Raw genomic sequence first — 72,089 nt, forward strand, 5'->3', positions numbered from 1 at the left:
CGTCTCGTCCCCTGGAGGCGCCTCCGGCCGGTGCCGCAAGGCCTCTTTTCCCGCCCAGGCAGTGGCGGTGGGACCTGGGCACCCCGCGCGGGGGCGCCAAGGAGCGCCCGGCCCGGCTCAAGAGCCCCGCTTCTGCAGCTGCCCGCCCGAGCCCACAGCCCCAGGAGCCTCGCCAGCCCCGCGCCGCCCCGCGCGCCGCCCGCGCGCCGCCCTACCCCGCCCCAACAGCAGCTCCTCCAGCGGCGCGCGGCTCCAACCCCCGGAGCAGCGCCGTCCCCGCGCCGTATAGCGGCGCCGGCCTCAGGCCAGTGAACTGCCGTAGGGACCCGGGGCGCGGCTGGCCCGGCCCACGCGCAGGTACCGGCAGGAGCCGCCTCGGCTCGGCGGGACCGTGGGGCCGGTACATCTTAAAGAACTAGAAAAGCAAGAATAAACCAGACCCAAAATAAGTATACAAGAAAGGAAAGAGTAAAGGTAAGAGCAGAAATTAATGAAATTGAAATGAAAAAAAAAATCAACAAAATGTAAACTTCGTTTTTTAAAAAAGATAAACCAAACCACTAACCTTTAGCCACCTACACACACCCACACCCACACCCCCCCACACACACAGAAAAAGAAAAAAAACGAAATAAAATCAGAAATGAAAAAGGGGACATTATCATTGATTCTGCAGAAATTGTAAGGGCCATTAGAGGCTAGTAGGAGCAACTACAGGCCAATACATTAGAAAATCTAGAATAAATGGATACTTTCCTAGACACATCCAATCTAGCAAGAATGAACCATGAAGAGCTCCAAAACCTGAAAAGACCAATAAGTAATGAGATGGAAACAAAACATCTCCTAGCTAAGGCCGGGCGCGGTGGCTCCCGCCTGTAATCCCAGCACTTTGGGAGGCGGAGGCCCGTGGATCACGAGTCAGGAGATCGCGAACATCCTGGCTAACATGGTGAATCACTGTCTCTACTAAAAATACAAAAAAAATTAGCTCGGCTTGGTGGCGGGCGCCTGTAGTCCCAGCTACACGGGAGGCTGAGGCAAGAGAATGGCGGGAACCCGGGAGGCGGAGCTTGCAGTGAGCTGAGATCGCGCCGCTACACTCCAGCCTGGGTGACAGAGCGAGACCCCGTCTCAAAAAAAAAAAAAAAAAAAAAAAAAATATATATATATATATATATATATATATATATATATAAGCTATACAAAATCTGTGTGATTCTAAATTAAAAAGAAAGAAATAAGAAAGGTGTTCTTCAAAATCCTATCAAGTGATGAAGTGTTAAATATTAGGTTAAGAGATCCCTTCATTGGTATTATTTTCCCTTAATGTTTTACTATAACATCTGTTGACATATTTAAAAGTTTATATTGTACAACTAATGATTTAAATCTGTCTACCATGTACATTGACAGAGCATAATTTGTTTAATCATCCATCTACTACTGTTGGACCTTGAAGTGATCCTCCCTTTTTTATTATCCTGAGAGATACATCATAGTTATTTCAAAAGATTTTTACTCTATTTTAATTATGTTCCTGTGTTAAGCCAAGGTTTTCGAGAGATTAAATTATACCAGCTTTACTCTAGTAACGAAATGGATTAATTCATTCAGTGAAGACAGTTCTCTTATACAGACTATATAATTGAAGAATTTATAGAAAGAACACTGTCTTTGCATTCAGTTTGGACTTTAAGCTCAACCTTTCCCTGGCACTATAACATTAGGAATTATGACTTAATATTCAAATATTGTGCCCTAATCTGCAAAATAAGAGATAAAATAATCTCTCTTTGACTTGTAGGAAGCATTAAATAACACAACTTACATAATGATCTAATAAGAATTCTAGAACGTAACAAACAAGCCGTCATAGTCTTTTTCTATCCTACCAAAGGTAAGAAAAATGACATCGTAGGGCCTGGTCATCATACACAACACACTTGAAACTCCAGGTTTACTATTCTGGTATTACAGCAATTAATTCTCTGAAACTAAATTGCTTTCCTGTTTTCTGAATTCTCTCCAAACTTCTCTTAGTTTCAATGTTAGAAAAATATGATTTCCTCCCCTTGGAATAGAATCACTTAAGACAATTTTATACCATACCCATTAAATGTTGTTTTTTAATTGCATGTAACTCCCTGACAAAATCTGAATCCCTGAATCATAGCTTTCACACCATAACCTTCCCTAAAGGCTCATGAGCATATGCATCAAAAAACGAATGAACTATTTCCTAATGTCCACTTCTAAACTGATTAATATTTCAAAAAGTCAATTTTCATTTTACCTTTTATGTCACATATTCATGAGAATTTTTCACATACATATTTAAAATTTTGTAGAGTATATTCGGTATATGTTTCAAAATGTCTTTGGGCCATATGTATTTTGTGCTAAAGTTTATCTTTATAAAAAATAAAACAAAGCAGGAGATGAGAGTTTTTATGTGTGGGAAATGAATTCAATTATTATTTTCTAAGGGAGATTAGAGAGGAAAATACATTTTCCAGTTAATTCTGTGACCAACAAAAGTAAGCAACATAGCTGAGAAATTCATCTGAGCTGACAGTTGATTATATAATTTTTCTCTAACAGACCCACAACCAATGAGATAGTTATAGTTTCACCAAGTCAAATGTCAGCCAGAGGACTTACAGTTTTGACACTTGGCAAGGCAAAGCAAATGTGAAGGATCCTCATTTACTTGCTAGCCTGAAAACTTAGTGTCAAAAAAGCACTATTCATCATTGGCTGTCAAACACAGGATAGTTCTCTGTCACTGGAAACTTCTGCAGAAAGGATAATTACTACGATTAAATGGCAGTGGATTTAAAATATTTCAGTAGTGGTTAAAATAACTGTTGAATACTGATGGTATAATATCAAATCAAAGGTGCAAAACTGTCCACTAATTATCCAGAGTATAAAATATCTGATCACAGCCACAGAAATTGATGAGGGCTTAATCATGCTTTTTGGAAACACAGTAAAGAAGATAATCATTTTTCTACCTTAAAAAAATAAATTTTAGACCATGTCCTTCAAGGAATACAGTTTGTATTGTTGAAAATTAGCTCTGGTTATATAATTTCCTCTAGCTGTTGCTTTCAATTTATTTATCTCTATTTTCTGATTATTCCTCTAACACAAAGATACTGAGGGTTTTCTCTATGTTAGGCAGCAGCTGCAAAGCTAAGCCCTGGAACACAGAGATGTGAAACAGTGCTAAAACTGGCTCAGAAACACTTCATTGCCTCATGAATTTTTAGCTTAGTCCTATTCCCATAAACGTTTCTATGTGAGTGGCGGGGATTGGGGGGTACCTCACTCTCCTCTAGGGACAGGCCATGTCCTAAGCAGTAGTTAGAAGGTATCACTTTGGATAATTTAGGTCTGGAGACTGTAGAAATCAGCGAGGTTTCAAAGAATCATGATTACATTGCAAAGTCACACGGGCAGGAGTAGATAAGAAGTAATATGTTGTATTTCCTCTTTTGTAGTGTGAGTTAGTTGATCTCAATGTCCACTGTGTTTTCTCTATATTTGAATTATGCATAACAGTGTAGATAGTAAAGAGCTGTCAAGAGACCATGAGATTTCAAATAAACAGGTAAGAGCATACTCCAGGAAATTGTAAAAGAACTAATTAGAGCCCACCATGTGTTCATTGTCAGTTCAGAGACACAGAGAGATAGGTGCTCAACAGATGGAATATGTTAGAACCCATAAAAATGACCAAGATGGGAGGGCACAAAATCAGCAGAGCTATAATCAATAACCAACGAATTGGTACTCTCTTCTGTCTTTCCCACTGTATTTGGGCCTTTGTAGGTTACTCAATCATGTTTGAAGTGATAAAAAACCGTTATTCATTCTCAAGGCAAAAGAATTATATATGCTTTTGGGAAAAAGGAGGATAAGGGAAGGTTTTTAAACTTTTATAATGGGCCATACTACGTGTAGTACACAAATCTAAAATTCATTTATTTTCCTAGAAACAGATCTTAAACTGGCTAGAAGTAATAGATAATGTGGTTCATCAGAGCTGTATACTCTTAAATTCAGATTTTCTGAATCCATCTCACATTATCCTAGTCCCACAAGATAACTGCAAAAATGTCTTGTTGCCAAATACATTCAACAGTGAACTATACAGTTGCCTCCAAGAAATTCACTGCACATTGGTCTGTTCATTGTTTAAGAAATCTTGCAGCTAAAAACAAACAAAAATGTACCTAGTATGTTTTAAGATATAGCATCTCCAAGATTATTTGAAACGTACTTTCCTTGTTGTTTCTCTGAATATCTCTCAAAAGAACTGTTGGAAAATATTGCTTCACATGATTGATCTTCCATTTGACTGACCTGCATTTACACCTGTTCCTATTTTGTGTAGGTGATCAATTCATTTGTCAAGAGTGCTTTCATAATCATGCATTAAAATGCATAAGATTGTCATTCCTCAAAAATGCTACTATTATCACCTGTAATTAAGTCTACCAAATTGACACTAGAAAACAAACACAGAGAGAACAATGGGTAGTTGTTAGATCATTTAGCAATCAGAGGTAAAAATTAGTAGCAGAAATGAAATTATTGTCATCTCTCAAATTATTTTTCAAAGGACAATGTTACCTTATTAACTAATATTTGATTGGGGACATTTACAACCATTAATCTAGAAAAGAAATTCTTCTACTGCAGTGCACTTCCTCTACATACGTGTGTGAATGAGTGTCCATTTTCTTTAAAGTTCCAAGTTACTTATTCATTCATTAGGTAATCTTTTCACATGGAACAAAATTTTTGTGGTAATTTATGATAGTTGGAAAAAAAAGATTTGGGGTGATTATAACTCTATTTAGATATTTCTGCCTACATCTATATCATATAAAAAAAAAGTAAAATCTGTTGACTCTCACAACTTACTAGCCAAATCTTAGATGCTGGTTGAAAATGAAGATACCTGGGTTAGTTCCCAAAAACTATGATTAATTTGGTTGGGAGTAAGAGCTAGAAATCTATTCTTAATAAACTCTAGTGAATCTGATATTAGTTGGTGTGGGAAGCAGGCTTAGAGAATATCAGTCTATTGCAAAAAGCGCACTTCTCTTTGGACACCTGAAAAAAAGAGCATGCATTAAATGCCTTCAAACTCTATCGAGAATACTTCCATAAAATGGTTCCAAAAATATATTGATATAGCATATACAATTTTGATAACTTCCAGGGTAATGCAGATAATGTTTTTAAATGAGTTCATTTGTTTTGGCTTTTCCTTCTCCCCATTTTTCACTATATATTGTGGATCTGCCACCTTTTAAAAAATAGATGACACTTCCACTTCCCACTCCCACTAATATACTCACAGCTCCTCTTTAGTGAAAATTCTATTGAATGTTCTTGTGCTCCAACAGAAAGGAAAAACACAGTAGCACTATTAATCATACCACTATTAATTAGCTGCATTATGTGGTCTAACATTTTTATCATTCTGAAACTGGGTTTATCTGATACGTTGACACATTCATACAATTTGAAAGAGTCAGTTGAAGTCACAAGGACCCAATATTAGCACTTTTTCAGTGAATGCAGGCAAATCATTCCATCGTAAAATCGTATTTTGCTCTTCTGTTAATATCATATTTATAAAAGTGTCAAGAGGATGCCAAATGCTAAAAATGGAGATGGTCTAGTAACTAGAAATCCCCACCCCAGGGAGCACACGTACGTATCTCCCTACGTCCTAATACTGTGATGTGTTTTGGACACAGACATTAGAACTTCATGAAGTTTTAACTGTTGATTCTTTCCCAAGCATCATCAAGTTATGATTTAGGGAATGTGTGACTGAAATTCATTCATTCCTCATGCATAGGCACGATCACATAAATATTGCACAAAATATATTCCTAACTGAAACGAAGCGGTACAAAAACATATTTCACTCTTCGTAAAGAAGTTTGTGAGGAAATATACCTGTGATTGTATAGACACGTTTCCTGATAATACATTGACATTCACAAACAGTAGATTGCACTGCAGTTTATAAACATTTTAAGTTGCATAAACTTCCCCTTGATTTTCAAAGATAGTATGATACTGTCTCCTAAAACTCCTTTTGTTTCAACTAAGTACTCTCACATATATTCATTTATAATAATGTTATTTTTTTAAAGTGTTTTCCATTCAAGGAAAAGAAGTAAATTCCTATGTCAGAGTGACCAAGGTGTTTGAAGAATAGGTATTAGCCAGAGAGGTCTAGATGGTAAAATCAATCTTCAAGCCTCAAAGAAGCTCCGTGAACAGAGAGGAATGCCAGGTGTCACACAGCTTTCCTTCACTCTAACTTATTCTTGACTACAGCCTGTATACATGTTCCTGGGACATTTAAACTCGTAAAGGATTTATTATCTTTACTAAATACATTAAGAAGAATGCCAGCCAGTGCCCTTTTGTGAACTGGGACATGTAGTCATGTAATTAAAACAGGTAACATGAACTCTGACTTTAAAATATATTATAGATACAAATGCTGTAAGCTAGGAAAGGTTTTCCACATCCAGTCAATGATGCAAACTTTTCATTCCTCAGAAATAATCCCTTTTTAGGTCATCGAAAAAGAATACAACTGCTGCAGCTCCTGATGCAATATCTTCATGAGCCCAGAGCACACACGAATCCTAAGGGAACTACCATAGTACAGCGCTCATTCTTGGCGCCGGAACAAATGAAACACATTGTATCCCGCACATACCTGCCGGAGCAGGCCACTGTCCTCTTCGGTAAGATTTAAAAAGCTTCCCCAAAACGTTATTACTCCCATCACCAGTACACAGAAAATGGGGGAAAGGCTGTTTCTAGTTCTACGACTTTAAACAACTCTAATGTCAGTACTCACAGTGGCATATTACAAAGTAATCAACAGTGCACCCTTGGGGGTAAACCACATATTGAGCGAATGAAGACCTTGCTGTGATTAAGATTAGATCAAACAATAGCGCAATATAAAGAAATTTTATCTGAATTCTGTAATGAACATACATGCTGTAATAACATTTAAAAAGCATGGCAGCCTGTGCCAAACCAGTGAGAATAGTTCTGTGCAAACAGTGGGTCTTCATGTGTTTGAACTCCCACCATGTAAGGCCAAACTCGATATGCATGCTAATGACCTATAATTATGAAATTAAAAAAGAAAAATGCTAACTAGAATGAACATCAGTGAAAGCCACAGAGACCCACTCTCTTTTAACTTCTTACGAATAAAATATAAATTAGAAACACAAATCATCATGAGTAGCTCTAACATGCAAATGAAGTAAATGAATTGTGTAGGAGATTAACCCCACAAGTTTGTTTCTTTTTAAAAAATTTCTTGAGCAGCTCTTTGATGATGGTGATGTTTATCTCCTTCTTCTCTGCAGCCAAACCCAGCAAAAGAATGGCACAGAGCGGTTGCCGGCCAAGCCTGGGTGCTCCTAGTGCTCCTGCACGTGGGCTGTGCAGAATGGTTGTGGTGCGGAGAACCCTCCGTGGCCTCTCCGTGCGCTGGCTCCACGCTGTCGGTGAGGCTCATGTCACAAAGATCTTTGGAGAGTTGGAGGTGGGGATCTGAGTGCAGCGCCAGCACCCCCTGCTCCTGCCTGCCCGCCCCGCCTGAGGGCTCTACTCACCACCATGCTTGTCGGCAGCCCCAAGCTCCTGGGGGGCTGGGGCTCCTGGACCGGGCTCATCAGCAGGGTTCTGGGCAGTGGCCAGGAATTTGTGGTGCCCCTTGTTGTAGTCGCCACAAGTTGCAACAGCATCTCCTGCAGCGCCAACAGCTTCACCTGGAGGGAGGAGTGCTCAGCTGTCACGCCGCTGCCGGCGCCCACCCTCACGCCTACGCCCACCCCCACAGAGATGTTGCACACGCTACCTTCATCTCCTCCCTGTCCTGGGCCAGCCTGATGATGTCCTCCTCCCATTGCCGCATCTTTGCCACTGGCCCCTGGCTCTGTTACAAAGTGATAAACGTTCCTGCAGGAGGACAGGGCTCAGACGCTGGGGCCCCTCCTAGGGCCCTGTAGCTCCCCCTGCGGTGCCCTGGCCTCCCACTCACTGAGGGCATCTCTCTCTCCAGTACTGGATGAATCAAAGTTCTTGTTTCTCCACCTGCTCCCTCAGGTCCGCCTTCTCCTCCAGGTGGTCCATACGCCCGCTCTGGAGCCAAAGTAATGGGGTCACATCTCGACAGCGACCTGCCCTCAGGTGGCACTTTCAAGTCATGGGGAAGCCGAAAGTGAGTCCTGGTATAGGACAGCTTCTCCATGACTTCCTGCAGGGTCCAGGGGGTCTCCCCACTCACAGACTCACCCCCAGTCCCTGGGGCTGGGACCGCTGCCTCTGACTCCTTCTGGGACAAGACCACCGGGTGAGCCAGGTGCTGGCAGCACACCCTCTGCTCTTTCACCTGCTCTGATAACCGTGCCTGCTCCTCCTGGGCACTGGCTCCAGCGGATTTGAAAAATGGCACCAGAGGGCAAGACCTGAGCATTCTTTTAGGGGCATACACAGAACAAATGGGGCAGAGAGGTGGAGCGCAGCCCCTTTCCTTGGGGCCTCAGAGTGTGCACCTGTTGGTCACAGGGGAAATGGGGTCTGACCACTGGCTCCCGGAAGGGATGAGGGCGCAGAGAAATCAGAAGGCAGGGAAAGTAAGAGCATAAAGGGGTCTTGCAGGGACCACAGAGGAAGGTGGTAAAATGGGTGCGGGGGGAGTCAGGCTCACCATGGCCTCCCAGCTCTCCTGGTCCTCTGGGACGCTCGGCATGGGCCGAGGTCCCTCCTCCTCCTCACTGTCCAGATGTCCTCCTCCATCTCCTGTGGGGAGTGGCCAGAGGTGTCCTCAGACAACCCAACAAGGCAGGTACTGTGGGCCCACCTCTGCCTCCACCCTCACTGGGTAACCCTGAGCCAGCCCCTCCCAGAGAGGAATGAGCTACTGTTCTTTATTTTTCCTTTTAAGACCCAAGATCTTGCTACACCGCCCAGGCACAGTCCCACTACTGGTCAGTGCAGGAATTCTGACCTGCTCCATTTCTGACCTGGGCCAGTTCAGCCATCCTTAGGCAACTTGGTGGCCCCACCACTCCCAGGAGGTCGCCATATTGATGCCGAACTTAGTGCAGGCACCCGGTCAGCATAATGACCAGCTGTTCTAAAGGTCTCTTCCAACTCCTCAATCCTGTGCTGCTAACAGTCCCCCCTTCCTCCTGGGGCTCTGTCCTCTTCCTCTGAGTGGCCTCCCGTACCTTCCCCAGGGAGAGCCGTGAGGCGCAGCTGGGCCGTTAGCTGCTGATTCTGCTGCCTGGCAGCCTCCAGGTGCTCCTAAGGGGCCAGGAAAGAGTGACAAGGCACGGAGTTTGCCAGGTCGTCCCCCTCATGGCCCCGTCTTCAGCAGCTCCCTCCCCGGGTCTCCTGTAACTTTTGGCGGGCCATCTCGGCCACCGCTTTGCCCCAAGCTTCCTGTTGCTGCAGCTGGTTCATTAGCTGGGTCTGCTGCAGTAACTGCCTGTGCAGCGCCTCCTTCTCAGAGGTCAGCTGCTGATAGGCGGCCACCTGCTGCTGATAGGTGGCCACGGACTGCTGCAGGTGACCCAGGTAATGGTCTGGCTGCTGCTGCAGACTCTGAGCCTCTTGGCTCTTCAGCTCCACCCGCAGGAAGACCCTGGATATGAGGGCACGTGGCGGCTGGCTTCCAGATTCTGGGACCATTAATAGGGTAGTGAGGGCACTGTGGGGCTCTGTTGTCTTCCCAGGACCTGGGCCCCTTGCTCCAGGTCTCAGTGACTGCCTCCCTTTCCTAGAACCCCATGCCTTTTTCCCCATCCTCAAATGGCATACCCTTTTCTTACCATTTAAACTGCAGGCCACCGACTGATGGAAAAACAGTGGGAGCCAACCACTATGTGCTAAGTGTGCTATAGGCCTAACGCTTTCCATGTATTATCTCATTTAATCCTCAGCCCCTCTGTAAGGAAAATGCTAACTTCCTTTTGAAGTTAAAGAAACAGAGACTTAGAGATGCAAAGTACTTGAATGGTGACCAGTGGAACCGAGGCTGGAATCCAGTTTTAATCTAAGGAGCCTTTTTGTTTTGTTTTGAGACAGAGTGTCACTCTGTGGCACAGGCTAGAGTGCAGTGGTGCAGTCTCAGCTCACTGCAACCTCCACCTCCTGGGCTCAAGTGATTCTCATGCCTCAGCCTCCTGAATAGGTGGGATTACAGCCATGCACCACCATGCCTGGCTATTTTTTTTTTTTTTTTTTTGGTCATTTTAGTAGAGATGAAGTTTTACCATGTGGGCCAGGCTGATCTCAAACTCCCGACCTCAAGTGATTCTCCTGCTTGAGCCTCCCAAAGTGCTGGGATTATAGGCGTGAGCCACCGTGCCTGGCATAAGGAGCCTCTTATCCCACTGTCTGTTCACCTATGATTGGGGGGCTCTATGCCTCTAGCTGGGATGATGATGTCCAGACCTGGGAGGAGCCCAGGGCTACCCACCTCTAAAAGTCAGGGGACAGGAAGCAAGAAACAGTCACGGGACTGTCCTGGAGGGTGCTGGTGTCACCTGCCCCCAGGCTGGAGCTGCCTTTGGCCTGGCACCTCCCCTCCCCAGAGGCTGGTGCCCGCCTCCCAGCCCTTCTTGGATGGGGCAGAGGTTACCGTCTCCTTTACCTCATCCAGCTTCTCCTGTAGCTCCTCTATTTGCTGCTCCAAATGCAGTGCGCTCTTGTTCTCGTTGTTCTGGACAGAGAGAAGCAATCAGCAGCCACCCACTGAAACTGGAGACCCCAGAACTCGGTGTCTGCCTCCCACGGCACGGGGAAGGGTGGAGGCAGGTTAGAAAAATCATCCCCTCTGTCCCACAGCCACCAGAGCAGGGCTCTGGCTCACAGGTGCATTTAGAAGTAACATTTCACATGAGGGCTACGTTGCCCCATTTTACAGGTGGGGAAACAAAGGCCTGGAGGGCCAGGGAGGAGGACAGGCTGCCCAGGGGGGCAACGCACCAGCTCCTCGACGCCGCTCTGTGGCTCGGGCAGCTGCTGAAGCTTCTCCTCCTGCCTCCCAAGCCTCTCCTTTAGTGCCTGGTTCAGGAGACTTACGTGCTGATGGTTTTCCACGTGGGCCTGGAGCTCTGCTGACACCCTCTCTAGTTCCTTCCTCAGGTGCTGCAGCTCCTCCTCAGCGGGCACTGCTGGGCGCTCCGGGGGCAGGGGTTTAGCTGAGAAAGGAAGCAGACAATAAGGGCCTCTGGCTTGTCCAAAACAAAAACCCCTCCTCTTGGTGCACAGCTCCTCTCAGCCTCCCCAAACCTGGCCTCACTGCTAATGATTCCTTGCACCTGGATGGTAGCCAATCTTCCAACCACTTTCAGATGGAGAGCACTGTGGGTGGCTGACAATGGGCCCTCTTTGCTGATGGGGACACTGGGGGTAATGGAGATGACAAGAGTTGCCGTCTCCTGGCACAGACCTCTTTCCCTCTGCCTCAAAGCTCTTCCATCCACCCACCTCCCTGGGGCATTCTAAGCCCCCCACAGCCCTCTGATGCCAGGCCTGCTCCCAGGTCACGCCAGCCCCATCTTACCCATCCGGTTCTTGAGTTTGGACAAGCTCCTCTCCAGCTTCTCTACCCGACGCATGTCATCCTTCTTCTCCTTCTTCAATGTGCAAACCTGCCCAAAGCACAGGGGGAAAGGGCCTTGGAGAGAGGGGCTGGTGGCTGCCATCTCCCTCTCTGTCCCCACCTCCACAAAGCCCAGACCCATGACCACCTCTGGCTGTACTGTTCCCATTTTACAGATGCCCAGAAAGATCCAGTGACCTATCTAAGATGGGGGTGCTGAAGGGTCAGACCTCACCTCCTGCGACATTTTCCTCATCCTCTGCTGCCACCAGACTCTCTCTTTTATATGTTGAGCATATTCATCTCTCTCTAGCTGGACTTGTTTAAGCGACTCTTTCAACTGCAAGAATGGGCACAGAAGTTAGGAAGGGCTGTCACTGGTCCTCACCTGCTCCTGGCCACCTGGGGTCATCTTCCTTCCACATCCCTCCCTCTGCAAAACCCCACCTGTGTCAGCTGTGCTTTCAGCCGTGCCTTCTCCTGTATGGACTGCTCTAACTGCCACTCAGTAAGTGCTTGACTGCGGCTTGAGAACTGGATGGTGAAGAATGAGAAGTTTCCATCTGGAGAGCCTGGGCCATTCCACACAGTGCCCCTTAAAAGGGCTAGGGCTAGGCTCAATATACAACTCAGTCAATAAAGATCAACGCACTTCCGAGCCCATGGTCTGGTTTTTAAAAGAACTCAATAAACTTGGAAGGGACAGGGAATGAGATGGAATTTACAGCTGCCTAACAGAGGCCCAGAGAGATCAGATAATACTGCTATTGTTATTACTGTTATTACTACCACTGTCTGAACCTTTATGGAGTGCTTCACCAGGCACCACGCTAGCAATCCCATTTACTCCTCACAACCACCACAGGAGACAGTTACTACGATTCCCTCTATTGTGTAGATGAAAAAACATGGAGTATTTGAGGTTAAATGCTTGCCTAACACCACGTAGGCAGAGCTGGGATTTGAACACCCAGGTCTATCTGATTCTCTAAGCCCATTTTTTTTTTTTTTTTTTTTTTTTTTTGAGGCGGAGTCTCGCTCTGTCGCCCAGGCTGGAGTGCAGTGGCCGGATCTCAGCTCACTGCAAGCTCCGCCTCCCGGGTTTACACCATACTCCTGCCTCAGCCTCCCGAGTAGCTGGGACTACAGGCGCCCACCACCTCGCCCGGCTAGTTTTTTGTATTTTTTAGTAGAGAAGGGGTTTCACCGGGTTAGCCAGGATGGTCTCGATCTCCTGACCTCGTGATCCACCCGTCTCGGCCTCCCAAAGTGCTGGGATTACAGGCTTGAGCCACCGCGTCCAGCCTCTAAGCCCATTTTTTTGCTGGAGTTGGGGGTACAGATAGGAAGGGGAAAATTAATCTTTCGTTCAGTTTTTGAAACGATGATACCTTTGCATAGTCCAAAACTCAGAAGGTACAGAAGGGAAGTATCTCCCAGCCACCCTGTTGCTCTCTCCCGAGTTTTTTTATGAACGGTTGCAGACATGTTTTATGTATACTATCATAATATGTGCACACACAGACACACACACACACGTTTCCTCTCTACAGAAATGGTAACATACTAAAGGTACTCTTCTGTACCTTCACAGAACAAGTACCCAATACCCCACCTAGAACTTGGCCAAGACCCCAGCCAGGTAAGGGCAGGGCAGGCACTTGGCCTCCAAGCTCTGCATCCAGTGCTCACCCCCCAACGCGCCCCTCAACTCACCCACAGCAGCTGACTCAGCCCCAGGCTGCCTCTAACAACCAGACACAAAAGCAACAAGACAAGGCCATGCTGCCTCCTGGGCAGGCCACTCCATCCTGCAGAAGGGACCCTTAGGCTCACTCCTCCATCTGCGAAGCCGGGCTCCCAGGGCACAGGGCGGGTGGTTGGACTCACTCTGTCCACCTTCTTCTGTGTGGCGGTGACAGCAGAGAGAGCCCGCTGTAACTCTCCTCTATGCTGCAATGAATGTTGCAGGCGGCCAGCCAGATCCTTGGACTCCTCTGTAATGAGAGAGTTCAGATGGGGCCCAAAGGACCCTCCCTAAAGACCTGTCAAAGTGTCAGGTTGAAGGATGACAGGGTGCCCAGATTCCCACCTTCAAAGTATCTGAGAGAACGTTTCATGTGAAACAGGTCCGTACTCAGTTTCCCTTTCTGTATGGTGGCCCTGGGGTAGTTGGACTTTTTACATGGTGACTCATGGTCACTCAGAGCATGAGTGTTCTGGTGAACAATGTGGAAACTGCGTTATCATAAGACTTATGGCCTAGTCTCAGAAGTCACACAGCGTCACTTCTGCAATGCTCTATTGGTTGAAGCAGTCGCAAGCCCATCTAGATTCAAGGAGAGGGAAATTAAACTCCACTTCCTGATGGGATAGTGGCAATGTCACAAAGAGAAGAGCACATGGTTATGAGGAATATTGTTGTGCCATCTTTGGGAAATACAGTTTTTCAGAGATTATAGAAGGAATCCAGGGAGTTGAGTGACGGGAAGAATGGGAAAAAGTAGATCAATTGTGGAAAGTTTATTCAATGCAATACTACACAGCAGTGAAAATGGGTTAACTACCGCTCCATACATGAGTGTGGATGAAGTTTACAAGAAATACTGTGTGTTGTTAAATATTTCAAAAAATTTCATGCTACCAGTTTTATAAATGTCAAAATAGTTAAGCAACTAAATTGGTTTTATAAACTTCAAAATATTTAAAATAAGCAACACAATGTTATCATTTAGGAACACCTATACATGAGGCTTTGCAAAAAGTTTTTGGGGCTAGTTTACTTTTTCCAACTACACTTTAAGATAATCCCAGGGAGGATGCTCTTAGCCCAGGAGTTCCAGACTGGCCTGGGCACCATGTGAAACTTGGTCTCTATTTTTTTTCCCCCGAGGTGAGTTTAGCTCTTGTTGCCCAGGCTGCAGTGCAGTGGTGGGGTCTCGGCTGCCCATGGCCTCAGCCTCCCACGTTTGGGTGGTTCTCCTGCCTCAGCCTCCTGAGTGGCTGGGATTGCAGGCGTGAGCCACCATGCTTGGCTCAGTTTGTATTTTAATTAATTAATTTATTTATTTTTTGGTGGAGAGGGGTTTCTCCATGTACATCAAGCTGGTATCAAACTCCCGACCTCAGGTTATCCGCTGGCCTTGGCCTCCCCAGGTGTTGGGATTACAGGCGTGGACCACCGTGCACCACCCAATTTTTTAATCAGAAAGGAATAATAGATCGGCCTGGTGTGGTGGTTCACGCTTGTGATTCCAGGACTTTCAACGACCGAGCGCAGCAGATCCCTTGAGCCTAGGAGTTCCAGACCGGCCTGGGCAGGCCGGGCACGATGGTGAAACCCGGTCACTTTTTTTTTTTTTTTTTTTTGGAGGCAGAGATTCGGTCTTGTTGCCCAGGCTGGAGGGCAATGGCGAGGTCTGGGCTCATCCTGCCTCTGCCTCCCGGGTTTGGGTGGTTCTCCTGCCTCAGCCTCCTGAGTGGCTGGCATTGCATGTGAGCCACCATGCCGGGCTCGTTTTGTATTTTTTATTTTTATTTTTTTTTGGTGGAGATAGGGTTTCCCCATGTTCATCAGGCTGGTCTCAAACTACCGACCTCAAGTTATCTGCCCTCCCCAGCCTCCGAGGCTGCTGGGATTGCAGGCGTGAGCCAGTGCCTAAGGCCCAATTTACTAATCGGAAAGGAATAGATTGGCCTGGCGTGGTGGCTCACGCTTGTGATCCCAGGACTTTGGATGGCCAAGCGCTATGGACGCTTGAGCCTGGGCAACATGGTGAAACCGGGTCTCCCTTTTTTTGTTTGTTTTGTTTTTGTTTTTGAGGCGGAGTTTCGCTCTTGTTGCCCAGGCTGGAGTGCAGTGGCTCGGTCTCAGCTCCCTGTGGCCTCTGCTTCTTGGGTTTGGGTGGTTCTCCTGCCTCGGCCTACCAAGTGGCTGAGATCGCAGGCGGGAGCCAGCATAGCCTGCTAAATTTTCTTTCTTTCTTTTTTTTTTTTTTTTTTTTTTTGATACATAAGGGGTTTCTCCCTGTTGGTCAGGCTGGTCTCAAACTCCCAACCTCAGGTTACCCGCCCGCCTTGGCCTCCGGGGGTGCTGCGGATGCAAGCGTGAGCCAGCGCCCACAGTCCAATTTATTTTATTTTATTTTATTTTAGAGACGGAGTCTCACTCTGTCACCCAGGCTGGGTGCAGTGGCGCTATCCCGGCTCACTGCAACCTCCGCCTCCCAGATTCAAGCAATTCTCCTGCCTCATCCTCCTGAGTAGCTGGGATTACAGGTGCCCGCCACACACTCGGCTAATTTTTAAATATTTTTGGTAGAGACGGGGTTTCATCACGTTGGCCAGGCTGGTCTCCAAACTCCTGACCTCAGGTGATCCACCCACTGAGGCCTCCCAAAGTGCTGGGATTACTTAATAGGCGTGATCGGCCTGGTGTGGTGGCTCACGCTTTTGATCCCAGATGTAGGATGGCTGAGCACAGCAGATCGCTTGAGCCTAGGAGTTCCAGACTGGCCTGGGCAACATGGTGAAATTAGGTCTGTTTTGTTTGTTTTGAGGCGAAGTTTCGCTCTTGTTGCTCAGGCTGGAGTGCGATGTCATGGTCTGGGCTCCCCGCGGCCTCCACCTCCCGGGTTTGGGTGGTTCTCCTGCCTCAGCCTCCCCAGTGGCTGGGATTGCAGGCATGAACCACCACACCTGGCTAATTTCGTTCTTTTTTTTTTTTTTTTTTTTTGGCACAGACGAAGTTTCTCCATGTTGGTCAGGCTGGTCTCAAACTCCCGACCTCAGGTTATCCACCCGCCTCGGCCTCCCGGGATGCTGGGATCGCAGGCATGAGCCAGCGCACAAGACACAATTTATTAATCAGAAAGGAACAGATCGTCCTGGCACGGCGGCTCACGCTTGTGATCCCAGGACTTTGGACTGCCAAGCGGGGCGGATCGCTTGAGCCTAGGAGTTAAGGCCGTCCTGGGCACCATGGTGAAATTGAGTCTCTGTTTTTGTTTTGTTTTGTTTTGTTTTTGTTTTTGTTTTTGTTTTGAGAGGGAGCTTCGCTCTTGTTGCCCAGGATGGAGTGCAGTGGCAGGGTCTCGGTTCCCCGCAGCCTCCGCCTCCAGGGTTTGGGTGGTTCTCCTGCCACAGCCTCCCGAGTGGCTGGGATTGCAGGCGTGAGCCACCCCGCCCGGCTAATTATGTATCTATGTATTTTTGTTGTTGTTGTTAAGAGATGGGGTTTCTCCATGTTGCTCAGGCTGGTCTCAATGTTCTGACCTCAGGTTATCTGCCCGCCTCGGCCTCCCCTGGTGCTGGGATTGCAGGCCTGAGCCAGTCCCTAAGGCCCAGTTTATTAATCAGACAGGAATAGATCGGCCTGGCGTGGTGGCTCACGCTTGGGATCCCAGGTCTTTGGAGGGCTGAGCGTGGCGGATCGCTTGAGTCTAAGAGTTCCAGACCGGTCCGGGCAACAAGGGGAAACCTGGTCTCTCTTTTTTTCATTCTTGAGGCGGAGTTTCGCTCTTGTTGCCCAGGCTGGAGTGCAGTGGCGGGGCCTCCGCTCCCCGCGGCCTCTGCCTCCTGGGTTTGGGTGGTTCTCTTGCCTCAGCCTCTTGACTGACTGAGATTGCAGGCGTGAGCCACCATGCCCGGTTAGTTTTTTATTTTTTATTGGTAGAGGCTGGGATCCTCCACATTGCTCGGGCTGTTGGTCTCCACCTCCTCCCCTCGGGTGATCCACCGGCCTTGGCCTTCGGGGGTGCTGGTATTGCAGGCATGAGTCACTGAGTCTGGCCCCAAACCCGGTTTCAACGGAAAAACAAAAACCACAATGATGAGCAGAGCGTGGTGGGCCCGGGGGGTAGTCCCAGCTACTGTGAAGGCTGATGGAGGAGGATTGCTTGAGACCGGGGTGGAGGTGGCAGTGAGCCACGATGGCGCTGCTGCACTCCAGACTGGGAAACAGAGAGGGACTGTATCTCAGGAAAAGGGAAAGGAAAAAAAAAGGAAAAGTAAATAAAACTGCTAAATCAAGGAACAGCTTGACAGTATGTTATTGAGAGAAACAGAGGCAAAGGTTAGCAGACACCAATGTTCACTTAGTGGGAACTGCAGGTGTTCCCTGGACTGGAGGCTGCTACTTTTCCAAAAGAAATCTATTATTAACAGCCAATTAAAAAAAAATTGTAGGTTTGTTACAATATACAAACAACTGAACTTTATATAGCCAGGACCCTCTTCTAGCACTGCTCTAAGCCTTTTCCTGCTCTGAAATAGCTACTATTGTTACCGCCATTGTAGAGAAAACAGATGCCAGAGGTGGTTGTGGAAGGACCACGGAAAGGAACTATGAAATTGACTTGTTGTAAGTTTCTGACAGAAAGGTTCTTCCTGCTCTGCTCCTTACATTGCCACATTTTAGTTAACATCTCTCTTAAAATACTGGTCCTTTCTATATTTGGAGGGACTCCTCTTGCAGTTTCAAGTTTTTTCCTTGCATGAGGCATTTGGTCATAAGATCACCTGCATTTTCTGTCAGTTTAAGACATTGTTCAGTTAGGAATGTAAATATGAGCAAACAGGTATCTGATTGAAATAGATAACCTAGAAAAAATCACTTATGAGTAAGTCAAGAACATGTGAACTCTAGATTTATGGCTATTTCCGGAATGTATTACTTTTTTGGTATTTAATGGCATTGCGAATATATTTATTTTTAAAAATTATTTGTCTTCTACAGATACATACACGGTAATTAAAAAATGATATGATGGGCCGGGCGCGGTGGCTCAAGCCTGTAATCCCAGCACTTTGGGAGGCCGAGACGGGCAGATCACGAGGTCAAGAAATCGAGACCATCCTGGCTAACACGGTGAAACCCCATCTCTACTAAAAATACAAAAAACTAGCTGGGCGTGGTGGCGGCGCATGTAGTCCCAGCTACTCGGGAGGCTGAGACAGGAGAATGGCGTAAACCCGGGAGGCGGAGCTTGCAGTGAGCTAAGATAGCGCCACTGCACTCCAGCCTGGGCGACAGAGCAAGACTCCGTCTCAAAAAAAAAAAAAAAAAAAAAAAAGATATGATGTTTATAGGTTTTAGGTTTTACTTCAAAATAATTCAGAGGAAGAAGGAATTTATATAAATGAAGTGGGAATATAAATGAAACAAAGCTGGCTGTGGCCAGGTGCAGTGGCTCATGTCTGTAATCCCAGCACTTTGGGAGGCCAAGGCAGGCTGATGACCTGAGGTCAGGAGTCCAAGACCAGGCTGGCCAACGTGGTGAATCCCCATCTCTAGTAAAAATACAAAAATTATCCGGATGTGGTGCCGGGCACCTGTAATCCCAGCTACTCGGGAGGCTGAGGCAGGAGGACTGCTTGAACCCGGGAGGCAGAAGTTGCAGTGAGCCAAGATAATGCCACTGCACTCCAGCCTGGGCAAACACAGCAAAACCCCACCTTTAAAAAACAAACAAAAAGCTGGCCATGCCATGAATGAAAAATTGTTGATGATGTGTATATGTAGGGCAATATTAATTATCTCAACTTTTTTTAGGTTTGAAACTTTTTATTGAACACATGCACACATACCTTGATAACAGGGGCTACTTCCCCATGTCTATTTTATGAGAGAGGGTTTGCAGAGCACCTACTCAGCCATATTATCAGAAACAGAAATATTTTCCAGATTCTGTTCCTGTCCTGTTTTAGATTTTTTAAGTTCCAAGAATTGTCACCTTCTACCGGACACTCTGATGTTGGAAGACAAAGCATATTTTGTAAGTGGCATGATTTCTGGGCTCAAATTTAGAACAGAGCCACAGCTTTCAACAACCCCAAAATAACTTATTGTGACTCACCAAATTAAGAAAGATGGAGATTATTAAAAAAAGAAAACCTTAATTTACTATGGGACCTCTAAGTGTCTCGGCTGAAAATTGTAAAGATAGAAAGGTAAATCAAAAGATATAGAGACTGTAATCATGCACTTAATGAAGCGCTAAGTCAAAATATTTTTGGCATATGTTAAAGTTTAATTTTATCACTTTTTTTTTTACAGGAACTATAGCTATTTGCAAGTACATATAAAACTACAATGTTACATATAAACTATGAATTAAGAACTTTTTAAGAAATGAGACTAATCTAGCAAGTTTATTTAAACGTTTAACTTAAGAGAATAATTAAGGATGTCCATACGAAAGGATTTAGCCGTGACATGAGAATGTTCACCCTGGCAAATCAATGGAAATTATTAAACGTGCAAAAGTTAACTGTTGGAATAAATTGTAATACCTTCATATGATCGTATATCATAACCTTTTAAAATGGTATTAAAGAGTTGCATAAATTGACTTAAACACATATTCGTAACACATCACTGAATAGGAGAAATACAGGCCAGCAAAGAACATAGAGTTGGTCCACTTTCTACAAAACAAAGACTAATAGCACGACAGCAGGGAAGGGGGAATGTGTCAACGTATACTTGTGTACATGTGTATACATATGCGTAGCAAGTAGGAACTTGAAAGGATAGATATCAAATTGTTTACACAGATTACCTCAGAGAGGTACATAACTTTGGCCTGTGGTGTTGTGTATTCCACATATTCTGAATTTTCTTCTGTTATTTAAATAGAGATGGGTTCTTAGCCGGGAGCAGTGGCTCACACATGTAATCCCAGCACTTTGGGAGGCTGAGGAGGGCGCATTGCTTGAGGCCAGGAGTTGGAGACCAATCTGGCCAACATGGCAAAACTCTGTCTCTACTAAATATTCAAAAATTAGCCAGGTGCAGTGGCTCATACCTGTAACCCGGGAGGCTACAGGCATGAGAATTGCTTGAACCAGGAGGCGGAGGTTGCAGTGAGCTGAGATTGCACCACTGCACTCCAGTCTGGGAACAAGACCAAGACTCTCTCAACAACAACAACAACAACAACAACAACAAAACAAAACAGAAATAAAGAGAAAACCTTATGGACCAGAGCAATGTCTCATGCCTGTAATCCCAGTGCTTTGGGAGGTCAAGATGGGAGAATCGCTTCAGGCCAGGAGTTCAAGACCAGCATGAGCAACATAGCAAGACCTTTTCTCTACAAAAAAATTTAAAAAACTAGCCAGGCATAGTAGTGCATGCTTATACTCCCAGCTACCTGGGAGGCTGAGGTGGGAGGATCACTTGAGCATGAGAGGTGGAAGTTGCAGTGAGCTGCGATCACACCACCAGGGAGTCACAACCCCATCCACGCCTCCTTCCTCTGTCCTATGCTAGCAATAAATAAGTTTCCCAGCCACAAATAATTATTAGAACCTCCTCCCCATGTGCCAGCTCCAACCTCCGCTACGTCCGATACAGGGGCGGCCCTACCCTCTGGGATCTACAAAATGTTACACAGACACAGTATGTACACCAGGGAAGGGGGCCACGCCCGCAGCCCGTGCCCTCGCCTGGTCCACAGTTAGCCCCAGTGTCCTGCCTCAGCTACCTCTCTGAATAAGAAGCTGGGAGCCCTGCTGAGGGAAAAGTTGCTATGGTGAGAGAAAGGAGGCCATCAGGCCTCCTCCAAACAAACCAACCCCACCAGCCTCTGGCTCTTAAATAACAATCATCGTCATCCGAAAATTTAAGGACTCAGCCCTGATCAAGGTGGCAAAGGGTCTGTTTGTCTTTCCCCATTGACAGAGGTCTTGTCTTGCTACCCTAATTGTAAAGGGGTGACTGGGAAGGGATGGTAGAGACACGGTGGCCGTGGAGACTCCAGCCCCGCTTCTCCAGGCTTTGCTGACAGGAACCTGCTTTTCATTTTTATTTTTATCCCATGACTTTTATAAAAAATCCTGTTACTTCTTTTTCATAACTTGTTTTGGTAATTTTTCATAAAACTTTTTTCTACTTTTTTGGCAGAAGTTTTTTTGTCACAACTTTTTTACATTTTTAAATCCCATAACTTTCACCCCATAATTTCTTTTAATCCTGTAACTTTCTTATTTTGTTCTGTTAATAAACACTTGCATAGTTATATTGCAGTTTTGTAAAAATGAAACCGATTATCTCATGTCAAGCATGCCCAGCATTTGCACACTATCAATACCTTTAATACTACAGTTTTCAAGACACACAAAATTTTAAGGCAAAAACAGCACTTTGCAACAATTTAAGAATTTATTACATTACAGTAGCATCACACCAGCAGTCCATAATGCCACTTTAGGCAAAAGTCTTTCAGTATTTCCATTATACATTCTGTTTACAAGAATTCATAAATTGGTAAAATTCATTCTAAGAAAACTTGGTAAATAAAGCTTTGGACTGGAATTGGCATTTCTTTTTCTACTTTTCCTTGCCACTGTTTCTATTAAACTACAGTATTCATATTTTAAAATGTTTTAACTTATTTCAGAACATTAAGATAGCAGTTATATTTTTTAATAGTTATATTACTTTTAAATGTCTAAGATAAAGTTTTAGAGAAATTATATTATAGGTAGGTCTGGTTTATGTTTTCAAATTTTCTAAAAATCAGCTTTGGTTTTAGAGCTGATTTTTTTTTTCATTTCTGGAAAACCTATCAGGTTTAATCAAATACTTTGATTATTATATATTGCAATCTTTAAATAGGTGTTTTGATTCTTCCTACAGAAATTCAGATTTATTCAGTTGAACTCACATTTTAAAATTCTATGTTTCTGATGAACTGTAACCTTCCAATGTTGCCCTCTAAGCAAATTGAAAGCTGCCCTAGGCCGGGCGCGGTGGCTCAAGCCTGTAATCCCAGCACTTTGGGAGGCCGAGACGGGCGGATCACGAGGTCAGGAGATCGAGACCATCCTGGCTAACATGGTGAAACCCCGCCTCTACTAAAAAATACAAAAAACTAGCCGGGCAAGGTGGCGGGTGCCTGTAGTCCCAGCTAGTCGGGAGGCTGAGGCAGGAGAATGGCGTGAACCTGGAAGGCGGAGCTTGCAGTGAGCTGAGATCCGGCCACTGCGCTCCAGCCTGGGCGACAGAGCGAGACTCCGTCTCAAAAAAAAAAAAAAAAAAAAGAAAGCTGCCCTATACTGAATGAGGAAGAGCACAAATACTTGGCTGAATGAGGTATCGCAAAAGACTGCGTGCACTTTGAAGACTTAAGTTACTGTCATACCATTTCCATTCTTTTTAGCTTTTTCTTAAATATATGACAAATACCTACACAAAGAGTGGAATTTCAGTTAATCTAGTAAATTTATTTTCCAGACTGACATTCAGCTTAAATATGCCAGTGTGTGATTAATCCATAGGCAGCTGAGGAACACAGTATTGTCAGATTGGTCAGAGATGCTAGCAACTGTCTTTAAACTGAACTCAGAGAATGCAAAAGCGGCAAGTTCAGAGAATAAAAGGCAGGAACAGGACTGTGAGTCCATTTTAACCCCATGGGCCAGAAACCGGACCCTGTTAATTAGCCACATTATTGGGTCTAACATTTTTTCTTTATCATTCTGCACCTGGGTTTATCTAATGTATTGATACATTCATACAATTTGGAAGAGTCAGTTGAAGTCACAAGGACCCAATATTTGCGCTCTTTCAGTGAATGCAGGCAAATCTGTTATTCCATCGGTAAAATCCTATTGTTGCTCTCCTGTTAAAATATCATATTTATAAAAGTATCATGAGGATGCCAAATGCTAAAAATGGAGATGGTCTAGTAACTAGAAATCCCCACCCCAGGGAGCACACGTACATATCTCCCCACATCCTAACACTGTGATGTGTTTTGAACACAGACATTAGAACCTCATGAAGTTTTAACTGTTGATTCTTTCCCAAGCATCATCAAGCTATGATTTAGGGAATGTGTGACTGAAATTCATTCATTCCTCATGCATAGGCACAATCACATAAATATTGCACAAAATATGTCCCTAACTGAAACCGAGAGGTACAAAAACATATTTCACTCTTCGTAAAGAAGTTTGTGAGGAAATATACCTGTGATTGTACAGACACGTTTCCTGATAATACACTGACATTCACAAACAGTAGATTGCACTGCAGTTTGTAAACATTTTAAGTTGCATAAACTTCTCCTTGATTTTCAAAGCTAGTATAATACTGTCTACTAAAACTCCTTTTTGTTTCAACTAAGTACTCTCACATATATTAGTTTATAATAATGTTTGTTATTAATTTTTAAAGTGTTTTCCATTCAAGGAAAAGAAGTAAATTCCTATGTCAGAGTAACCAAGGTGTTTGAAGAATAGGTATTAGCCAGAGAGGTCTAGATGGTAAAATCAATCTTCAAGCCTCAAAGAAGCTCTGTGAACAGAGGAATGCCAGGTGTCACACAGCTTTCCTTTAATTCATTCTTGACTAGAGCCTCTATGCCTGTTCCAGGGACATTTAAACTCGTAAAGGATTTCTTATGATCTTTACTACATACATTAAGAAGAATGCCAGCCAGCACCCTTTTGTGTACTGGGACATGTAGTCATGTGATTAAAACAGGTAACATGAACTCTGATTTTCAAATGTATTACAGATACAAATTCTCTAAGCTAGGAAAGGTTTTCCACATCCACAGTCAATCATGGGAGCCTTTCATTCCTCAGAAATAATCCCTTTTTAAGTCATCAGAAGAGTACAACTGCTGCAGCTCCTGATGCAATATCTTCATGAGCCCAGAGCACACACGAATCCTAAGGGAACTGCCATAGTACAGCGCTCATTCTTGGCGCCGGAACAAATGAAACACACTGTATCCCACACATTCCTGCCGGAGCAGGCCACTGTCCTCTTCTGTGAGATTTAAAAAGCTCCCCCAAAACATTACTCCCATCACCAGTACACAGAAAATGGGGGAAAGGCTGTTTCCAGTTCTCGGACTTTAAACAACTCTAATGTCAGTACTCACTGATTTGTTTTGTGCGACCACCACAGCAGGCGCCACAGAAAAGGCAAGTAGGCAAAGTAAAAAGAAACTTTATTAGCTAGCCAATGTGAAAGAAGAAAGGGCGAAGTTCACAGGTCTCCGGAGGTGGAGGCCAAGGAAGTCGCTCTGGCTTTCTGGGGCGAAGTTCTTGAATCCCCATATGAGGAGGCGCGGAAAAAGTTCGCGCTGCCTGTCTGCCCTGAGCGGCTTTATGTCTTGGGCCTGGGAGTGGGCGGGCAGTAGGCCGGACATGGGCGGGTCGGGCCTTGTGGTAGGCGCGGCCAGGTAGGTTTCGGTTTCCTTGGTCGGACTTCAGGTTGCACCTGCGCAGTTGACCTGTGTCTTCCCCCGGGCACAGGAAAGTTGGTGATGAAGAACCCGGAAATACGCCATCTTAGTCCCTTTTGTTCTTTGTTTCCCTCCTCCCTCCATCCAGACACTCACGGTGGCATATTACAAAGTAATCAACAGTGACACTTGCAGGTAAACCACATATTGAGCTAATGAAGAGCTCACTGTGATTAAGATTACATCAAACAATAACAGAACATAAGCAAATTTTATCTGAATTCTGTAATGAACATAGATGCTGCAATAACATTGAAAAAGCAAGGCAGCCTATTCCAAACCAGCGAGAATAGTTTTGTGCAAACAGTGGGTCTTTGTGTGTTTGAACTCCCACCACGTAACGGCAAACTCAATATACATGCTAATGACCTACAATTATGAAATTAAAACAGAAAAATGCTAAAGGATGCCAGAGTGAACCTCAGTGAAAGGCACAGAGACCCACTTTTTTAACTTTTTACAAATAAACTTAACTATAAATTAGAAACACAAATAATCATTCAAATGAAGGAAATGAATTGTGTAGGAGATTAACCCCGTAACTTTCTTTTTTAAAAAGGTCTTGAGCAGCTCTTTGATGACGGTGATGTTTATCTCTTCCTTCTCGGCAGCCAAGCCCAGCAAAAGAACGGCACAGAGCGGCTGCTGCCCAAGCCTGGGTGCTCCTGGTGCTCCTGCGTGATGGTCTGTGCAGCAGGGTTGTTGTGGGGAGACCCCTCTGTGGCCTCGTGAGCTGGCTCCTGGCTGTCGGTGAGGCTCATGTCACAAAGATCTTTGGAGAGAGGGAGTTGGGAATTTGGAGACAGTGAATGGGGGATCTGAGCACAGTGCAAGCCCCGCCCGTCCCCCCCCCACCCCGCTCCTGCCTGCCCGCCCCGCCTGAGGGCTCTACTCACCACCATGCTTGTGGGCATCCCCAGTCTCCTGGGGGGCTGGGGCTCCCGGACCGGGCTCCTCAACAGGGTTCTGGGAAGAGGTCAGGAGTTTGCTGTGCTCGTTGTTCTGGTCAGCATAAGCCGCAACATCATCTCCTGCAGCGCCAGCAGCTTCACCTGCAGGGAGGGGTGCTCAGCCGTCACACTGCTGCCGGCGCCCCTCATGCCCACCTCACCCCACCCCTGCAGAGATGTTGCCCACGCTACCTTCATCTCCTCCCTGTCCTGGGCCAGCCTGATGATGTCCTCCCCGTGCCACATCTTTAACACTGCCTCCTGGCTCATTTATAAGGTGACGAATTTTCCTGCAGGAGGACAGGACTCAGACGCTGGGGCCCCTCTGAGGGCCCTGCAGCTCCCCCTGCCGTGCCCTGACCTCCCACTCACTGATGGCATCTCTCCCTCCAGTAGTGGATGAACTGAACTTCTAGTTTCTCCACACGCTCCCTCAGGTCTGTCTGCTCCTCCAGGAGGTCCATAAGGCCGCTCTGGAGCCAAAATAATGGGGTCACATCTCGGCAGTGACCTGCCCCACCCCTGCCCTTCTTGGCCCATGCCAGCACTCACTCACCTCCAGCTTCTCCATGACTTCCCGCAGGCCCCGCTGGGGCTCCCCGATCACAGACTCGCCCCCAGTCCCTGGGGCTGGGACCACAGAGGAAGGTGGTAAAATGGGTGCGGGGGGAGTCAGGCTCACCATGGCCTCCCAGCTCTCCTGGTCCTCTGGGACGCTCGGCATGGGCCGAGGTCCCTCCTCCTCCTCACTGCACAGATGTTGTCCTCCATCTCCTGTGGGGGGTGGCCAGAGGGCTCCTCAGACAACCCAATAAGGGAGGTACTGTGGGCCCACCTCTGCCTCCACCCTCACTGTGTAACCCTGAGCCAGCCCCTCCCCAGAGAGGAATGAGCTGCTGTTCTTTATTTTTATTTTTAAGAACCAAGATCTTGCTATACTGCCCAGGCACAGTCCCACTACCAGTCGGTGTAGGAGTTCTGACCTGCTCCATTTCTGACCTGGGTCAGTTCAGCCATCCTTAGGCAACTTGGTGGCCCCACCGCTCCCAGGAGGTCACCATATTGATGCCGAACTTAGTGCAGGCACCCGGTCGGCATAATGACCAGCTGTTCTAAAGATCTCTTCCAACTCCTCAATCCTATGCTGCTAACAGTCCCCCCTTCCTCCTGGGGCTCTGTCCTCTTCCTCTGAGTGGTCTCCCATACCTTCCCCAGGGAGAGCCATGAGGCTCAGTTGGTCCTGCAGCTGCTGATTCTGCTGCCTGGCAGCCTCCAGGTGCTCCTAAGGGGCCAGGAAAGAGTAAGAAGGCACGGAGTTTGCCAGGTCATCCCCCTCATGGCCCCGTCCTCAGCAGCTCCCTCCCCTGGGTCTCCTACAACTTTTGGCTGGCCATCTCGGCCACCGCTTTGCCCCAAGCTTCCTGCTGCTGCAGCTGGTTCATTAGCTGGGTCTGCTGCAGTAACTGCCTATGCAGCGCCTCCTTCTCAGAGGTCAGCTGCTGATAGGCGGCCACCTGCTGCTGATAGATGGCCACAGACTGCAGCAGGTGACCCAGGTAATGGTCTGGCTGCTGCTGCAGACTCTGAGCCTTTTGGCTCTTCAGCTCCACCTGCAGGAAGACCCTGGGTGTGAGGGCACGTGGCGGCTGGCTTCCAGATTCTGGACTCATCAATAAGGTAGTGAGGGCACTGTGGGGCTCTGTCGTCTTCCCAGGCCCCTGGCCCCTTGCTCCAGGCCTAAGTGACTGCCTCCCTTTCCTAGAACACCATGCCTCCTTCCTCAGCCTCAAATCTCATACCCTCCTTCACCATTTAAACTGTAGGCCACAGACTGGTGGAAAAGCAGTGGGAGCCAGCCACCATCTGCTAAGCGTGTTAAGAGGCCTAGTGCTTTCCATGTATTATCTCATTTAATCCTCAGCACCTCTGTAAGGAAAAATGCTAACTTCCTTTTGAAGTTAAAGAAACAGAGACTTAGAGATGCAAAGTACTTGAATGGTGACCAGTGGAACTGAGGCTGGAAACCAGTTTTAATCTAAGGAGCCTTTTTGTTTTGTTTTGAGACAGAGTGTCACTCTGTGGCCCAGGCTGGAGTGCAGTGGTGCAATCTCAGCTCACTGCAACCTCCACCTCCTGAGCTCAAGTGATTCTCGGGCCTCAGCCTCCTGAGTAGGTGGGATTACAGGCATGAGCCACCATGCCAGGCTACTTTTTTTTTTTTTTTTTTGTAATTTTAGTAGAGATGTGATTTTACAATGTTGGCCAGGCTGATCTTGAACTCCGACCTCAAGTAATTCTCCTGCCTCAGCCTCCCAAAGTGCTGGGATTATAGGCGTGAGCCACCGTGCCTGGCATAAGGAGCCTCTTATCCCACTGCCTCTTCCCCTATGATTGGGGGGCTCTATGCCTCTAGCTGGGATGATGATGTCCAGACCTGGGAGGAGCCCAAGGCTACCCACCTCTAAAAGTCAGAGGGCAGGAAGGAAGAAACGGTCACAAGACTGCCCTGGAGGGTGCTGGGGTAACCTGCCCCCAGGCTGCAGCTGCCTCTGGCCTGGCACCTCCCCTCCCCAGAGGCTGGTGCCCGCCTCCCTGCCCTTCTTGGATGGGGCAGACGTTACCGTCTCCTTTACCTCACCCAGCTTCCCCTGTAGCTCCTCTATTTGCTGCTCCAAGTGCAGTGCGCTCTTGTTCTCGTTGTTCTGGACAGAGAGAAGCAATCAGCAGCCACCCACTGAAACTGGAGACCCCAGAACTCGGTGTCTGCCTCCCACGGCACGGGGAAGGGTGGAGGCAGGTTAGAAAAATCATCCCCTCTGTCCCACAGCCACCAGAGCAGCGCTCTGGCTCACAGGTGCCTTTAGAAGTAACATTTCACATGAGGGCTACGTTGCCCCATTTCACAGGTGGGGAAACAAAGGCCTGGAGGGCCAGGGAGGAGGACAGGCTGCCCAGGGGGGCAACGCACCAGCTCCTCGACGCTGCTCTGTGGCTCGGGCAGCTGCTGAAGCTTCTCCTCCTGCTCCTGAAGCCTCTCCTTTAGTGTCTGGTTCAGGAGACTTACGTGTTGATGGTTTTCCACGTGGGCCTGGAGCTCTGCTGACACCCTCTCTAGTTCCTTCCTCAGGTGCTGCAGCTCCTCCTCAGGGGGCACAGCTGGGGGGTCCGGGAACAGAGGTTTAGCTGAGAAAGGAAGTAGACAATAAGGGCCTCTGGATTCTCTAAAACCAAAAAACAACAAAAAACACCCTCCTCTTGGTGCACAGCTACTCTCAGGCTCCCCAAACTTGGCCTCACTGCTAATGATTCCTCGCACCCGGATGGTAGCCAATCTTCCAACCACTTTCAGATGGAGAGCACTGTGGGTGGCTGACAATGGGCCCTCTGTGCTGATGGGGACACTGAGGCTCACACAGATGACAAGACTTGCCGTCTCCTGGCACAGACCTCTTTCCTTCTGCCTCAAAGCCCTTCCATCCACCCACCTCCCTGGGGCATTCTAAGCCCCCCACAGCCCTCTGATGCCAGGCCTGCTCCCAGGTCACGCCAGCCCCATCTTACCCATCCGGTTCTTGAGTTTGGACAAGCTCCTCTCCAGCTTCTCCACCCGACGCATGTCATCCTTCTTCTCCTTCTTCAAGGTGCAAACCTGCCCAAAGCACAGGGGGAAAGGGCCCTGGAGGGAGGGGCTGGTGGCTGGACAGGCTGCCATCTCCCTCTCTCCCCCACCTCCACAAAGCCCAGACCCATGACCACATCTGGCTGTATATTCCCATTTTACAGATGCCCAGAAAGATTCCGTGACCCATCTAAGGTCAGGGGGCTGAAGGATCAGACCTCACCTCCTGTGACATTTTCTTCATCCTCTGCTGCCACCGGGCCCTCTCTCCTTTTAGATGTTGAACATATTCATCTCTCTCTAGATGGGCTTCTTTTAGTGACACCTTCAACTGCAAGAATGGGCACAGAAGTTAGGAAGGGCTGTCACTGGTCCTCACCTGCTCCTGGCCACCTGGGGTCATCTTCCTTCCCTCCCTCCCTCTGCAAAACCTCACCTGGGTCAGCTGTGCTTTCAGAAGTGCCTGCTCCTGTATGGACCACTCTAACTTCCACTCCATACGTGCTTTCCTGTGGCTCGAGGACTGGATGGTGAAGAGTGAGAAGTTTCAATCTGGGGAGCCCGGGCCATTCCACACAGTGCCCCTTAAAAGAGCTAGGGCTAGACTCAGTATACAACTCAGTCAGTAAACTTCGAGGCATTTCCAAGCCCATGGTCTGGTTTTTAAAAGAACTCAGTAAAGTTGGAAGGGACAGGGAAAGAGATCGAATTTACAGCTGGCTAACAGAGGCCCAGAGAGATCACATAATATTGCTATTGTTATTACTGTTATTACTACCACTGTCTGAACCTTTATGGAGTGTTTCACCAGGCACCATGCTAGCAATCCCATTTAATCCTCACAACCACCAAAGGAGACAGTTACTATGATTCCCTCTATTGCGTAGATGAAAAACCATGGAGTATTTGAGGTTAAATGCTTGCCTAACATCACTTAGGCAGAGCTGGGATTTGAACACCCAGGTCTATCTGATTCTCTAAGCCCATTTTCTTGCTGGGGTTGAAAGCACAGATAGGAAGGGGAAAAATAATTTTTTGTTCAGTTTTTGACACGATGATACCTTTGTATAGTCCAAAACTCAGAAGGTACAGAAGGGAAGTATCTCCCAGCCACCTTGTTGCTCTCTCCCGAGTTTTTTTGAACTGTTGCAGACATGTTTTATGTATACTATCATAATATGTGCACACACACACACACACACACACACGTTTCCTCTCTACAGAAATGGTAACATACTAAAGGTACTCTTCTGTACCTTCACAGAACAAGTACCCAATACCCCACCTAGGACTTGGCCAAGACCCCAGCCAGGTAAGGGCAGGGCAGGTACTTGGCCTCCAAGCTCTGCATCCAGTGTTCACCCCCCACCGCGCCCCCCAACTCACCCACAGCAGCTGACTCAGCCCCAGGCTACCTCTAACAACCACACACAAAAACAGCAAGAAATGGTCATGCTGCCTCCTGGGCAGGACACTCCATCCTGCAGAAGGGACCTAGGGGCTCACTCCTCCATCTGCGAAGCCGGGCTCCCAGGGGACGGGGCAGGTGGTTGGACTCACTGGGTTCGCCTTCTTCTTCTGTGTGGCGGTGACAGCAGAGAGAACCTGCTCTAACTCTCCTTTACGCTGCGATGAACATTGCAGGCGGTCGGCCAGATCCTTGGACTCCTCTGTAATGAGAGAGTTGAGATGGGGCCCAAAGATCTCCCCCTAAAGACCTGTCAAAGTGCCAGGCTGAAGGATGACAGGGCGCCCAGATTCCCACCTTCAAAGTATCTGAGCGAACGTTTCGCGTGAAACAGGTCCGTACTTAGTTTCCCTTTCTGTACGTTCAATGTCTGGATTTGAACCTTTGGGAGAAAAGCCAAGCAAGTGCTGGAAGAGAAGGAAAGAAACATTCCCCGGAGGACAGGAGAAAACTTCACACCCTCCACTCACCTCTAGCTCCCTTTCAGTTTTCTGTTTCTCATTGTTTGCCTTCTTTTCCTATAGGAAGAGGAAGACAGAGCTCTTACCAGGGGGAGGCAGAGATGGCACAGCAAGAGACATGCCCCCAGAAAGCCACCACTGCCCCAGGACAGGCCCACCCATGGGACCAGGTTATCAAGGACCCTGTGGGGATGGGGTGGAATCTGAGGGGTGAGCCTTCTTCCCCAGGCTGGGAGTGGGCGAGATGAGACTGGGGCCTCTACATCTGAGTGCCCCCCAAACCCAGCCGTCATGTCGCGAGCAAACAAATCACATTACTTCTTCCAGCTGATGTTCCACTTGTTTCTTCTGTTGTTTCTGTGGGGAGAGTCAAATTAAGGTGATGGAAGGTGGATCCTCAACTCTATTCCCCAGGCCAGGAAGCGGTAGGCAGGGGCCAGGAATGGATTTTAAAGGCAAAGTTCTCAGACCCAATGGGAACACGAACTGGTAAACCCTCCTCAAGCACCCAAGGACAGAGGATTCCGGTCTTTGTTGGTTTTCACCCACAGCCACAGATCTCAAAGTCTGAATCTGGAATCTCTTGAGAGGACAGGAACATAAACCTCTAGAGATGGAGTTTGAGAAAGGCCCCCCCTTCCGCCTGCTTGTGATTTAGAAAAGTGCGTTCATTCCATAAACATGTACTGAGCACGAACGGGCCAGGTACGGTTCTTCACAGCAGATATAGGATGGAAAAGGACAGTCAGGAGCCCTTGGCCCTGAGGTTCCTATTCTAGGTGGCCTTTAAATCTCGGACTCTCAGAGCTAACAGACACCTTTGATACTCACTACCTCCTCTGGAAACCCGAGTCCAGAAAGGAGAGGAGGCTTGTCCAGAATCAAAGAGCAAATTAGGGACTGAGCCATGGCAGAAATACAGGGCCCCTGACAACCAGTCAGGCTTACACTCCCCCAAGAGGCAACAACCCCAGGGCGTGTGTAGCAAGGACTTGAGCAGGGGTGTGTGGAGAGGAGAGAGTTGGCAAAGAGGGCAGCAAAAGAACAGCCATGCTGCGTGCTCTGGGGTCCCTCCAGGTGAGACCTGAGCACCCCAGCTCCCTATTTGTCCTTGGCACCAGGTCCGCCAGCCCCTTTCTTCAGGGCCCCGAGGGGAAACTGGAGCCCAGGATTGGCAGTGTGGAATCAGGAGACCCCACAGGACTCTTACCAAGGATTTGAGGGTGTTCTTCAGTTGACTGATTTTGACGGACCTTGAGTCCAGAGCTGCTGGTAGTTCTTGGCACGGGCTCTGAGGCACATGCAGAGAGGAGGAGGTGGAGGAGGAGTCATGGAGAGGTAGAGAGAACAATCATTAGGGCTGGGGTGTGTGTGGGCTATCTCAGCTGGCAGAGGGGCACCCAGTCCCTGCTGTGGGAGGAGGTTGGAGGATTGGCCTGCAGGGTCACTGCACCTCTGCCCAGAGCCTCTTACCTCCAGTTCCTTCAGGGGAACAAATGATATAGGGCTGTCTCCGAGGATACCCGTTGCTGACTACAAGAGATGAGAGTGCACATGGAGATGTTCTGTACCCCTCAGTGTCAGAGCCCTCTGACTTCCTTTCTTCCCCATCAACTGGCAACATTTTCTTTTCTGCCTATCTTGGACCCTTTGTCCCATAACTCCTTTGTGCCAACTTCTCTCATGCTTTTTATCTCCCCACCATCCCACCCTGGGGCCCTTTCAGTGAATCCTGATGACAAGTGGCTGTTCTCATTGTCCTGGCTTCCCCTTGAGACTGGGGATGAGGAAAATTGAACAGCAATGACCATATCCTGGGTGTCCTGGGTGTTTACCGCAGGCCATGTACTAGGGATTAGCATAAAAACAACAGTAACAAATCTCATTTAAACTTCACAAATGGAAGTCAAACAATAATACCACCGCTATTATACAGATGTGCAAAGAGAGGCCCAAAAAAGCTCAAGCAACTTGCCCCAAATCATATCCCTAACAGATGGAGAGGCAGGATTCAAACCCAGAATTCTGAACCAGTACCCAACAGTCTATCCACAATCTTAACTATTACCCTCTACTGCCCCTTGTGCCCCTTGTCCCCAGGAGCGTGGTCAGCCAAGACTCACATCCCCAGGTGAGTGACAACCACCAGAAGTGGCTGTCTCAGGGACACTGCCATTTGTTTTCCCATTCTTCTTCGCTCCTGCTGGACCACCAGGGCTGTTTCTCTGCCAGTATTCTTTTAACTGTGGGAAAGAAGAGCAGTAATACTCATGGGAACCATCAGCCCCTACAGCCACATCCTCCTTACAGTTTTTACAAAATACTCTATACACCATCTGATTTAATGACACCAACAACTGTACAAGGTGTTGTCACAATCATTTAGTGACTGAGAGGGATTGATATGGATAGGGAAAAAAAAAAGAAGAAGAAAAGAAAAAGGCGATACTGGAACTTTAAAACTCAGTCTTCTGACTCCAAGCTCTGGGGTTTTGCCAAGGATCAGCAGCTGCCAGGGACCAAAACCAGAGGCAGAGGTAGAAAACTAAACATTAAGTAGGCAGGAACTGGTTGCCATGTGGTTTAGTCATACATCCTCACACATCTGTTAGTGTGAAGAACTGCACCAGTACCTGTCAAACTTTTTTTTTTTTTTTTTTTTTTTTTTGAGATGGAGTCTCGCTCTGTCACCCAGGCTGTAGTGCAGTGGCTGGATCTCAGCTCACTGCAAGCTCTGCCTCCCGGGTTTATGCCATTCTCCTGCCTCCCTAGTAGCTGGGACTACAGCAGGCGCCCGCCACCTCACCCTGCTAGTTTTTTGTATTTCTTAGTAGAGACGGGGTTTCACCGTGTTAGCCAGGATGGTCTCGATCTCCTGACCTCGTGATCCACCCGTCTCGGCCTCCCAAAGTGCAAGGATTACAGGCTTGAGCCCCCGCGCCTGGCCACCTCTCAAACTTTTATATCAATGTGTCCTCGTGGCAGAAGGCAGCCTTTCTGTTAAATCTGGGAATTTATCAGAAAGAGGACAACCCAAACCTCATTTCAGAGAGAAGTCTGGTATACTCTTAGAAACCTATGTGACTGTCATCCCTAAGTACATTAATGTCTTTTCTCTTGATCTCAAGAGAATCAAGGGAACCTGATGCTTCAGAAAGATGTCCCATATTTATCCTGTGGCACTCAAAGTACTGCAGGATGAGGTAATATGAGGAAGATTCAAGCTGTCAAGTTCAGTTTCCCGAGATCTATTCCTCAGAAGATGAGCAAATCTCACTTCAGAGACCACTGACTGAAGGGCAGTCTGGTCCCAGAACCATGGAGAAATAGAATATGAGGTGGAGAACTCAGAAAAAATTGTTAAAATCTCTCTGGAAAGTAGAAAGCTGGGAGAAAACCAAAACAAAACCAATTCTCCCATTGCCACCCAGAGATACTGTCAATGTTTTGCGCTCACGGGGGAAGTGTAGGCTTTTCCCACTGTCAATGTCGATGTTAAGGGAGTGAGGCAGCCTGGAACCTCTTCCTCCTAGGTCCCATAGTCTCCATTCCCCTTCCAGCTGGAAATTTGCGCTATGACCAGAGGAACGAGAAATGGGGTGAGAATGCTTAGGGGACTGGGTCATAAGATCAAAGGCCGGTCTTCCAGTAATGACAGTTTCTAGGTGGATTGTGACATCACCACATTCTACTCCTCCAGGTCGGGGGGAGGGACCACATCAGTAGTGTGTCCAAGTCACTGCTCCACAATGGAGGAGGGAAACACAGGGTTGGGACCCAGGTCCTTAGAGACACCAGTGCAAAGAGCCCACGGAGGGTGACCTTGAGGTAGCAGGAGTGGAGGGCAGAGTCTGCAGCAGGGAGACCCAGGAGTCACCAGCGTCCCAAAGTCCCGTAGTCCCAAAGTCACCCAGGGATGACTGGCAAGGGTGGGGCCTGGGGCTGGGGGACCCAGGTTCTTGGACACGTGAGCCCAAAGAGCCAAGGGAGGTCAAGCTTGGGGCAGCAGGAGATGAGGGCCCATTAATGGAGTGTGGAGCCCCAGGAGTCACCCGCCCAAAGTCACCCTGGGGTGACTGCCGAGGGCAGGGACAGGGCTGCTTGCTGAAAGGGTGGGGCTGACTGACAAAACTTTGGTGGGGGTAGCCCAGAGGCACTGGGGTGGGGGACTCAGTCTGGTGTGCCTCAGAAGTGGTATGGACTCTGGCAGGAGTCTTGTCATCGGAGGGCATCTGTGATTGGGTTGGGGGGCCATGACCTAGTGTGTTTTTACCTTTTTCTTGGCTGCTGCCAATTTGCTCTCTCGAATTTCTCCTGCCATAGCAGGGTGGGGAGGGAGGCGGGGTTGGGGCCACATCAGCAAAATCCCAGCGAGCACTGATCAACACCTCCAGTCACCAACCAGGTTGCTGTGCGACTGAGCCAGAGGAGGCGTAACCAGGGCCCCAGTAGAATGCGGAATAGGGGTGTGGCCTTAATGCTCCAAGCCCATTGGTCAATGAGAAAGATGAAAGGGAAAGGGGGTGTGGCCAGACAGCAACATGGCCAGAGGGACCTGTGGCTCACAAGGAAATCTGCCCACGCAACCGCTGTCCCCACCCAGTCTAAGACGGGGAGAGGCCACCCACTCTGGGAGAGGGGAGGGGCTGGCTTTTGCTTTAAAAGCTTTAAAACTTTAAAAAATATATGTGTGTGTACTTTATATGTGTGTTTTTCAGTTTTTGTGTATGTATCTGTTCCTCCAGAGTTATCTTCATGACCCAGCTTCTATTCAAGGTCTATGATTTTGGCCTATATTTTTCATACAGCACAAAAATTACAAGTATTACGTTAACTGAGATACAGATCATATAAAAATGGAAAATCCATAGCATGCTTGATGGTTAATGAAGCAGACTATATTATTCAACATTCCAATAAGATAAAATAATCACAATGGTTTCTCTCGTTTGGAAAAATGTTTCTCTTATTCTTCTATGTTATTGTTAAGATTTTTTTTTTCTTAAACAAAAGACATGCTTAATATCTGTAAAAACCAAAGCTTTTGGGCCAGGGGCGGTGTCTCATGCCTGTAATTCCAGCACTTTGGGAGCCTGAGGCAGGCGGATCAGGAGGTCAGGAGATTGAGACCATCCTGGCTAACACGGTGAAAACCCATCTCTACTAAAAGTACAAACAATTAGCCGGGCATGGTAGTGGGTGCCTGTAGTCCCAGCTACTTGGGAGGATGAGGCAGGAGAATGGTGTGAACCCAGGAGGCAGAGCTTGTAGTGAGCCAAGGTCGTTCCACTGCACTCTAGCCTAGGCTACAGGGCAAGACTCCATCTCAAAACAAACAAACAAAACAAAACAAGGAACTTCTATTTCTCTCACTTTCTAATATTATTTTAATACGTCCTCCAGGGATTTCACTAACACATATTTTAGACCTCATTCTGATCTCCCTTTCCCTGCCAAGCCCACCAACTTCTGCCCTATCAACTATCCTCATGTCTCTCTGTGTAACATACTGATTTACTTTTTGCAGAGAATCATCTAACCAATTAATTATTTCTTCTCATGTCTAATCCATCCACTGAGTCTCTTATTTCAACAATTACATTTTTAATTTTATTGTATTCAGAGAGAGTGTCTCACTCTGTCACCCAGGCTAGAGTGCAGTGGCACGAACCTGCAGCCTTGGCCTCCTGGGCTCAAGTGATCCTCCCACCTCAGTCTCCTGAGTAGCTGGGATTATAGGCAGGTGCCCCACACCCAGCTAATTTTTTTTTTTGGTGGTGGTGGTGGGGTATTTTTTGTAGAAATGAGTTCTTAGCATGTTGCCCAGGCTTGTCTCCAACTCCTGGGTTCATGCCATCCTCCCACCTCAGCCTCCCAAAAAGTGCTGGGATTTCAGGTGTGTGTGTCACCATACCCAGCTATGTATTTTATTTCTGTAAGTTCTACTTCATCCATTTTCCTTTCAGGTCTTCCTCATCATTTCTGGTGGTCTTACTGCTTGCTTAATTTTATGAATGAATTTGTATATATTTTTATATATATATTAGATTTCACATGTAACTATTTTCCCACAATTTTAATATTTGAAGTTTGTGTTCTGTATCTGATAATTCCAAAAACTACAGTCTTTGGGAAATATATTATTCATTATTTTTAACAATTCTCAAACATGTTGGGTTGACTACTTGAATGTTATGATTTATCTGAATTCATAGTTGCCTGCTTTTAATCTTTGACAACCTATAGGCTTCAGTTAGAGAAAACTTCCCTCAAAAAGTGTCGGTGTCTGCTTTTGATGAGAGCTGTGGATACAACTAACATAAGCCCACTTTACCACCATGCATAATGCTGACATTCTCTTAGATTCTCTAGGAAAATCTCAGGATTACACAAGGTTTTCAAATTTGCCTCCCCATACTTACTCATTTATACACAGGAGACTAGACTGCTTAGTATTGTTGGTGACTCCCTTCCTCCTACCCTGGAAAAAACAAAACAGATCTCTCATCTGAATGTGATCACAGACTAGGAAATTCTGAAGGTGAATAACTGGAGGCTGTGGGCAGCAGGGAAAGACAGATGTCTTTGAAACAGAAATATGTCCTGACCACAGAAATAGGTCAGAAGCTGCCCTGAAGGCTGTGTGCTCCAGCATTTCACTATTTAGCTCAACAATCAGTCCCTCCATAAAAGTGAACAGAAGCTTCTTAGAGCACCATGTGGCCTTTATACCAAAAATTATTGCTAAAAGTCATGGTCATGGTAAAAAAGCTATGGCTTTGGAAGACTTTCTCGGTAATGTCCTAGAATTAAGGTTACAGCCTGCATTTCATGTTAACTGAACAGAAAACCGGCCTGAACAACATCCTTCTGTCCCATGGCGTGCTCTCAGCTCCTCTCGGTTGGGCCTTGGGCAGCCAGACTGTCTGGTTTTAATCTTTGCTCTGCTGCCTGTGACCTTGAATAAGTTACCTACCTTCAGTTACCTCATCTACAAGATGCAGATATTAGTAATACCCTCTTTTTAAGTTATTAAGAGGATTGAAAGAATTAATAAAAAGTAAAAATTAAAAAGACTTGGTAAGCATAGGCACAGAGGGGAAAAAAAAGTAAAAATCAATCCATAAATAAAAAGACTAGTGCCTAGCACGTAAAAGTTCATCAGGAATTAATTCCATAATATGAACTCAATTTTGCAAAACTTCAAAGTACATATAACTTTTAACTTACTAGGGTATACATACCAATAATAAATGTACAACTGTCGCCATGTTTGTCTTCAGTAAATATAACAAAGACTAAACAAGCAGGTACTAAATCATTAAGTGATTATCAGTTAGTATCTTCAATTTTCCTATACTTCTGTATTTTCTATAGATCGTCTTTGCAACAAGAAGAAAACAAACCAAATGAAAATGAAATGAATTCTCTCAAAAAGAATTAAATCAAGACAGGAAGAAGGCTCACAAAGTAATACAAAATATATCTTATGGTTTATGTAAAATTCTTAAGAGAAGTACCTTCTTTGCTCCAAGCTGCACTCTGGCTTTGCCTTTGAGTCAGGAGGCATTTCTTTGAACAATGACCAATTATTGAGTAGGCACTGCTTCAGCCCTACAGGAAGAACAAAACATCTCTAGAACACAGCACCATTCCTGATTCCCACTTGAGAAGGCCTAACAAGATGGCATATGCCTCAACAGCAGCAGGTCGGTGTTTAAAGTCTGGAGACAAGGGGGAAAAGTAAAATTGGAACGTTTCTAGAATCTCACAAAAAGCAACAAACCAATTTTCGAAGTGCCCAACACGAGCAAATTAGAACCTTAAATAATGGTCACTCTTAATGCCTATCCTGGCATAGATTCAGCACCAAGTACAATCTCATTTTTCTGGTTTACCTTTTTCATCCTTGAAAGTAGGAGTTATGAAAAAAAAAACACTAAAATTTCTTTAAGAGAACCTTCTACTTACAATCTAACTTACATAATCAAAACACTCTATTGAGGGTGAAAATTGGGTATTATAAGAAAATAATCACCTGTTTTGTGAGAAGTTTCATGCATAATGCTCCTCCACCCAATACACACCTTAAAAAGAAAAAAGAAAACATACAAAATTATCGCGAGAATTATTCCTGCTTAAAAAATGTCTACACGTCATTACTAAGAAAGTATGCACACAGTAAAGATGAAAAGAGAACATGCAAGCATGAACATAATTGTTAGAGATACAGGACTATGGGTAACTTAAAAACTCTATTGGTATTACTCTCATGTAATTGCTCTGAAATTGTAGTCAATTGTTTGAAATGGCTCTTGGAACAAAATAGTTTGAAATTTTTGTGATGTCAAAAACTAAGAAATGAGCCCTAAATGTTCCAAAGAATAGGGGCAGAAGAACATGTTCCCTTAAATGGCATTGGAGTATTCTTTACAACTCAAACTTTCTCTCCCATCCTGTGATGGCCAAGATTTTCCTCTGACAATGGCATTGACCTTACCCTATCCAGAATATGAACATCTGCATGGTTTCATGGTTAAAATTGTTTTTACTTATTCTGTTGTGAGAATCAAATGGTTCAGACCATGCAGCTCCTCTCTGGGACTCCTCAAGTCCTTTCTAGGTCTGAAGACTGTTTTCTGAACCAAAGACAGCTTCTGGGGATGTACCAAATCTCCCCGTAGAAAATTATTTAGATCAAGATGTTTTAACCATAACTTTTTCTCAAACAAAATAATTTCATTTCTCCTTTACTGTTATTTTAAATTTCAAAATACACAGATAACATGCCTGAAATAAAATTAAGGGGATAACAATTTTAGAACACAAACTGTGGTAATTTTGAAGACACAAAAGCTAAGACCACTGATGAGGTCTATGTGGACACCAAGTCCACCACAACCTGTTCTGTTCTCCGGGGCTCTGCCCTCGCCTTTCCCTTGCCTGAGATTCCTTCTGCCTCCTACCCTTCCAAATGCTGCATTTCCCCCCGGAAGAGTTGCCAAGACCACTCCAGCCTGCACATCTTCCATTCCAGCTAAGCAAAGGCATCCTTGCACTGACTAAATCAAATTACTCTGTAGAGAAGGCATCTAAAATCTTCTACTGTAGACCATTCATTCACCTTAATAATTGTTATCGTGACATTATTCAATAACAAAATGAGGGAAAGAAGTCCTCCTCACTCCCTTATCCTGGAGAATCCAAGCCAGTGTCTTTCCCACTTGCTTTGCACAAACCCTAGGACCTTTCAAAGTAACAGTCTAATGGAAAGGAAAGAAAATCTAAAAGAAAAACTCTCCAAAAAATTAAACCTGGGCAAAGAATCATGGGATTAAAAATTTTTATTCTTCGTGTATTTGATTTCTGAAACATAGAAATCTATCTCCCACTCCTTAAATCTGCCACTGGGCTAGGAGAGTTTTGTATAGAATTTGCAATCACGGATTTAACAGAATTAGAACATCCAGGCACTCACTGAGATTTTGCTTCCACAATCACTCAAAGTCTAGTCATTAGTTAATGAGTTAACACCACGCTTGATCTTCACGTTTTGGAAATGCTGACAGTAGACAGGGACTTGTTTTGGGAAAGGAAGTATACAGTAGACATTGCTACCCATTACCAGCCACCACCACCTTTCCTTTAAAGCACCCCTCTCTCCCTTTAAGGTTGCAGAGTCTCAGAAAGTGGGAAGAAAGTAAGTTTTTGCATTTTCAGGTCAAAAGAAAGTACATTTGTACAACCAAATTTGTAAAACCGGACTACAGGCGCCCACCACCACACTCCGCTAATTTTTTTTTTGTATTTTTAGTGGAGACGGGGTTTCACCGTGTCAACCAGGATGATCTGGATCTCCTGACATCGTGATCCGCCCGCCTCGGCCTCCCAAAGTGCTGGGATTATAGGCATGAGCCACCGCGCCCGGCCTATCACCATAATATTTTTAAAAGGGGCTTTTGCTTCCCATTGTTGTGATCACCCATTTTTCACTTCAGCATTTTGAACTTTAGGTTTCCTGTAGCTGTTTTCCTGAGCCCTGGAGTTACTGGGCTCAGAATGTCTCCACCACCTTGTCACCTTGCAGGCAGACACTTCTCAGCATTTTATTGGGCTCTGTGTGCTTGATGCTTAAAGTGACATGGAGACATGCCACTTGCTGAGAGGCAAAGGAAGACAAAAGGTGACTGCCTTCCTGGCATTGATGAAGGCAGAGAGAAGGGATCTTGGAGGCACAGAGCTTAAGGCAGAAGCAATAAACAAGGGTTGCCAACAAAAGAGCTAACCCCTCTCCTGGCAACATTTGCAGGTGTTTTTCACACGGCCAGTGCATTTCACAATGTGAGCGCTGTCCAGCACCAAAGGGAATGGCCAGCAGGCACGGAGCAACCTGCAGCGTCCAGCACCCAGGAGGAAGGCCAGCAGGCATGGAGCAGCCTGCCTGTCCCAGGAAAGCAGGAGTCACAGGACACAGCTGGACTCAGGTAGGTATGTATATTAGTTTCCTGTGGCTGTTACAGCAAATCACCAAATATTTGGTGACTCAAAACAACAGAAATTTATTCTCTCACAGTTTTGGGTAACAGAAGTCCAAAATCAGTACCACTGGGCTGAAATCTAGGTATCGGCAGAGCCAGTGCTCTCAGAGGCTTAGGGCAAAATCCATCCTTTGATTTTCCAGCTTCTGCTGGCTGCTGGCATTCATTGGCTTGCAGTTCCACCACTCCGGGCTCTGCCTCCATGGTCACAGGGCCTCCTTCCTCTTCTTTTTTTTTTTTTTTTTTTTTTTTTTGAGACGGAGTCTCGCTCTGCCGCCCAGGCTGGAGTGCAGTGGCCGGATCTCAGCTCACTGCAAGCTCCGCCTCCCGGGTTCACGCCATTCTCCTGCCTCAGCCTCCCCAGTAGCTGGGACTACAGACGCCCGCCACCTCGCCCAGCTAGTTTTTTGTATTTTTTATTAGAGACGGGGTTTCACCGTGTCAGCCAGGATGGTCTCGATCTCCTGACCTCGTGATCCGCCCGCCTCAACCTCCCAAAGTGCTGGGATTACAGGCTGGAGCCACCGCGCCCGGCCTCCTTCCTCTTCTGTCTGAAGTTAAATCTCCTTTATCTCCCTTTTATAAGGAAGCATGTGCCAGGATTTAATGCCCACTGAGACAAACCAGGATAATCTCTCCTCAAGATCCTTAACTTAATCATACCCGAAAAGATGCTTTTTCCAAATAAGGTAACATTTACCGGTTCTAAGAATTAGGACTTAATGATTAGCTCGCACTTATCAGTGAGAACACGCAGTATTTGGTTTTCTGTCTCTGTGTTAGTTTCCTTAGGATCATGGCCTCCGACTGCATCCATGTTGCTGAAAAGGACATGATTTTGTTCCTTTTTACAGGTTCATAGTGTTCCATGGTGTATATGTGCCACATTTTTAAAAAAGAGATTTATGCGGCAATATTCACAATAGCAAAGACTTGGAACAAACCCAAATGTCCATCGGTGATAGATTGGATTAAGAAAATGTGGTGCATATACACCATGGAATACTACACAGCCCTAAAAAAGAATGAGTTCGGCCGGGCGCGGTGGCTCAAGCCTGTAATCCCAGCACTTTGGGAGGCCGAGGCGGGTGGATCACGAGGTCAGGAGATCGAGACTATCCTGGCTAACATGGTGAAACCCCGTCTCTACTAAAAATACAAAAAACTAGCCGGGCGTGGTGGCAGGCGCCTGTAGTCTCAGCTACTTGGGAGGCTGAGACAGGAGAATGGCGGGAACCCGGGAGACGGAGCTTGCAGTGAGCCGAGATCACGCCACTGCACTCCAGCCTGGGAGACACAGCGAGACTCCGTCTAAAAAAAAAAAAAAAAAAAAAAAAAAAATGAGTTCATGTCCTTTGTAGTGACATGGATGAAGCTGGAAACCATCATTCTGAGCAAACTATTGCAAGGACAGAAAATCAAACACCTCATAGTCTCACTCACAGGTGGGAATTGAACAATGAGAACACCTGGACACACGACGGGGAACATCACACACTGGGGCCTGTTGTGGGGTGGGTGGAAGGGGGAGGGATAGCATTAGGAGATATACCTAATGTAAAAGACAAGTTAACGGGTGCAGCACACCAACATGGCACATATACATACGTAACAAACCTGCACGTTGTGCACATGTACCCTAGAACTTAAAGTATAATAAAAAAATAGAGATTTATTATGGGGTCGTGGCTTACATGATTATGAAGGCAAGAAGCTGTCATCTGGAAACTGGAAGACTCAGGAAAACTGGTGATTTAATTCTGTCCAAGTCAGAAGGCCTGAGAACTAGGAGAGCTGATGGTGTCCATCCCAGTCCCAGGGGAGGAGAAGATGAGATGAGATGTCCCAGCACACGCACAGAGGCAGAAAGAAAGGGGCGAATTTCCCCTTCCTCCTTTTGTTCTACTTAAGCCCTCACCGGGTTGGATGATGCCCATCTCCACGGGGCCATCTACGTTACTGAATCCACTGACTCAAAGGCTAATGTCATCTGGAAACACTCACAAACACACCAGAAACAATGTTTAATCTGAGCACCTGTGGCCCAGTCAAGTTGGCACATAAAATGAACCTTCACAGTGACATCCCAGGATCTTGGACTGCCAAGTGTGGCAAATCACTTGAGCCTGGGAGTTCAAGACCGGCCTGGGCAACGTCGTGAAACATGATTTGTGTGTGTGTGTGTGTGTGTGTTTTTTTTGAGACGGAGTTTCGGTTTTGTTGCCCAGGCTGGAGTGCAATGGGATGATCTTGGCTCACTGCAACCTCCACTTTCCGGGTTTAAGTGATCCTCCTGCCTCAGTCTTCCAAGTGGCTGGGATTGCAGGTGTGAGCCACCATGCTCAGCTAATTTTGTATTTTTATTTTTGTTTTTTGGAGGAGACAGGGTTTCTCCATGTTGGTCAAGTTGATCTCAAACTCCCGACCTCGGGTGATCTGCCCGCCTCGGCCTCCCGGGGTGCTGGGATTGCAGGCATGAGCCACCGCACCAGGTGAAACCCAGAACGGAAAAACCAAACAAAAACCACAAAGATTAGCTGGCCCGGTGGGCTGCGCAGGTAGTCACAGCTATTCTGAAGGCTGATGTAGGAGGATTGCTTGAGCCTGGGCATCCAGGTAGCAGTGAGCTATGATGGTGCTGCTGCACTCCAGACTGGGTGACAGAGAGGGACTCTCTCTCAAAAACAGAAAGGGGAAAGAAAGAAAAAGAAAGTAAATAAAACTGCTAAATCAAGGAACAGCTTGACAGTATATTATTGAGAGAAATAGAGGCAAAGGCTAGCAGACACCAATGTTCACTCAGTGGGAACTGCAGGTGTTCTCTGGACAGGAGGCTGCTAGTTTCCAAAAGAAATCTGTTATTGACTACCGATTAAAAAATACACTGTACGTTTGTTACAATATACAAATGGCAAAACTTTATATAGCCAAGATCATATTCCAGCACTGCTCTAAGCCTTTTCCTGCTCTGAAATAGCTACTGTTGTTACCTCCATTGTAGAGAAAACAGATGCCAAAGCTTGTTGTGAAAGGATCAAGGAAACTCACTATGAGATTGATTTGTTGTAAGTTTTGGACTTACAGTTTCTTCCTGCTCTGCTCCTACATTGCCACATTTTAGTTAACATATCTCTTAAAATACTGGTCCTTTGTGTATTTGGAGGGACTCCTCTTGCAATTTGAAGTTTTTTCTTCCACTAAGCAGTTGGTCATAAGATCATCTGTGTTTTATGTCAGTTTAAGTACCTCTTTAGACATTGTTCAGTTACGAATGTAAATAGGAACTAACATGGTGTGTAACAGCTGTTTACAGCCATTTTTGTTTCATAATACAAATATAAATGAATATGTTATTGCAAATGCAGGCTGGGAGAGGAGGGAAAATATGCAGAGAGAAAAGCCCCATCTCTGCTTGGAGTTCAGCACTGGGTCTCCTTCCCTTCCTCGTCAAGGCTGCCACAGTGACAGAAGCACACAGCACTGCCTTTTAGTGACACCTGGTGGGACAGACCTGGCAGAAGGGATTGCAGATGTGCATGTTTCCTGGCTGCCTCTGCCGGCCTGAGTCAGCAGCCCACTGCACTTCATGCTGAGCTTGGACAGCTCAGGTTTGAAAAATTTCCCCTTTCCTTGGAGCACCCACCGTGTTTCACCAAGTTGCCCAGGCTGCTCTTAAACTCCTGAGCTCAAGCGATCCCCCACCTTGGCCTCCCAAAGTGCTGGGACTACAGGTATGGGCCACTGTGCCTGGCCTCCAGCAAACTTTTTAAGGAATGTGTGTAAGCTAGATGGCTCACAAGGTTGCCAGTTCATACCTCACATGGAGCAGATAAGCAATTAAGAGTTTTGGCTTAAAACTTTTCTCCTGCTCCCAGAAAACAAAAGGTGTTGTTGTCATTGTTCTTGGTCAACAAAGCACCTATCACACAAAGAAGGTAATAGGACATATCTGAGAACAGTCTGTTGAGATGTAGTTGAGACTACAATCTGAAAAACTGAACAGAATTCCAAAAGAAAGCCGTGTTATTACAGCATAGTAAAATGAAATATAAAGTGTCCCATGTGTCTGAAATGTAATGTCTCTGAAGTAGCTAGGAATTTTTGTAGCTCCAACAACCCATTCTACCACATAATCATTAAGATTACAATTAAACTAGCTACTAAAATTTAACAAACAAGGAAAATGAAACCAACAGAAAACTATACTACATTAATTTGTAGAGAAATGATAACTGCATAGTTTCTTTTAAAGAGACAGACCTTATTTTAAGGATCCTTAAATTGAAGGACTCAAAAAGTGGTAAAGCTTTGGGAATTTATTGATTTGCTTTTCAAAGGAACTGCTGACAAAGATTCACCAGTAACAATATGAACAAGTTGGAAACTACAGGCGACACTACTGAAACACTACTAAAATATTTTGGGGACATAGGCTTATTAGACAGAACAAAACTTCTCAGATGCTGTCCTTGATGTGAAAATTGTCTGCTTCTTACTTTTTTAAACACACAGTGGTAAGATTAACAGTATTCACTCACCTGTGTTCTTTCCTGCATATATAATAATTAAAATACCAATTATAAAACTAATATATCTTCTCCTGATTTCTTATGGATACGATTTCAATGTTTCACTCAACAGTGGTGTGGTTTAAGAGATTTTTTTTCATTTACAAGTTAAACCACAATCCACCCAAAGGGAATTGATAGTCTATAGGCTCATAGTGCAAATAAACACTTTAGGAATGCAGCAACTGACATTTCTAAAGTACAAAACAGATACAGTTCTTAGAAGATACATGCAAAAAGCTCTGCTAAGCAGATGGCCACAGAACTAGAACATTGATAATTTTACTGGCGATGTCCATAGGACTCCAGATGTTTCCAAATGCAACTTGAACTCTCAACTGAGGCTTGTTTTGTATTTTGCTTTTCCAGTTTCACTAATGACACAAACATGCTATAAAATGAAAAGCCAGACATTCACGTTTAAACAGTATATTCTGAAATGAAAGGCAAGAACAGCATTTTACATATATGAACACTGTTATGTTGCCAGGGTTCTTACTAAACAGAGATAGTACTACTGTGTTTTAGACCAGTAACTTTTGGGGAGGATATCTTCTGAAAACAAAGCAGTAGTCTGTACCATTAGTTTAATTTGTTTCTTGTCTTAATATGTAGTTTTTTGGGTTTTGTTTTGTTTTGTTTTTTGTGTTTTTGAGACAGTCTTGCTCTGTCACCCAGGTTGGAGTGCAGTGGCGCGATCTTGGCTCACTGCGGCCTCTGTAAAAGGGTGTGGGAGAGGCGAGCATCACCTTTCATCAAATTCTCTGTTTTTTTTTTTTTTTTTTTTTTTTTGAGACAGAGTCTCGCTCTGTCGCCCAGGCTGGAGTGCAGTGGCACAATCTCGGCTCACTGCAAGCTCCGCTCCGCCTCCCGGGTTCACGCCATTCTCCTGCCTCAGCTTCCCAAGTAGCTGGGACTACAGGCGCATGCCACCACGCCCGGCTAATTTTTTGTAATTTTAGTAGAGACGGGGTTTCACCATGTTAGCCAGGATGGTCTCGAACTCCTGACCTCATGATCCACCCGCCTCGGCCTCCCAAAGTGCTGGGATTACAGACGTGAGCCACCGCGCCCGGCCCACATTCTCTGTTTTTAAAAAGACGAGTCTCGCTCTGTGGCCCAGGCTGCCGTGCGGTGCTGTAATCACAGCTCACTGCAGCCTTGACTTCTTGGGCTCTAGCGATCCCCCCACCTCAGCCTTCCGAGTAGCTGGGACTACAGGTGTGTGCCACTTCACCCTGGCTGCATCACAACTTTTAATAACTGGCTTACAAAGAGAAACTTTAGGCTAAAACAACTAGTGTGCCTAAAGAACCAGTATTTATTTTTGAGAGCAAAAGCTGCAGGAGGTATAAGTCTACTCTACCAAAAGCTAATTTTATAACCCAAATGCTGCCTGTTGAAAAATGTTCAGCCATTAAAACAGGTTATGGAAGGTGCTTTGAAAGCCTTTACAGATGTTAAAGGCAGTCGCAAGAAAACTTACACTTTCATACCTTCCTAGATAAATACATGTGTTTAAAGAGCTGGAAAGGGCCTAAAGTGATTCTCAACCTGGACGGCACATCAGAATCACCTGGTACCATTAAAAAAACACAACCCAGGCTACCCAGGCCACAGCACTGACCAATCACATCAGAATTGCTGGAGATGAGACACAGGCTACCCAGGTCACAACCCGACCAATCACATCAGAATTGCTGGAGATGAGCTGCAGGCTACCCAGGCCAAAGCCCCGACTAATCACATCAGAATTGCTGGAGATGAGACACAGGCTGCTCAGGCCACAGCCCCGACCAATCACATCAGAATTGCTGGAGATGAGACGCAGGCATAAGATGTCCTGGTTTTTGTTTTTAACTCTCAGGTGATTCCAATGTGCAGCCTAAGTAGAGAACCACTGACCTAAGCCGTAGGCTCCCAGGGATCATCTAATCATGTCTCTCATGACTCTTCAAGTAAATGGATGGAGGAGACACTTCAATTCCTTTTCCATTTAGAAAGAACGTAATGAGCCAATCCCAGCCAAAACCTTTCCCTCTACCTGAACTCAGGAATGCTCCAGAAAAGGTTCACTAAACTCAGTGCAATCTCTATTACGAGTTTAGGAGAACTCAGCACCTCATATGCCTTCAGATCTGAATGTTTAATAAAGCTCCATCTCTAAGGCATGACTAGAGTTGCATCTGAAGCATTTTCCATACTGTAAATGGGTAACCACTACTAAGAGGATATATGCAAATGACCAATAAGCAGATGGAAACATGTTCACCATCATTAGTCATCAGAGAAACACAAGTCAAAACCACAAGGAGATACCACATCACAGCCACTAGGATGGCTATAATAAAAAAGACAGTAACAAGTGTTGTCAAGGATGTGGAGATATGGGAACCCTCAGACATTACTGGTGTAAAATAGTACATATACCTTGTTAAACAGTCTGGCAATTCCTCAAAATGTTAAACATAGAGTTACCATATGACCTAGCAATTATATACTCCTGAAAACAGGTATTCGAACTTGTACACAGACATTCAAATCAACATTATTTATAGGAGCCAACAGGTAGAAACCCAAATGTTCACCAACAGATGGATAAACAAAACCGGATATAGTCATACAATGAAATATTATTCAGTCAAAACAAGGGATGAAGTACTGATATACACTCCAACCTGGATGAACCTTGAAAACACTATGCTGAGTGAAAGAACGCAGGATATTGCATGAGTCCATTTATGCAGAATTCCCTCAATACACAAATCTGTACAGATGTTCTGTAGAAAGTAGATTAGTAGTTGCCAGGGGCTGGGAGAAGGGAGAATGACTGCTAATGGGTACAGGGTTTCTTTTGGGGATGATGAAAAGTTCTAAAATGAAATGGTGGTAGTAGATGCACAAGTCTGACTATATCAAAAACCACTGGATTGGACAACTTTAAAAGAGTGAATTTTATGGTATGTTTCACTCATAGTTCTGTAAAAAACAAAAAGAGAGTATATTTACAGTTCCAGAACAAGATACATATATAATATGCTAATAATCTTGTTATCTTCCCTACATTCTAAAGGCACAATTAAGCAGTTAGCTGGCTGCTCACTACAATGAGATCACATTGTATCCAAAGTGAAACAGTGTTTGCAGTTAAAAAGATTTTCAAATATATGATCTCTTTGACTCACATAGTTTCCCTGAGAAAAAGATGTTAACAATCATTCCCCTTTAAAGATGAGTAAATACGTTCAGACAGATTAAATATTGAAGAGTTTCTCAGGTTAACTGGCAGTGAAATGCCAGACTAAACTCCCCTCTCCATGTCTTTCTCACTTTACTGCTCTGCCTAGAATAGGAAAACAGTAACTGGGTGGGAAGAACCTTAGAAGTCATCTAGGCCATGCATTTTCTTTTCTTTTCTTTTCTTTTTTTTTGAGACAGGGTCTCGCTCTGTGGCCCAGGCTGGAGTGCAGTGGTCTGATCACAGTAGGCCACTTATTCTCAACAGAGGCGATATCACCTCCAAGGAAGCCACAACTAATTCTCAGCAGGGAGACATTACAAATCTTAGACATTACAAGATTTGTGACTCTCCAAAAGTCAACCCTACCTGACAATCTTTTTTTTTTTTTTTTGAGACGGAGTCTCGCTCTGCCACCCAGGCTGGAGTGCAGTGGTGCGATCTCAGCTCACTGCAAGCTCTGTGTCCCGGGTTCATGCCATTCTCCTGCCTCAGCCTCCCGAGTAGCTGGGACTACAGGCGCCCGCTACCACACCTGGCCAATTTTTTTTGTATTTTTAGTAGAGATGGGGTTTCACCGTGTTAGCCAGGATGGTCTCAATCTCCCGACCTTGTGATCTGCCCGCCTTGGCCTCCCAAACTGCTGGGACCACAGGCGTGAGCCACCACGTCTGGCCAACAATCTTATTTCTTAGTGTTGAGTTTTTCTCTGAATATCCTATAGCAGCACTGACGTGGAGTTCATGGAAGATACATGAAATGTATGCAGGTCAGTGCTTCAAAACTATGGTGAATAGATAACTTGCATCAACAAATGACCTGAGTATTTTTTGAGCATGTCCTACCTGTGGCAACACAAGCTCTCTCTCTCACAAACCAGTCTATCTCAATTCCACAGCATATACCAGGAAAGAAAAACAAAAGAGTACCCAGAGGATTAAAGTCTATGCCATGGTAGGTTGACATTGAAAACCCTAAAGAGCAGGTAGAAAAATAAGCAAGTGTACTGATAAGTTTCTATTACGTTGGTGCAAAAGTGATTGCGGTTTTTGCCATTTCACAGGGTACTACTTAGTGTCCTTTAACACATCACTTATACTCTCATAGTGCCCGTCCCAAATCTATTTAAAAGAAAAACTCACTGAGAAACTCTAGAACTGGATATTAGAAAAGCTCATACAATCAAATTGCAGACACATGGCTCATTAAAGGCTTATTCTGATTCAAAGATGTTTGACACATACTGTGATTAAAGGGGTTCATAAAAACCTGTCAATCACTCAGGGAAAAAATAAGTTAGATCACTACCTGACCCCTACATAAAACTGCCCATTTGATCTGAGACTTAAATTTTTTTAATGCTATTGTAAAAGAAAAATACCACATTCTTAAAAGTTTGCTTGATGTCATTCTATTAAAAACTTAAAGTAGTAAAAGCATAAACTCTGAGCCAGGTTTCTTGGGTTCAGATGTCATCTCTATAGCTGACTAGCTCTGTGCCTTTGGGCAATTCCCTATGCCTCAGTATCCTTATGTGTAAAGTGAGAATAACAATGCCACTCCAGAGTTGTGGAGAGGTGGAACTAAAATGAGAAATAAACCCAGGTAGAACTATAAAAGCAAAGGTCAAACAGCACAGGGAAGGTGAGGAGGTGAGGCTGACTTAGTAAAAAAAGGAAGCAGGCATTATAACATTTCACCATAGACACAAAGAAGATGCAGCATCCATCACTCAATTCCAGGAGGTCCAGATCTTCAGGGCCCACCCCTTCCTATCACTTCCTCACCCCCTTTGGAATCCTTCTTACTTTTTTAAGGGGGCCCAAAATCCTCTGCCATGCTACTCAGGACAAACTGATATAATTAGCATATTGAAAAAACACACATTAATATTAGGCAAGGAAGTGACTGTAATTATGAGCTTTATTAACACATGACAAAATTATTTAAAAGATTATATCTTAAGTTTTATACGAGATTATATTACTTCTTAAAGATAAAATGACAGTTGAAAACATTTATCCTTACGAAGAAGTAATCTCTTAATCCTCCTTCAAATGAGAAAAATATTATACGTCAAAATGTCATACATACCTTGCGACTTTGACCATCTTTGGGTTGTACTGTCTGACCAAGGAGAGCAAAGTTTGCATTGTTTTGCCAGTGTCAATAATATCCTTTCAAAAAAGAAGACATTGCACACCTTTAAATTCAGAGTCCATATAAACATAAAGTACCAAAACCCCCATGTATAACTGCAATACTGTCATTCTTTTCAGTGCAGTGATTCTCACCAAAATTCACACTGAGATATTCTGGAATCTGTAAATCATCATCCCTCAGCAAACAGTAAGAATGCCTGTCCCCAGGACTGGATTTTGTAGGTGCAGAGGTCAGTGACAGCAAATTTCTATATATACATGCACATTTTTTTAGGGAGTTATGAAGCTGTTCTTCATCACAAAAAGTATTTTAGATTTTTTCCCTTAAATTCAAGATAAAGACTCTCTCCTCCCAACTCTCCAATATAGGTGGCTAACAGAATACACTTTGAGAAACACTGCTTGATACCATTTTTAAAGGAACCCAAATTAATAAGGCTATAAAATATCTTTACATTAAGGTGAATCTCAGCTATTCAGTCAAAAGTAGGACATTAAACAAACGCATCTCTGTTAGGGAAAAGACTTTTTAAACCATAACCCTAATGCTTTTCAATAAAATACTCTTTAAAAATGGAATAAAGCAGTGTGAGCCATCGGAAACACAATCGCTAGAGACTTGGGAAAAATGCAGATTTCTGGGCTGTGGCAGGTAGAATTCTGATGGCTCTCAAAATTCCTGCCTCTTTTAGGGAAAAAAGACTTTATGGGGTTTTGTTTGTTTGGTGTTTTGTTTTGTTTTGTTTCATTTGTAGGACATTACTCTAAACAAACCTACCTCTGTTGGGGAAAACATTCCTGCCTCTCAAAATTCCTGCCTCTTTTAGGGATAAAAGACTTAAAAAAAAAAAAAAAAGAAAGAAAAAAGAAAAAGAAGAAGAAAAGAAAGAAAGAAAAGAAAAATTCCTGCCTCCTGGTGTACACAGTCAGAAGAGTTCCCTCCCCTTGAATGTGACCAGGATCTGTGAAAATAGTGGGATAGCCGCTCCTGTGACTAGGTTATGTGGCAGACTAGAGCAAGATTCTCCTGATGCTTTTGAAGAAGCCAGCTACCATTCTGTGAGAGTGTCACGGGCTGGGGCATGAGCCTTTAAATAGCTGAGAGCAACCCCTGGCCAGCAGCCGGTGAGAAAGCAGGCCCTCAGTCCTACAATCACAAGGAACTAAATTCTGCCAATAACCTGAATGAACTTGCAAGAGGACTGTGAGTCCCTTTATTCAGCTTGGTGAGCCCCCGAGCAGAGGATACAGCTAACCTGTACTAGGAAAGTATAAAACACATGCATGGGAATGATACATTTCAGCTTTAAGGATAATTGTCACACTTCTGGGAATGAAGGGAAAGAAATGTATTAAGACTTTCGATTTCTTTAAAAAAATAAGATCAGAAGCAAATATGGCAAAATGTTAATATTTTGTGGTGGGTACACAGGTGTTGAGCATGCCCTTTGTTCTGAGTTCAAAATATTTCATAATTAACATTAAATGCAAGCCAGGCACAGTGGCTCATGCCTATAATCCCAGCACTTCGGGAGGTGAAGGTGGGAGGGTGGCTTGAGGCCAGGAGTAGTTCGAGACCAGCCTGGCCAACATAGAGAAAGTCTGTCTCTACAAAAAAAAAAAAAAAAAAAAAAAAAAAATCTGGGCGTGGTGGCTCACACCTGTTATCCCAGCAATTTGGGAGCCTGAGGCCAGTAGATCACAAGGTCAGAAGTTCAAGACCAGCCTGACCAACATGGTGAAACCCCATCTCTACTAAAAATACAAAAATTAGCTGGGTGTGGTGGCGGGTGCCTGTAATTCCAGCTATTCAGGAGGCTAAGGCAGGGGAATTGTTTGCACCTGGGAGGCAGAGGTTGCAGTGAGCTGTGATCGCACTACTGCATTCCAGCCTAGGCAACAGAGCGAGACTCCATCTCAAAACAAAAACAAACAAAAAATATATATATATACACACAAAAGAAATTAGCCAGACATGGTGGCACGCATCTGTAGTCCCAGCCACTTGGAAGGCTGAGGCTTGAGAATCACTTTAACCTCAGAGGCAGAGGTTGCAGTCAGCTGAGATCACACCACTGCACTCCAGCCTGGGCGACAGAGTGAGACTCTGTCTAACAAATCAATAAATAAATGCAAAAGATCCAAGTGAGTTGAGGAGGAAAGAGGTATCAAGGAAGGTTTTGTGGAGGTGACTTTTGAGCTGAGTCTTAAATGACTTAAACATGAGACAATAAGGGAGGGAAGAAGGACATTTCAGGTATGAGAAATAAGGAGTAAACCACGGAAACAACCTAATGTCTGTCAGCCAATGAATGGATAACAGAAATGTCATTCAGATTGTCTCCAACTTACGATGGTTCAACATGAGATTCTTTGGCTTTAGGATAGATTTATCAAGGTAGTAAATCCATTTTCAACTTATGATATTTTCAACTTAAGATGGGTTTATCAGGACACAGTTAAGTTGAGGAACACCTGCGTATCATATAATTTGGCAAAAAAAAAAAAAAAAGGAATGAGTGCAGGTCCACTCCACAACATGAATGCACCTTGAAAACATTAAGCAAAGTGACAGAAGCCAGATACAAAAGGCCATGTATTGCATGACAAATTTTTCACAAAATTTTTGATTTCAAGGGACCAAACTTGAATACTATACCTTCATGTTCTCAGAATCAGGGAACTTAAATAAAACTTCAGTTGCCTGACAAGGACTACATCAAAGTGAAAAGCTGTGGGAAAGAACTAGAAAGTATACTTTTGACCCTAGTTCTGTAAAGTTTCCTTATGCCACAGATAATACACATCCCCATTCCTGCCAAATTCCTTCCCTCATCTCCGTCTGTGGTCTCGATTCCATAAATAGGAGAAGGGCATGAATTTGCTTTAGGTAGGTAGGTAGGTAGGTAGATAGATAGATAGATAGATAGATAGATAGATAGATAGATAGAGACAAAGATGGAGACACAGATGGAGATAGAGACAGATGTGCAGAAGATAAGTTCTGTGTAAATTAGTGTCAACATCTAAGTGGTACACCTACATCTATTCTGAAGAGAAAAGCATACCTCAAGGAAATTGACTTAAATATATGCAGAGAAAAAGTTTAAGCTGAAAGCTACTGCCCTCTTATATGAGACACTTTAAGAAATTACTTGGGGGGCAAGTGAGAAAATGGAGAGACGTAGCTCAGAGGATACAAAGTAGCAGATATGTAGGATGAACAAGTCTAGAAATATAATGTACAACATGAGAAATATATGTAATAAAATTGTGCTGTATTTGGGATTCACACTAAATGAGATTTTAAGCTCCTCTTGCCACCAAAACAAAAAGAAAATGGGTAACTATGTGAGTTGAAGGATACGTTAATTTGCTTCACTGCAGTAATCTTTTAACCATCTATATATATCCCATGAAATCATGTTGTATACCTAAAATATACAGAATGCAATTTATTTAAAATAAAAAACTACTTCAATATTTTCTGCATTTTTAATATGCTCACTCAAATAAAGTATTAATTTGCATCTTTGATATTAAACAGATATACACGTGTGTGTGTGTGTGTGTGTGTATGTATATATATAAAGTTATAGTTTTGGCCAGGTGCAACGGCTGACACCTGTAATCTCAGCACTTTGGGAGAAAAAGGCAGAAGGATTGCTTGAGGCCAGGAGTTTGAGATCAGCCTGGGCAACATAGCAAGACCCTATCTCTACAAACTTTTTTAAACAAAATTAGCCAGAGGTGATGGTATGCACTTGTAGTCCCAGATACTTGGGAGGCTGAGGCAGAGGATCCCTTGAGCCCAGGAGTTCAAAGCTGCAATGAGCTATTACTGTGCCACTGGATTCCAGTCTGAGCAACAGAGCAAGATCTTGTGTCAAAAAATAAAATTTCTTGTAATCCCAGCACTTTGGGAGGCCGAAGCGGGTGGATCACAAGGTCAGGAGATTGAGACAACCCTGGCTAACACGGTGAAACCCCGTCTCTACTAAAAATTAAAAAAAAAAAAATTAGCCGAGCATGGTGGCAGATGCCTGTAATCCCAGCTACTTGAGAGGCTGAGGCAGGAGAAGGGCGTGAACCCATCTAAAAAAAATTGATAATTAAAGATAAATAGTTATAGTTTTATGAACCTTGACTGCAACTGAGGGAAAATTCTGTAATTGGCAAAATGAATTCTGCCTGCTTGCAAAACTTCTGACTAATAATGAATAATAGGAAGCCCAAATTAGAGGATCCATATCAGTTGAAAGTTTTTCCAAATAAGAGTGACTGAATTCTCAGAGTTAAAAGATTGGGTTCAAATCAAAGACTTGTTAGATCTTGAATAAGTTACTTAATCCCTCTGTGACTCACTGTTCTCAAATGTAAATGAAGACAATTTGTAACCCAAAAAAACAAAAATGAAAAAGTTTTCTCTAAGACTGCAAATCCTAAGGATAATTTCATTTTAATATCAGTCACCATTTAGTCTGGATACACCAAAATGCAGTCTAATTTTCCTTCTGTTTAAGGTCCACACAAAAATATTCTCAATAAAATGTATTTGTGTGTCAACTTTTGCTCCTGAGGCTTCGTCATTTTTTTGGTTTAAAAAAAAAAAAAAAAAAAGCACTAGACCGGGCACAGTGGCCCATGCCTCTGATCTCTCTTAGGGAGGCCAAGGCAGGTGGACAGGGAGAACTTCTGTCGAGAAGAGGCTCCTAGACCCGGTTCTGCCTCTACTTGCTGGGGGTCCTTGCGAAAGTTGCTTCCCCTCTTTGGTCTCAGTTTCCTCAGCTGAGAAATGGGGGGAGGGCCAAATGGTCTAAGGTTCTGGGAACCTCTAAGTCAGAGCCCGTAGCTGGTGGTCAAGATGAGGGAGAGGACCTCAGGGTCAGCCGAATGCCTGAGAGGCAGGACAGGCCCAAAGGTGAGCAACCTGAGCACACCAAGTGGGCTCAGAGCTGGTGCATGAGCCCCACAGCCTGCAGAGCAGCCCTGGACTCAGGAGCCCGCTCGCACCAGCCCGTTGGGACTTCAGAGATGTGGGTCCAGCCTCTCCTACTATTGCAGGGCTGGGGCCTGGGAGCTGCAGATTCTGTCCCCACAGCTGCCTTAGACATGCCAAAGGGGCTGGGGCAAGACACACCCCTCTCTATGAAATGAGCAGTCAGTCCAAATAGATGCACTAAAGAAGGGCTGTGGGATGGACCCAGCTGTAGCCTGGGCTACAGACAGGCTTCCAGGGTACTCAAGCAGCTGGCCTCTGGGGTAGCAGCCCCAGGTATGCAAGGCAGGACTCAGAATCTAGGCCAAGCCTCCACAGGAAGGTCATGTCCCCTCTGGAGTGCCCAGGCACTCTGCAGGAGGGGCAGCAGGCAAGAGGTGCGCTAGGAGCACGTTTCACAAGGTGCCTAATATTGCATCTGCTCAGATGGGCAGCAAGTTGGAAAGTGGATGCAGTAGGTACGGTGGCGGCTGCTCCCCACAGCCAGGAGTCCAGCCCAGCACCACCTGAGTCTGCCTCTGTCCTGCTCAATTGGGTAATCTATGTTCTGGGCCCTCTGGGCCCATCCACAGAGGGAGGGCTTTGGGGCGACCAGGTGAGCTGGTCCTTGTGGGAGGATGTAACCGACTCCTGAGCCTGGCGAGCCAGGAAGCCCCTCGCCAGCATCCCCAACCCCACCTCTCCAGCCCCCTCATTCCCTGATCCTCCCATCTGCTCCCCTGCCCCAGCAGTTTCCTCTGCTCATGCTCTTTTCCTGCTCCCAGGCTCGCCTGGTCACGTGATCTTCACTCTCCTCTGAGTCTCCCTCTTTCCAAGCCGCCTCCACTCTACTTGACACATTCTCCTTTAAGACACCAGAGTACACAAGCTCAAGTCCCTGCACCTCACCTTTACTCCCAGACATGGGAGGGAGATGACATGAAGAACCAAACGCCACTTGGCAAGGGCTCTGGGGTATGCAGAGGGGCAGATCTGAGGCTGTGGAAGCTCCAGGGACTCCCTGCAGGAGGCTGCATTTCAGCTGGCTATTGAATGTGGCTCAGAGCTGACACCTCTCCTTGAAGCTCCAGACCAGGAGCCAGCTGCCAGCTGGACCCTCCATTTGGTGTCTCGGAGAAACCTTGCACTCTGTGGGTCTAACTCTGAACCCAGAAAAGCTCCCCATCTCAGCCCTGTCTCTTCCTAGGGAAAGCCTATGACCCAGTTGTGCACCACACCCACATTTGAGTCAGCGGCTCCTGCCCCGCACTGTGAGCACTTTGGATAAGCCAGTGCCGAGGGGGAAAGAGCTCTGAATGTCAAACCGTGAGTTTCAACTCCACCTCCAGCTCTGAGAGCTGTGGGCAGGGAAGGGCGCTAGTCCAGTGTGCTGTAGAAAGACCAGTCTGCCACTGTATGGCACATGGATGGCGGGGACAGAGTGCGGGTGGAGAGACCAGACGGTGGGCAGGGCAGGGGAGGCAGGGACATGGCTGTAGCCGTGGAGATGGGAGGACAGACAGGACTTGGTGGCCACTTGGATGAACCGAGGGAGGAGTCTGGAAGAGACACCCAGTTTTGTCTCAGATGTGTGGAGCGTGGGATGCTGTTCACTGATCGAGGGAGGAGGAGGAGGAAGAGGTGTGGCATGGGAGGAGGTAGCTGAGCTCTGTCATGAATGTCATTTGAAGTCCCCAGGGAGAGCCAGGCCCGCCAGCACCTTCACTGCTTCAGCCGGCCCTCGGGGTGCCTGTGCTCCCTGGCCCTCTCGGCTCCCGCTTCATAGCTGTCAGCTGCAGTGGGGGACAGCTGCTCAAGGGCCCAGCATGTCTGTGTTCTTAGCCAGGGGACTGCCGCGTGGCCCATGCTGAGCAGAAGCTGATGGACGACCCTCTGAACAAAACTCATTACAACATCCTGATCCACCCAGCCACCAACTCCTCACAGCTCATCTCCATCGAGACGGAGCTCTCCCTGGCCCAGTGCATCAGTTGGTAGGTGCAGAGGACACCTGTGGCTCAGGCTCAAGTGAAGAGGCAGCTCATGCCCAAGCCCCAGGCAATCAGTGTCCAGAGGAATGAAATGACTAGAGTTGATTTAGACTCACCAATGCATGGCGGGGAGGCTGGAGGAGGGTCCATGAGGTTTATAGGTTTCCAATATTTAATGAGTCCATGGTTTTGTTAACAAAAAAGAAGTGAGGGTGGGAGCGGGATCACCACTGGCCAGGCAGCCAATGGGCCTGCATAGACTCTGCTCCACTGAGTCTCCAGCACGACCATAAGCTTTTCCTCCTCATCCTCCCAGCCCCGCCCTACTCTCTCCCCCAGCTTGCTCAGCAGGTGACCTTACCGACTCCCTACTTGTTGGGGGAAATAAGAACCAGACTGGGGAAAATGATGGGTACAGAGGCCCAGGTGTAGGGGCAGGACCCAGGGCAGTGCAGCCTCTACTGAGCCAGGTGGGTGAGGGTCTGGAGAGTGGGCATGGCTGCTGCAGGCATGGAAAGGAGGCGCAGATGGCGGCACTCCCAGGGACCACCGTCAGGGTCTCCATATGTGGATGTGTGCAGAGGTGGGTGCTGAGGGAGGAGGTGCAGGGAATTTCTCATCTTCTCTCCACTGCCTCTGAGTTGGAGATGTCAGAGGGAGCCATGGCCCACTGTAAACTAACACAGTGTCCCCACCCACAGGGTTAGAACCCCTCCCCTGGAAGCGGCTCTGAGGGGAGCAGTCACATGTGGAGAGTGCAGGGCGCTGTGTCCAGCCAGGGGAAGGAGGACACCAAGGGGGTTGACCCTCCTCTGGCCAGGTGGCTGCCTTCTGACACACCAGCCTCTCTCTCTAGCACGGTGGCCCCCACACACCCAGCCTGTCAAACCTACAGCCCTCAAGAAGGCTTTGGCCAAATGAATGAACAGCTCCGTCTCCCAGGAGGAAGCACAGCTGAAGGATGCGGAGGGCAGTAGAGTTGTGGATGCTCCGCCCCCTGTCTCCACAGTCGGACCAGAAAGAAGGGGGCTTTCAGCCAGGCTCTCCCAGGCTGGGGTCTGAGTGTCACTGTCCAGCTATTGGCTTCTTGCTAATGGGTGAGCCCAGCTGCTCCTGTACAGCTGCCACCCTAGTGAGGGTGAACCAGCCGGCGAGTGACATGTCTGATAGTTGGGGATACAGGAAAGATTAGGCTGTGGCTGCTGGGCCAGGAAGGGGTGTTTTTTTTCAGGGTTTGTTTATCTATTGACTTGATGAGGGAGGGTTATAGGTACAACCAGTTTAAAGATGGAAATCTTGAGAGAGCAGGCAGGGACTTAGTGCTGAGTAAGGCAAGCAGGCTTCTCAAAGCAGCTCTTTTGGGGAGGCCAGAATCCTGTACCAATGTCCTCAGCACGTTCATCAGCTGCTGGGGGAGTGCTGGACAGGGTTAAAGCACAGGAGAACTTTCTGGATGATAGGAATGTTCTTTATCTTCAAAAGAGGTGGGATACATGGGTAATGCATTTGTTAAAACTCATCAAAATGTAAAGCAGATCTGTGCTTTTCACTGAATGTGAATTATACCTCAAATTAAAAACATTTTTAAAAAGACCGATGGGCCAGATGCAGTGGCTCACGCCTGTAATCCTAGCATTTGGGAGGCCAAGGAGGGTATATCACCTGAGTCAGGAGCTCAAGACCAGCCTGGAAAACATGGTTAAATCCTGTCTTTATTAAAAATATAAAAATTAGCCAGATATGGTGACACACGCCTGTAATGCCAGCTACTCAGGAGGCTGAGGCAGGAGAATTGCTTGAACCCAGGAGGCAGAGGTTACAGTGAGCAGAGATCCTGCCACTGCATTAGAGCCTGGGCAACAGCGGGACTCCATCTCAAAAAAAAAAAAAAAAAGACATGAAGGTTTTCACTGAAGGCAGAGTAGCTTGTTATAGATTAGCCTCCCCACAACAGCAGTTAAAAAACCTGGACAAAAATGTGTCCCCCACCAAGAAAAACTATTTGAAGGTAATTGGAGACCTTCGATTACCTTCACGCCAGGACTTGAGTGACCAGGCCTAGGAGGTGACCCTGACAGTATGTAGTGCTTTTCCCACATTTGGTGATTGGTAAACAACAGAGGGCTAAGAGGTTAAGAAACTGAGTCTGAAGTGGTGGTTAAGAGGCTGGAGAGCCTAGCTGAATGTTTGGCACTCACAGGACTGAAATGACCTCATGAGAATTTGGGTCCCAGTAAGGAGATGGGACCTTGGTGGGGACCCTGGAAGGGCCACCCCTAGGAGTCCAAATGAATAAAAAATAGACCAGCTGTCACAAAAACTAAAGCCTGCTTTGAACCAGCTTAGTCCCAAACTACACGAAGGTGATCTGCGCTTACTCCAATTGTGTGCCATAAAGTCAAAGTCAATACTCTCTGCAGGCAGATAAAAGTTTACTAGCAAAGCCATAAGACAAGACAAGACTAAATGAGAAAGAACAAGGAAAAAAAACAAAAAAACCCAAAAACAATAGAAACACACATGTAAGGAAGATAAGCAAGAAACTTTCTTTTTTTTTTTTTTTTGGAGAAGGAGTCTCGCTCTGTCACCCAGGCTTGAGTGCAGTGGCACAATCTCAGCTCACTGCAACCTCTACCTCCCGGGTTCAAGCGATTCTCCTGCCTCAGCCTCCCAAGTAGCTGGGATTACAGGCATGCGCCACCATGCCCGGCTAATTTTTGTATTGGCCAGGCTGGTCTTGAACTCCTGACCTCAGGTGGTCCATTCATCTCGGCCTCCCAAATTGCTGGGATTACAGGTGTGAGCCACCGTGCCTGGCCAGTATTTTGCCACAATTTAAAATAAATAAATTTTCTTTTCTTTTTTTTTTTTTTTCAGGTTTGTGTTCTGACTATATTGTAAACAGTCACATGGCAGCTGACTGTTCTCCAGGCCTCGCTGCCGGCTTTTAGATGTTTATTATTTTTGCCTTCTTGTCATGTGCGCGGTAGAAGAATGGCAGGCAGGGCTTGCTGTAGAGATCTTTGGAGGGAGAAAGGCAGGAAACTGAGCACCGTGCGAGCCCTCCCCTGCTCCTGCCTGCCCCCCTCGCCCAAGGGCTCTACTCACCACCCTGCTTGTTGGCAGCTCCTGAGGGACCGGGATCCCTGGTGCAGACTCTTCCGCAGGGTTCTGGGCAGCTGCCCGCAATCCGCCACGTCCCTGGTTACGGTCGCTCACAAGCGGAAACACCAGCTCCACCTGGAGGGAAAGGTGCTCAGTCGCCACACCTGTGCCCACACCCACCTCCACACCCACCCCCGCAGAGATGCTGCATGACTTAGAGGGTCCAGAGAAATGAGAAGGCGGGAAACCAAGAGCTAAGGGGGTCTGGGAGGGGCCACCAAGGGAGACGGCAAAGCTGGGGTAGGCAGAGTCCGGCTCACCGTGGCCTCCCGGCTCTCCAGTTCCTCTGGGATGCTTGGCATGGGCTGAGGTGCCTCCTCCTCCACCTCCTCCCTGTCCAGTGCATCTCCTGTGGGGAGTGGCCAGAGGGCTCCTCAGACAACCCAACAAGGGAGGTAACAATGGGCCCACCTCTGCCCCCACCCTCACTGTGCAACCCTGGGCCAGCCCCTTCCCAGAGGGAAATCAGCAGCTGTTCTTTACTTTTATTTTTTTGAAGAGCCAACGTCTCCCTACGTTGCCCAGGTGCCGTCCCACTACCAATCAACACGGGAGTTCTGACATGCTCCATTTCTGCCCTGGGCCAGTTCCCCCATTCATAGGCAACCCTGGTGTTCCCCCACTCCCAGGAGGTTGCCATATCTATGCCGAACTTAGTATGGATACCCGGTCGGCATAATGACCAGTTGTTCTAAAAGTCTCCTACAACTCCTCAATTCTACACTGTTAACAGTCCCCCCCTCTTCCTGGGGCTCTCTCCTCTTCCTCTGAGTGTCAGCTCCACCTGCAGGATAGGCGTCAGGGTAGGCAGTGGCTGGCTTCCAGATTCTGGGCCCATAAACGGGGTAGTGAGGGCACTGAGGGGCTCTGTCACCTGCCCAGGCCCCTGGCCCCTGGCCCCTTCCCCCTTCCTCCAGGCCTAAGTGACTGCCTCCCTTGCCTAGAGGCCCATGCCTCCCTCCCCAGCCTCAAATCTCACACCCTTCTTCCCACCATTTACACTGTAGGCCACAGACTGGTGGAAAAGCAGAGGGAGCCAACCACCATCTGCTAAGTTGTGGTGAGGTCGCTCTGTATGATCTCCAGGGTTTGCACCCGCCTCCACCTGCTCCCCCCAGAGCTCGCCTTCCCCCCCAGCTCCACCAGCCTCTCCTCCAGCTCCTGCAGCCTCACCTCCTGCATCTTCTCCTGCTGCCACAGCCTCACCTCCTGCTCCCGCATCTTCCCCTCTTTCTCTCGAATCTTCTCCTCCTGCTCCCGTAACTTTTCCTCCTTCTCCCACATCATCTCCTCCTGCCTCCTCATCTTCTCCTTCTCCTCGTGCATCTCCTCCTGCCTCCACATCTTCTCCTCCTGCTCGCACATCTTCTCCTCCTGCCTCCACATCTTCTCCTCCTCCTCCCGCATCTTCTCCTCCTGCTCCCGCATCATCTCCTCCTTCTCCCACATCATCTCCTCCTGCTCCCGCATCATCTCCTCCTGCCTCTGCATCTTCTCCTCCTGCTCCCATATCTTCTCCTCCTGCCTCCGCATCTTCTCCTCCTGCTCCCGTATCTTCTCCTCCTGCCTCCACATCTTCTCCTCAAGTTGCTGGTACAGGCGGTTCCACAACTGGTTCTCTTCCACCTGGGCTTGGAGCTTCGCGGACACACTCTGCAGCTCCTTACCCAGGTGGTCAGCCTCCTCCTGCAGCTGCTGCTGGAACAGTGAAAGTTGGTTTGAACCTCAGAAGGAAACAGACTCATGGGATAGTCATATAAATGTAATCTATCAAACAATGGTTTTCATCTATGATCCTTTAAAAAATATTTTGTTAATCCCTACTCTGAGATTGCGATTCCCCAGGCAGGGCCCCAATTTGCAGATTTTTAGCACACTCTAGAGGATTCTATGGTGGGACCAGAACAAGGGCCCAAATTTTCTAGCTCTTGGCTGGAGCCTCCCCATATCCTGCTTGATCCCTAGACCATGGTCCCAGCCGGATGGGAATCCTGCAACCTCCAGGGCTGCAGCCACTTGCCTGTGGCAGCAGGAGCTTGGCCCTCTCCAGCTTCCTTTCTAGCTCCTTTACATTGAGCTGGATCTCAGACTTCTCAGATTCTACAAGTCGAAGTTTTTCTTGTAGTTCGGCATTTTTCTCCTTCAGCTCCTCATGGGTTATGCTACGACCAGAGGCAGTAGATAAAGGAATGAACGAAGAACAGAAAGGACCGCTGTGGTGATCAACCCTCTACTTTCACCCCACAACCACAGAACCGTGGCATTGGATGGGACCCCAGGAATTTAAAGCCCCAGGTGGCAGGCCAGAGAGAAGACATGAGTTGCCTGAGGCTACCCCATGAGTCAGTGGCACAACTGGCACTAGAGCTTCCCTGTGCACACATGAAAACCTGTATGAGCCTCTCACCATGCTCACCTGTACCCCCACCTCCCAGCACACCCCCCACGCTAAGAGCCCCCAGACCTCCCATCCCACCGTCCCCCATCCTACGTGTTCCTGTACAGTTCCAGACTCAGGGCGTCCCTCTCCTTTGTTAACTCCTCGATGTACTGCAAATAGAGAAAGGTGAAGTCAGGATAGAGCAGGCAGAGGAGCGGCTGGCCGACCAGGAACAACAGCCACCGTGACCACTCCACACACCACTCCCCATTCCCAGTCACACCTCACATGCTCTCAAGGCACTTCCAAGCCCAGGGTCTCATTTGTTTTTCTTTCTTTGTTTTGTTTCTTTCTTTTTCTTTTTGTTTTTGTTCGTTTTTTGAGGCAGAGTTTGGCTCTTGTTACCCTGGCTGGAGTGCAATGACGCAATCTCATCTCACCACAACTTCTGCCTCCCGGGTTCAAGTGATTCTCCTGCTTTAGCCTCCTGAGTAGCTGGGATTACAGGCATGTGCCACCACACCCGGCTAATTTTGTATTTTTAGTAGAGACAGGGTTTCTCCATGTCGGTCAGTCTAGTCTTGAACTCCCAACCACAGATGATCTGCCCGCCTCGGCCTCCCAAAGCGCTGGCATTACAGACGTGAGCCAGAGCACCCGGCCCTCATTTGTTTTTCAAAGAACTCAGTAAAGGTGGAAGAGACAGGGAAAGAGACTGAATTTATAGCTGGCAAACAGGGGTGCAGAGAGATCAGATAATATTGCTATGGTTGTTACTGTTATTACTACCACTGTTGGAACCTTTACTGACTGCTTCACCAGGCACTGTGCTAACAGTCCCATTTCATCCTCACAACCTCCATAGGAGACAGTTACCATTGTTACCTCTATCGTGTAGATGAAAAACATGGGGTATTAAGGGTTAAGTGCTTGCCTAAGATCACGTAGAGCTGAGATTTCACACCCAGATATATCTGATTCTCTGTTCTTTCACTGGGGGTAGCAGCACAGGTAAGAAGGAGGACATTAATCTTTTATTGACTTTTTGAAAGGATGATACATTCGCATTGTCCAAAACTCAGAAAGTACAGAAGGGAAATATCTCCCCCAAACACTGTTCCTCTCTCCTGAGTTTTTCATGATCCTTACAAATATGTTTTATGTATATTACCATAATACACACACACACATATACGTGCTCTCTCTCTCTCAACACAAATAATAACATACTCAAGCTACTCTTCTGTACCTTTATGGTACAAGTATCCTAACCGCCACTTGGGACTTGGCCAAGGCCACAGTCAAGTATGGGCAGGGCGGGCACTTGGCCTGCAAGCTCTATGTCCAGTGCTTGCTCCCCACAGCACCCCCCAACTCACCCACAGCAGCTGACTCAGCCCCTGTCAGCCTCTAACCACCACACACAAAAGCAGCAAGAAATGGCCATGCTGTCTTCTGGGCAGGACACTCCCTCCTGCAGAAGGGACTTTTAGGCTCACTCCTCCATCTGTGAAGCCGGGTTCCCAGGGGATGGGGCAGGTGGTTGGACTCACACTGTCAGCCTTCTTCTTCTGTGTAGCAACAGCAGAGAGGGCCCGCTCTAACTCTCCGGCAAACTTCCATGAATCATGGAGGCGGCTCACCAGATCCCTGGACTCTCCTGGAATGAGAGATATTCAGATGCGGCCCAAAGGACTCCCCACAAAGGCCTGTCAAAGTGCCAGGTTGAAGGATGACCGGGTGCCAGATTCCCACCTTCCAACTGCTGGACAGCACACTGGCTGTAATAGAGTGCCGTCTGAAGCTCAGTTTTCTCACATGTAAGGATTCGTATGGTAGGAACCTGAGCCTTTGGGAGAAAAGACAAGCAAGTGCTGAAAGAGAAGCAAAGAAACCTTCTCCAGAGGACAGGAGGGAACTTCACACCCTCCACTTACCTCTAGCTCCCTCCTTAGGGCATCCTGATGTTGGTGGCTTGCCTTCTTTTCCTATAGAAAGAGGAAGACAGAGCTCTTACTGGGAGGTGGGGGGTGGGGGGGCAGACATGGCACAGCAGTGTGTCATGAAGGACCTGTAGTGTCACATGGAAAGCTGCCCATGCAACTGCTGTTCCGGTCCACTCCAGGACAGGCGTGGGGCTGGCTTTCACTTTAAAAATTGTATTACATCAATTGAGGTACAAATCCTATTAAAATAGAAATTTTATAGTGTGCTTGATGATTGATAAAGTAGACTATATTATCCAACATTCCAATGAGATAAAATAATCACAATCATTTCTCTTTTTTGGAAAAACTTTCTCTTATTTGCCTACATTATTGTTAAGGTTTGTTTAAAAAAAAAAACAAGAAATCTGTCTAACATCCTTAAAAACACAAAACTTTTGAGACGGGTGTGGCGGCTCACGCCTGTAATCCCAGCACTTTGGGATGCTGAGGTGGGTGGATAACCTAAGTTCAGGAGTTCAAGACCAGCTTGGCCAACATGATGAAACCCTGTCTCTATTAAAAATACAAAACTAGCTGGGCACGGTGGCAGGTGCCTGTAATCCTAGCTACTTGGGAGGCTGAGACAAGAGAATCCCTTGAACCTGGGAGGCGGAGGTTGCAGTGAGCCAAAGTCATGTCACTGCACTTCAGCCTGGGCTACACAACGAAACTCTGTCTCTAAATACATACCTACATACATACATATGCACACACACACACACGGAAAGCTTTCTTTAATAAGCACTCAACATTCTTTACAAGTTTAAAACAAATACAGGATCGTTCTAAAATAAGGCTAAATGTTAAGTGATGGGGGAGAGAAAAAGGACATAAATCACTCCCACTCTCATGAGGTTAATCAGTAAATCCTATTTTTCTAGAATCACCTGGCCTCTCTAAGCCCTGAAAATGAAACTGAATTTCTCACTCGATACTTGGCTATGACTTGCAATCATGAAAACCAAGAGTTGTGTTCTGTCACTGTGTAGTGCTTGCTACCTGGGATCAAGGGTTGACTTTTTCATGATTTGCTCCATTACCTGTGTGCTGCTTATCCCAGACCAAACTAAGCTTTTTTCTAGAGTTTTACAATTTATAGTTAGTATATAAGAGTGGCTCTCAAAACTATAGTCTCTGGACTAGGAGCACTTGGGAATGTCTTATACATGTAAATTCTCAGAAACTCTGGAGTAGGGCCCAGCAATCCGTGCTACAATAAGCCCTCCAGGTGTTCAGGAACCGCTGGCATACAGCAGGTAGAAAAATGCGTTTCCTTCTGTAGGTCCAAAGCCAGGGATACTATAAGTTCTGTCTCGATATGAAACAATGACGTGCAATTAAAAGACATAAATCTCCTTCCTACTTCCACCCTTCAGCCAGTGTGTTTTATTTTTATGAGTTAATAAGAAAGCAGGTGGCAATCAGAGATTTAGTCTACAAAGTATATTTACAGGTATCAGTTCTCATCCAGCCTGATCTCATCCAATATCATTTATATCCTCTTACATCCAAAGTTTTAGAAAAGGATCTTCACAATGTAAGACTCAGGCACACTAGGAGTTCTATGATAAAAGACCAAGTAGATCTGAATGTCCAAACTTACTAGAGAAGAAAGGTGGAATCATTGGCTATATTTTCACATTGCATTCAACAGGAAATTAAAGTTTTGAATTGTTTTCACCTTCATCCTTCCAAGTTAATAGAATTCAACCAGAAAACTCCATTCTTCCAAAGCCTCTAGCCAGGCAAAGTTTCAATGTATTACTTCTTGCTTTCCAATGGATACAAAGCAGAGTCCTGGTAGGCACATTTTGTACACCTGCAAAGATGCAAAACTAAACAGTTCCCTCTGTTCAATATTAAAACAAAAGTCCTGTAAACCTCAGATGGTGAGTGTAATACTTCGGCACTAGCATGAAAGCCTCAAATACAAAAAAAAAAAAAAAAAAAAAAATACCAAGAACACTCCTAGCAAACAAAAGTAAGCTCTTGGCCGGGAGCAGTAGTTCACGCCTGTACTCCCAGCATATTGGCAAGCCAAGGTGCAGTAAGTCAGGAGTTCAAAACCAGCCTGGGCAGCATAGCGAATTCACATCTCTACAAAAAATTTAAAAATTAGCTGGGCATGGCGACACACACCTGTAGTCCTAGAGCTACTTGGGAGGCTGAGGTGGGAAAATTGCTTGAGCCCAGGAGTTTGAGGCTGCAGTAGCTATGATCATGCCACTGCACTCTAGTCGGGGTGACAGAGTGAGATCTAGATATTGCATTCTGTCCTGCTCCTGTTTCCACTAAAATCGCTAAGTTAAAATGTTTTCATTCAGCAGGATAAAAAGTGAAATTTGACTTTGGTGCTTTGCTAGCAAAAATAAATAAATAAAGTGAAATGACAAATTACTTACTGGGAGAAAGTCTTTGTAACTTCAATGACAGATAAAAGGCTTGTATCCTTAGCCTATAAAGAAATCTTTAAAATTACTCAGAAAAAAAATGAATGATTTCCAGCAGAAAATGGGCAATGGAGAAACCGGCACTTCCCACAAGAAAAAAAAAATGGCCAATGAGCATATGAAAAAGATTCAAAAGCACTAGAAATCAAAGAAATGTAATGAAAACAATGAGATGTTCTGCTTATAGACCAGCAAGATGACAAATGGAAGGGGGAACCTGGAGCTCTGTCCCTGTTGGTGGGAGTATAAACTGAACCAATAATCCTACAAGATCATTTGAACATTTCTTTTAAAATTCCTAAAACTGTTTTATATTATTTTCCTCTAGAAATTCTACTTCTATGAATTTGGTGCAAAAATCCTTACTCGAGTCCATTAAAATGTATATGGAAGGAAATTCACTCTGGGGTGGCAACGATTCACTTAACATACATCCAGCTATTAAAAATGATGATGCCAGGATGTATTTCTCCCATAGAAACATGCTTAAAATATAGTCAGTGACAAAAGACCATATATTACAATTCTCCTTTTTAAAATGCTTCTAGGCATAAAAAGTGTAAAAAGCAACAAACCAGAATGTGTTGAGTGGCAAAATTGAAGATATATTCTTTATATTTTGTCATCCAAATTTTTACAAAAAGAATGTGATTTCCTTTATAATCAGGGGGATTATATTTACATTTCTTTTCTTTTTCTTCTTTTTTCTCCTGTATATATCCCATGTAGGCTAGAGAGCTTAAATCCCTGCCTCTTGAGGGAAATCAGCCCATTTTCAGGCCATGCAGTATGCGAAGCTGCCCCATCCTCCCTTTATCTTTTTAATTAATTAATTAATTTATTTATTTATTTATGTTGAGATGGAGTCTCGCTCTGTTGCTCAGGCTGGAGTGCAGTGGCGCATCTCAGCTCACTGCAACTTCCATCTCCCGAGTTCAAGCGATTCCCCTGGCTCAGCCTCCTGAGTAGCTGGGTCTACAGGCATGCACCACCATGCCCAGCTAATTTTTGTATTTTTAGTAAAGAGAGAGTTTTACCATGTTGGACAGGCTGGTCTCAAACTCCTTACCTCAAGGGATATGTCTGCCTTGGCCTCCCAAAGTGCTAGGATTACAGACATGAGCCACTGTGCCAGGCCTGACATATTATTTCTAAAAATTTCAGTGACATTTCAATTAAGTTACATTTAATTCTTACTGACCTGATCTCTTATCCTGTTTAATGATATCTTCCAGTTGAAAGGTGTTTCCTCTGTAATCACAGGTGCTAAAGGAAATACAGCATGTATTCATTAGGTAGATATCCACTAAACCACTAATTCTTGCATTGTAGTCCTGAGACCCTCACCATCAGCAACACGTGGGAACTTGTTAGACATGCAGATTCCTGGGCCAGCCCCACACCTCCTGAATCAGAAAGTGGGCAAGAGGGACAGCTATCTGTGCTTTAATAAGCCTTGAGATGCTCCCTGGAGTTTGAAAACTACAGAACTAGAATACGTAGGGTAGTAAGTGCTCATACTTTATCCCAGGTACCTAGGGACTCTTCCCCTCTTTTCCATTCTCTTTTCCACTGAAATAAGATGAGAGCTCATTTTAACTTAATGGGTATAAGAAAGAAGGCAGTGAGATGACAAGGGTTTCAAATTAGAGTTCAAAATTTAATCAGTGGATGGTGACAGGATGCAAGCCTTCTGAACAGATTACTGCAAGAAAGCTGATTATAATCTACATGTCATGTATCATTAGTGTATTGATGTTAAATTTTTGGGGGAGATCAATGGTATTGTGATTATATAGGAGAATGTCCTGGTTCTTAGAAGATAGCTGCAAAAGTACCTAACAGTGAAATGCTCTGATACTGGCAATTTACTTTGAAATGATTCAGAGGTTAAAAGGGCACATATACAATCTTTCATACGCGGAAGAGAGAAAACAAATATGACAAAACGTTAACTGGATCTGAATCCAGTTGAATAGCATACAGATGTTCACTGTATGATTTTATCAACATTTCTGTGTTTGCAAGTTTTTAAACTAAAAAGTTGAGGGAAGAGAAACATCACCCCAAATGTTTCTATGAAAGGGAACTATAGAAAAAGCACAGAATTGAACACTCTGTAGAAGAGCGCACCGTACCCATCCGGACAGCGTGGTCACAGCGCAGGGTCTCCTCCAGGAGGCTGTTCTCTGGCCTCTTCTGTGCTGTCCCTGCCCCCTGACGCTGCCGAGGCTTTATTCTAACAACTCTTTTTCAAAAGATATAATTTTTTTCATTCATCTAAGAAAGAGACAAAAGAATGAGTATACACTTAGAAAATAATATTACACTTATACTTGTGTAAAAGCAAAAAATACTTTGAAAAGTGGGGAAGCAAGAAATGTACTGTTCCACAATTCTGTTCTTACTGTCTTTTTATTCTCCCAGTGATTTCCTATTCCTGCTGCCTATGGTGGGGTGAGCTGCAAATGATTTCTTCTCCTCATTGATTTAAAATGTCATGTTTATAATATACTAACCTCCCGTAGAAGCATTTGGGTTTATTTCTAGGCTCTATTCTACTCAAGTGATCTATCCGTTCACAAGCCACTATCAATTTTGATTATTAGAGCATCCTAAAGTTAAGTAATTTTTTTTTTTTTGAGATGGAGTCTCTCACTCTGTCACCCAGGCTGGAGTGCAGTGGCATGATCTAGGCTCATGGCAAGCTCCACCTCCTGGGTTCACACCATTCTCCTGCCTCAGCCTCCTGAGTAGCTGGGACCACAGGCGCCCGCCACCACCCTCAGCTAAATTTTTGTATTTTCAGTAGAGATGGTGTTTCAGTGTGTTAGCCAGGATGATCTGGATCTCCTGACCTCATGATCCGCCCACCTTAACCTCCCAAAGTGCTGGGATTACAGGCATGAGTCACCAGGCTCGGCCGAGTAATTCTTTGATTAGGATATTAGTATTTGATGGAGCTTGAAACTTTTGACTCTAAATTCAAATTCTTATTATCTCTAACTTCTAAAAGACAACAATTATGACTTCAGTGTATAAAATGCCAGCTTTTTCAGCTACCTTAGAGAATTCTCTTATTTTCCCCATATAGAATCAGTTTATCCATTCAGTTTTCTCTCCAAACACTAATATTTTCATTTTGGTATCCCTAATTTTTTTTTTCTTTTTTTTTTTTTTGA

At 45.8% G+C, this 72,089-nt stretch overlaps 1 protein-coding gene and 4 pseudogenes across 1 annotated transcript; 1 reads left to right on the forward strand and 4 right to left on the reverse strand.

The window, feature by feature from the left end:
* The window catches only part of LOC102120016 (ATP-binding cassette sub-family B member 10, mitochondrial pseudogene), a 1,888-nt pseudogene extending 1,359 nt beyond the window's left edge, over positions 1 to 529 (reverse strand).
* Positions 530 to 7,007: 6,478 nt separating this feature from the next.
* Positions 7,008 to 24,855, reverse strand: LOC102120780 (putative golgin subfamily A member 8D; annotated as a pseudogene).
* LOC123574405 (golgin subfamily A member 8A-like) lies at positions 22,299 to 33,205 on the reverse strand. Its single transcript, XM_073998434.1, is given in 18 exon segments — positions 22,299 to 25,723; positions 25,848 to 26,003; positions 26,094 to 26,191; positions 26,274 to 26,374; positions 26,509 to 26,551; positions 28,503 to 28,603; positions 28,870 to 29,084; positions 29,463 to 29,550; positions 29,744 to 29,851; positions 29,957 to 30,043; positions 31,081 to 31,190; positions 31,286 to 31,370; positions 31,459 to 31,506; positions 31,768 to 31,806; positions 32,660 to 32,781; positions 32,784 to 32,931; positions 32,984 to 33,085; positions 33,152 to 33,205. Coding segments are annotated over 18 exon segments (1,887 nt in total). The 3' UTR covers positions 22,299 to 25,541.
* A 23,614-nt stretch (positions 33,206 to 56,819) lies between these two features.
* LOC141407356 (uncharacterized) lies at positions 56,820 to 57,986 on the forward strand (annotated as a pseudogene).
* A 669-nt stretch (positions 57,987 to 58,655) lies between these two features.
* The window catches only part of LOC102133943 (uncharacterized), a 19,629-nt pseudogene continuing 6,195 nt past the window's right edge, over positions 58,656 to 72,089 (reverse strand).

Source organism: Macaca fascicularis, chromosome 7, assembly GCF_037993035.2.
Source record: "Macaca fascicularis isolate 582-1 chromosome 7, T2T-MFA8v1.1".
Lineage (NCBI taxonomy): Eukaryota > Metazoa > Chordata > Mammalia > Primates > Cercopithecidae > Macaca > Macaca fascicularis.